The sequence below is a fragment of the Eurosta solidaginis genome, chromosome 2, assembly GCF_040869045.1.
Source record: "Eurosta solidaginis isolate ZX-2024a chromosome 2, ASM4086904v1, whole genome shotgun sequence".
Classification (NCBI taxonomy): Eukaryota; Metazoa; Arthropoda; class Insecta; order Diptera; family Tephritidae; genus Eurosta; species Eurosta solidaginis.
The window spans coordinates 188761642-188819810 of NC_090320.1; the positions used below are offsets into that span (position 1 = coordinate 188761642).

The 58169-nt window shown below is 40.9% G+C and overlaps 1 protein-coding gene across 1 annotated transcript; it reads left to right on the forward strand.

Moving 5' to 3' along the window:
• Positions 1-29025: 29025 nt before the first annotated feature.
• On the forward strand, positions 29026-49002 carry LOC137240395 (cytochrome c-2). Its single transcript, XM_067766608.1, has 2 exons — positions 29026-29079; positions 48237-49002. Exon 2 carries the CDS (start codon positions 48277-48279, stop codon positions 48601-48603), a length of 327 nt encoding a protein of 108 aa, XP_067622709.1. The 5' UTR covers positions 29026-29079; positions 48237-48276; the 3' UTR covers positions 48604-49002.
• Positions 49003-58169: the final 9167 nt, after the last annotated feature.

Below are 58169 nucleotides of genomic sequence, written 5' to 3' on the forward strand. Positions count from 1 at the left end.
CGCAAAAGTATCTAACACATACTTGAAAGCATCCTTGTTAAGTCGAAAGTTTTTTTTAAACCTAAATAAGAAAATAAGTCATTAAACTTTACCACTTTTAAGTTCAATTTCTTACAATTCGTCACTCATCTCAAATGGATTACACAAATCTCGCAATATTTGCCTTTCCATTCTCGCCTGGCAATTTTCGTATGCGTTGCTTTCCAACTCTATAAATAACGCCGCGACTATTGATTCCATTATAATAGACAGCTATAATTTGTGTCTGTTCGTTGGGTCCAGTTATATGCCAAAGCAAGCTGCCGGCGTAGAGGAAGGTGAAGCGAAAAAGTAAACAATCCTTGCGGAAAGAATAAATAAACCTTTATAAAGTAATTTAGCCCAGTGCAATGAAATTAGCATCCTTAGAATTCAGAAAATGTCAACTATATTCGTGCACGAATCCTTTTTAACAAAACTTGGTGGCCACGGCAGGGAATTGGCCAAAAGAACGACAAAAACACACTTACAATTATGAAAGCACTTCACTCAAAGAAATATAACACTGCGACAATATATTCTATTGCTTTTTTTTTTATAGAAAATGGCGTGGATAATAAAATATAAACGTTTTTCAGTGTTTTTTTACAAATTTTCTTTAATTTATTTTGTTCCAATGTTCACACATTCCGTACCAACACCTGATTTCGAAAAATCAATTGCTCTTCCTCTTCTCTTTACGATTCCGTCGTAATGCAGAATACCAAACTTCGATTAAAGCGGAGCGTAGAACGGGAACGTAATCGTAATGCAGAATAGGGGTGATAGACTTATTCTAGAAATGTGAAAAATTTTTCCTAAATAATTAATGTAGTTTTATATGTTTCCAAATTAAATTTTTACATTTTACAGCGAATACGACACTCTAGTAAATTGCAGAATTTGTTATGATTTACGCATCTACTATGGGAGCAGCAAGGAAGGCAGTCGGCATGATCTGGGGGTGCACTGTGGCTAGTCATGTCGGCTGGGTTGGGTTCTTGCCAACCTTGCTGTATGCCTGCGCCATAACAGAAAAAAAGTTCCTATCTTGTCTTTCACAACTAACAGAAGCGCAGAACTAATTCAAAACGCTTATAAATTCAAACTAAAACGACATCCGGTCCAACCGGATGCCACGGACCGACCGTTAGCACATTCAAAATTTAAAATTCAAAAAAAACCCTAAACGAAAAAAAACTTAACCGAACCGGAAATGACCGGTTACTATTACTGAAAATCAAAAAAAAATACTGAAAAAAAATAAAAGGGGGATAAAACAGAAAGCCGAATATAATTAGGGGGCGCCGCGGGTGTTGTTGCGACGCCCGGTGCATTACCCACCCTCAAATCCATGGCCACAGACGCACCTAATTTTTCGGTGGCCCCTTACCTGGAAACCCTATGCCTTCTAAATAAGGGAGAACGCCAGCATTCCCATTCTAATTTACAACTTTATTTAAAATTCATTATAATTGGAAAACTTAGTCAGAATGTATATAATTAAACAGTATGAGGTAAATTCCTGAAGATTTATTCTAACGAATTGTCAATCTTATAAACTCAACATCAAAAAAAACTGCCTCATCCTTGATAGTTGATTTGACTCTATATCTTCCTCACGTCTCATTAGTGAATAAAAGGCTTAATCAAAAAAAAGGACAAAAAGGTGTAACCTGAGAAAATTGATTAGTCTGTTCTGATGTTGACTTTGTAAGACAACCGTTCTGATATAATCGTAGTCGATTGCCACAACTATGTGTAGGCATGGCAATAAATACAATACAACTAAGCCTGTACTAAGGCTTATTCAAAACTCTGATAAGGTGACCCTAAGGCAAAAGGAAATTTTTAAATTTTATGTATTACCAAATATGTAGCAAGATATATTAGTTATTTTCTAATTTTATCCTATATATACTACTTTAGCTTATTTTATTTTACTTGACTCTATTGTAATCTATGATTTTCTGAAGATTTAGCTAGTTTTATTGAGAGTGCCTTTACTTTATTTAGCTTAATTCAGTGTATCGTAGTTCTATTTAATTCAATTTTATTTTATTTCAGGTTAATTTACTTGAATTGGTTTAATTTTATGCCGTTGCAGCACAAAAGTTCACTAAAATTACTAATCGGTTCTACTTGTAACCTTTGTTTATAAAAAAAAAAAAAGTATATTTATTGGTCTTATCGTATACAATATTGCTACTGACTATTTATTGCTTACTCAGTCACTTTATCATTACATTTATCTCTATGCTAGGAGAAAATAACGTACATTCTAAGAGATTCAATGGCTTAGACTCAGAAGCAAAACAAAGATCTTTGTCCCACTATTCAGAGTTACGCTTTTGACAAGACCTGAGGTAAGTTTTGGCAAATCTTACAGCTAAACCGGAAGCACTTGTCTGCGCAGCTAAAATGTAATGCATATTTTTAAATTTCATAAATGGTAATAATGGAGGAGATTCATAAAAGATCACCTATCGCAACAAAATTAACTTAAAGCCTCAAAAAGTGCAGTAATTATAACCATCCGCTCCCTGCTTATGTGATGTCGTTCGGCTTTAACAAAATCTTCTTCCAACATGTATTAAATTGTCGATACGGTCTTGAATTAGGCTAATCCCTACCAGTTTTACGCACAATCAATGACCCCAGCGGAATAGAGTTCGTGCTAAGGGCTTTGAATTTCTAAATCTATCGCAAACGAGCTTTACCATGACAGGCTTTGAAAGTTGTATAGTCCGCTTACATCACATAAGCTGGATGCCAAAATATGAATGTAATCTTTTATGCATCGCCATTTAAAATATATGTTTTCTATAAAGAATGCCGAATACAATTTCTTATTCGCTTATAAATAAAAAAAACTAATAAATTTTCACATTCTTAGTTTGTCCGTATTACGGAACGAGCTCACCGCTTGTTCTTGGTAAATTTGGGTGTTTGTTGATGTTGGTAATATGCCGTCGTTGGCGGTAAGTTGTTACAGCTGGGTGGTTGCGTCAGGCCTATATTCGGCGGCCCTGCTAGTTGTTGTTACTAAAGCTGGTGTGGTTGCAGCAGGCCTATATACGGCGGCCCTGCTGATGTTGTTGTAGCTGGTGTGGTTGCAGCAGGCCTATATGCGGTGGCCCTGCTGTTGTTGTTGTACTAAAGCTGGTGGTATTATCGCCCGTGGTTGTGGCGCGTGGTTTTGGCGTGCGAAGTTGTTATCGTGACCGCCAGTTTTGCGGTTGCGCGCGATTAATGGTGGTAGCGGTAGCGGGCGATGTTCGCACTGCTGGTGGTATTAGCGCCCGTGGTTGTGGAGCGCGGTTTTGGCGTGCGATGTTGTTATCGTGACCGCCTGTTTTGTGGTGGCGCGCGATTAATGGTGGAAGCGCGCGGTTTCGTTGGCGCTATTGGTGGTGGTTGTGCGCAGTTTTGCGCGCGGGTGGTGTTAACGCGTGGTTGTTGGCGGTAGCGCGCGCTTTCGTTGGCGCTATTGGCGGTGGTTGTGCGCGGGTTGCGAGCGGGTGATGCTAACGCGTGGTTGTTGGCGGTAGCTCGCGGTTTAAGTCTGCTGGTTGGGGCCGCGATTATGGCATGGTTTAATTCAGCAACTATCGTACTTTTACTAGCCGGACACCCTGAGCTAACCCGCCGGTAGTTGAGGCTGAGGAGCGTATTGTGGATTTGCGGTCTAATGTGCGCAGTTGGAGGCACCGTCTATAGTGTCTAGGTAGAGGCGCCTCTTGGTCGTTGTTATTACCGATTTAAACGTTGTATCACGGGGTCGTTTACTTATAAATTTTATTCGAGATTTTCCTTCCTATTGTGGTAGCAAACCTAAGGTGGACGAAAAGGTTGCTTCTACAACTGGTTGTTGTTACTGAATTTTTAGTTATTCCGGAACACAGTCAAATTTTGGATACAGGTTAAGCCAAATTTCACCAACATTGGTGGTGTACCTTGAAATTGCGTAGACGTAGTGGGAACAATTCGTAATGCGAACATTAATATATACCCAATTAGACGGAGGCTGATGAATACTCCAAGAGGATTATGCTGCATTAATTAGCTATAACCAATTGTTCAAATTCACTCCCTTTTACACCCACACAAACCTTTTAAGAGAGGAGTTGCACTAGCATGCAGATTATTGCATTTTGGTTTTGTATCTATATACTTACGCCGTTAAGGCAACCAGGCGGAAACTTTTAATAGTTGACCATTTTAGTTAAACAAATTTTAATTTTTTTGGTAACCCCTTTGCTCCGTTTTGGACTTTTGCCTGCTGATCCGTTTTTGTATTTGGAACTTTGGCCACACACGCGTTTGCCTTCTATCGTTGATACCTTGCTGATTTTACCCAATCTCTGCTAGGGATTACTATTTGGCACGTCACAATTTTGCAAAAGAACTAGCAAGGTAGTTTAGGTACAATTTTTGGCTCACTCATAATGTTCTTTTGGTGATGAAATATGTGGACTAGAAATCTACTTTATAACGGCAGCGTGCTGCTTATTCGCGACCACCACCTACGACACTTAACCACTTTTTTTCTCCTAAGCGGAACCACTCACAGAATTTATACCTATTTGCTAACACGTTTTGAACACCATAATTTCCTATGTACGACCACTTTTTAGTGTCTTCATCACATAACTATATTTGTAGCGTAATTACGCCATTCATTTTGTTCTTTACGCTAGTTTTCACCGTATGCTGCTTTTAATCGCACTCTTTCAATCCGTTGTACAGTTTTTTTCTATTAATAGGCTTTTGAACTTTAATTGGAAGCTTCACACCAAAATCATTTTACTTCGCAAAGACACTACCGATCAGGACGCTGCAAACTACCTTTTTGATTTTTCTTTGCCCAAAATGGCCAACCACGCCATGGCATTCTAGAAATTTTTTTCCTTCCATCCAGGGATGGAAAAACGCAGTTATCTAACTGTGGCGCCGATTATCGATTGGTTCATTGTTATGGTTAGCTCATCCCTACAGCATTATATATGTCGCGTTCCGGCTGTCAAACCTTTAGGGGGACTCATGTAACCGTATAAATACCTTATAAAGTGTGTAAACCTATAAATTTATGTAGTGCGTAAACGAGGTGTCAAATTTTGTATGAAAAATCATTTACACAATTTGTATAAATTTACGCGCACATTTCATTGTGTAAACGCGGTAAACTCAAAGGAATGCAACCTTGCAGACATTACAGCCGGCATTTTCATCAGAAATCTCCAACATCAGCAACTAAAGGCGTTTTAGTTTTGATTTTTTACTTAATCTTGGTATTTTTTAATTTGTATAACAATCAAAAAAATTTTGTTTGGCAATAATACAGCTGAAAAACAATCAAGTTTATCAAGAGTATTACTAGGTGCGTTCATATAACCGCGTGTGCAAATGGATATAATTTTACACCTTATAAGTTTATATGCTTTCATGATTCCCCCTTTTGTGTTGATGTCAGGTGAATGGAACGTAGAGAAAGCGTAAAACTTTGCAACTTTTGTGTATTGTGGGAACGTTGTGCGCTAAATTAGGTAAAATTTTACCACCACGATAGCGCATAATTGCTAATGCATCGGTTGCATTTTGCGTTTTCCATCTCCTTTTGACAATCTCTAGGCCAGTACAATGAAACGAATAAAATTAGCTGATGAGATGGGCCACCTACACCATTGGGCCACCTACACCATTGGGCCAGGTGTTATTGAAAATTCATCAATGTCATGGGAGTTTTTGACGATGCCACCCGCACGAAACTAACAAAATGTTGTTTTAACCACCCCAGGCAGACATAGTGAGGGTGAGTCCTACCTTTTTCCCTATCACTAGCCAACTGGTACGTTCCAAAGTTGAATCTCCCAAGTGGACCATAACAAACCTGCTTCGCTTTAAAGACCCGACGATGAAGCGAACAGGAAACCGGTTCATCTGTGGGAAGCCACTACCAGGAACCTTCGATGCCAAGCAACGTGGGGCACGACTCACCCCCAAAATAAGGGTCTCAAAGTTCTACCGCGAAGCTAGCCGCGCAACAAGGTGTTGCGATAGGTGATCTTTTATGAATCTCCTCCATTATTACCATTTATGAAATTTAAGAATATGCATTACATTTTAGCTGCGCAGACAAGTGCTTCCGGTTTAGCTGTAAGATTTGCCAAAACTTACCTCAGGTCTTGTCAAAAGCGTAACTCTGAATAGTGAGACAAAGATCTTTGTTTTGCTTCTGAGTCTAAGCCATTGAATCTCTTAGAATGTACGTTATTTTCTCCCAGCATAGGGATACATGTAATGATAAAGCTGGTGACTAAGTAAGCAATAAATAGTCAGTAGCAATATTGTATACTATAAGACCAATAAAAATACTTTATTTTTTTTATGTTATGCCTCATAAAGTTATAAACAAAGGTTACAAGTAGAACCGATTAGTAATTTTAGTGAACTTTTGTGCTGCAACGGCATAAAATTAAACCAATTCAAGTAAATTAACCTGAAATAAAATAAAATTGAATTAAATAGAACTAAGATACACTGAATTAAGCTAAATAAAGTAAAGGCACTCTCAATAAAATTAGCTAAATCTTCAGAAAATCATAGATTACAATAGAGTCAAGTAAAATAAAATAAGCTAAAGTAGTATATATAGGATAAAATTAGAAAATAACTAATATATCTTACTACATATTTGGTAATACATAAAATTTAAAAATTTCCTTTTGCCTTAGGGTCACCTTATCATATTTTTGAATAAGCCTTAGTACAGGATTAGTTGTATTGTATTTATTGCCATGCCTACACATAGTTGTGACAATCGACTACGATTATATCAGAACGGTTGTCTTACAAGGTCAACATCAGAACAGACTAATCAATTTTTTCAGGTTACACCTTTGTCCTTTTTTTGATTAAGCCTTTTATTCACTAATGGGACGTGAAGAAGATATAGAGTCAAATCAACTGTCAAGGATGAGGCACTTTTTTTTGATGTTGAGTTTATAAGATTGACCATTCGTTAGAATAAATCTTCAGGAATTTACCTCATACTGTTTAATTATATACATTCTGACTAAGTTTTCCAATTATAATGAATTTTAAATACAGTTGTTAATTAGAATGGGAATGCTGGCGTTCTCCTTTATTTAGAAGGCATAGGGTTTCCAGGTAAGGGGCCACCGAAAAATTAGGTGCGTCGGTGGCCATGGATTTGAGGGTGGGTAATGCACCGGGGGTCGCAACAACACCCGCGGCGCCCCCTAAATATATTCGGCCCTTTCTGTTTTCTCCCCCTTTTATTTTTTTCAGCATTTTTTTTTGATTTTCAGTAATAGTAACCGGTCATTTCCGGTTCGGTTAAGTTTTTTTTTGCGTTTAGAGTTTTTTTTGAATTTTAAATTTTGAATGTGCTAACGGTCTGTCGTTTGAATTTATAAGCGTTTTGAATTAGTTCTGCGCTTCTGTTAGTTGTGAAAGGCATGATAGTAACTTTTTTCTGTTATGGCGCAGGACTGCAAGGTTGGCAAGAACCCAACCCAGCCGACATGACTAGCCACAGTGCACCCCCAGATCATGCCGACTGCCTTCCTTGCTGCTCCCATAGTAGATGCGTAAACCATAACAGATGGCGCCCAACGGTTTGGTGTCCGAGGCACTGTCGCGATGACAGTTGCTGAGGGCGCCATAACAGATGGCGCCCAACGTGGCGCCTGAGGCGCTGTACGCGGGGGTCATTCCGGGTCAACTTGTGAAGTTGACCATCCCACCAGTCCGCAGGAGCAGCCACCTACGTTGCGGTGGGATGGTCGACGGATCAAGTTGTCCGGAGTGGTCTTCGGGGGCAGTGGCCGAAGGAGCCACGGAACTTAACGTCAGTCCTCCGAATTTTTTTTATTTCACCCGATGAGGCAGTGCTGCACGCACCTAGTTTTTTGTAAATTTGGGGTTTTTGTGTACGGATGTTGTCCGTTAGTCGGCTTAGGTAATATATATGTCCGCTAATTGGGATTTTTATAATTTTTTTTGTTTAATCTTTTTTATAACTTATTATCTGTCGAATTTGTGTTGTTGGTATGAGTGTTTGAATAATTGTAAGGACCCCAGCTCATCCCACGTCTCAGGAGGTAGCACCGAATACCACCTGGATTATAACGGGGTGAGCTGGGATTTCAAAGCGGCACCCTTTCCTGTCCCACCAGTCTGGGGAGCGGGCATTGAAGCCGCTCCACCCATAGCGGTGGAGGCAGGAGGGGTGTCCAGTGTGAATGGACGGGAGGCCTCAACACCCCAACCAGTCCCACTAGCGAGTCCCTGGAGACCGCCTCTGCTTTGCGGCTGGGTGTGTTGGGACCAAACGGTGTGTGTAGGAAATTGACCATAGTGGCCCCAACCAGTCGCAGAGCCAGGTCTTGAGGACCCTTATGCGCTGCGGTTGGGAGCAATAGGGACAAGTGTGAGTGAATTTTTTTTTTATATGTAAAAAAAATTTTTTCCGGATACCATGTGCCATCTAATGATGGGATGTCAGCATTCCCATCAACACCTTAAGTATATATTTGTCTAATCACTTTTTTTTCCAGTTTTCGAATCTTTTTTTTGTTGATACGATTATCGAACAAACTTTATTGTATTTATTCCCGCGAATTTTTTTTTTGTTCCCTCGCGTAAATTTTTTTTATATATATATACTTTTTTTTTACCAATCATCGTCTATAATATAGGGTAAAGGGGGGGTGAATTTTTACTTTTTTTGTAGCCACTAATTGCCTTGCGTTTTGCTTTAGATAGAAGTTTTTTTTTCACACCATTACTTAAGTTAACACTTAACAATTTTTTTTTTTTTTCAGATTGCAATGTAGCATGACAATGTAGAATGCCCACCTGAAACACTCCGTTCAGGAGTAGTGGCCATTTTTTTACCAAATTTACAATTGACTTTTTTTATAAACCTACCAATTGGATGTTTTTTACCCTGTCTGTGCGTTTTGGCGGTCGGGGATATCTCGCCTAGTATTCTCCGTGAGCAATGCTATCAGGTTGTTCACACGCATACTCACCGAGAACCGTGAACAGCCTGGCAGTCCACGCTTGGGTTGGACTAGCCTTACGGTGTTGGGACGAGTTCTCCTTATCAAAATGTCTACACAACTATTATATTTTGTTTGCCTTTCTGTGGGGGCGATAAAGGGCCCATTACTGATACTTAGCATAGACTTGACTTGACTTGGCGTAAGCTTGGCAACTTAGCCACGATTATACTCCGCTTAGCGCATACAATCTGGCATCATAATCAGGCTTGAAATTTATTTTTAAATAAATGTCAATTTGTATGACAAAATGTCAAAATGAAATGGAAACAAAGAAATGGCATCTCAAAATGTAAACGTCACTTACAACTTACATAGAAAATCAAAATTCAACAGACTTCTAAGTCAAGTTAAGTGTTGCCAAGTTTTGAGTAATCAGTAACATGCAATGTTCATTTAAAAGAACTGTAAGTGACAGTTCTCAAGTCAAGTTAAGTATATGCTAAGTATGGGTAATGGGCCCTTAACCACTAGAACCATACGGAGTTTTGACGAGTTCTCCATAACAAATGTGTAATTGCCGCAAAGCCTTTTAAACTAAGAAACAAAATTAATTCACAAATTGACTTAACTTTTTTTTGATGGACCTTGTTGCGCGGCTAGCTTCGCGGTAGAACTTTGAGACTCTTATTTTGGGGGTGAGTCGTGCCCCACGTTGCTTGGCATCGAAGGTTCCTGGTAGTGGCTTTCCACAGATGAACCGGTTTCCTGTTCGCTTCATCGTCCGGTCTTTAAAGCGAAGCAGGTTTGTTATGGTCCACTTGGGAGAATCAACTTTGGAACGTACCAGTTGGCTAGTGATAGGGAAAAAGGTACGACTCACCCTACCTCATGTCTGCCTGGGGTGGTTAAAAAAACATTTTGTTAGTTTCGTGCGGGTGGCATCGTCAAAAACTCCCATGACATTGATGAATTTTCAATAACACCTGGCCCAATGGTGTAGGTGGCCCATCTCATCAGCTGATTTTATCCGTTTCATTGTACTGGCCTAGAGATTGTCAAAAGGAGATGGAAAACGCAAAATGCAACCGATGCATTAGCAATTATGCGCTATCGTGGTGGTAAAATTTTACCTAATTTAGCGCACAAGGTTCCCACATTACCCATACTTAGCATATACCTAACTTGACTTGAGAACTGTCACTTACAGTTCTTTTAAATGAACATTGCATGTTACTGATTACTCAAAACTTGGCAACACTTAACTTGACTTAGAAGTCTGTTGAATTTTGATTTTCTATGTAAGTTGTAAGTGACGTTTACATTTTGAGATGCCATTTCTTTGTTTCCATTTCATTTTGACATTTTGTCATACAAATTGCCATTTATATAAAAATAAATTTCAAGCCTGATTATGATGCCAGATTGTATGCGCTAAGCGGAGTATAATCGTGGCTAAGTTTCCAAGCTTACGCCAAGTCAAGTCAAGTCTATGCTAAGTATCAGTAATGGGCCCTTTATCGCCCCACAGAAAGGCAAAAAAAAATATAGGTGCGTAGACATTTTGATAAGGATAACTCGTCCCAACACCGTAAGGCTAGTCCAACCCAAGCGTGGACTGCCAGGCTGTTCACGGTTCTCGATGAGTATGCGTGTGAACAACCTATGATATCATTGTCGACCATCCCACCGCAACGTAGGTGGCTGCTCCTGCGGACTGGTGGGATGGTCAACTTCACAAATTGACCCGGAATAACCCCCGCGAACAGCGCCTCAGGCGCCACGTCGGGCGCTAACTGTTATGGCGCCCTCAGCAACTGTCATCGCGACAGTGCCTCGGACACCAAACCTAATTTTGTGATTTTTAGGGCCCCTCTACCCCTAAAAATCAACAAAAGTTTGAAAATCGTGGCACATTATGTAAAATCCTACCCGTAATTATAACCAACCGCTCCCTGCTTATGTGATGTCTTTCGGCTTTAACAAAATCTTCTTCCAACATGTATTAAATTGTCGATACGGTCTTGAATTCGGCTAGTCCCTACCAGTTTTACGCACAATCAATGACCTCAGCGGAATAGAGTTCGTGCTAAGGGCTTTGAATTTCTGAATATATCGCAAACGAGCTTTACCATGACAGGCTTGGAAAGTTGTATAGTCCGCTTACATCACATAGGCTGGATGCCAAAATATAAATGTAATCTTTTATGCATCGCTATTTAAAATATATGTTTTCTATAAAGAATGCCGTATACAATTACTTATTCGCTTATAAATAAAAAATACTAATAAATTTTCACATTCTTAGTTTGTCCGTATTACGGAACAAACTCACCGCTTGTTTTTGGTAAATTTGGGTGTTTGTTGATGATGGTAATATGCTGTCGTTGCCGGTAAGTTGTTACAGCTGGGTGGTTGCAGCAGGCATATATTCGGCGGCCCTGCTGGTTGTTGTTACTAAAGCTGGTGTGGTTGCAGCAGGCCTATATACGGCGGCCCTGCTGATGTTGTTGTAGCTGGTACGGTTGCAGCAGGCCTATATGCGGCGGCCCTGCTGTTGTTGTTGTACTAAAGCTGGTGGTGTTAGCGCCCGTGGTTGTGGCGCGCGGTTTTGGCGTGCGATGTTGTTATCGTGACCGCCTGTTTTGCGGTTGTCCGCGGTTAATGGTGGTAGCGGTAGCGTGCGATGTTCGCACTGCTGGTGGTATTAGCGCGCGTGGTTGTGGAGCGCGGTTTTGGGGTGCGATGTTGTTATCGTGACCGCCTGTTTTGTGGTGGCGCGCGATTAATGGTGGTAGCGCACGGTTTCGTTGGCGCTATTGGTGGTGGTTGTGCGCGGGTCTGCGCGCGGGTGGTGTTAACGCGTAGTTGTTGGTGGTAGCGCGCGGTTTCGTTGGCGCTATTGGCGGTGGTTGTGTGCGGGTTGCGCGCGGGTGGTGCTAACGCGTGGTTGTTGGCGGTAGCGCGCGATTTAAGTGTGCTGGTTGGGGCCGCGATTATGGCATGGTTTAATTCAGCAAATGCCATCCTTTTACTAGCCGGACACCCTGAGCTAACCCGCCGGTGGCTGAGGCTGAGGAAAATATTGTGGATTTGCGGTGTAATGTACGCAGTTGGAGTCACCGTCTATAGTGTCTAGGCAGAGGCGCCTCTTGGTCGTTGTTATTACCGATTTAAACGTTGTATCACGGGGTCGTTTACTTATAAATTTTATTCGAAAATTTCCTTCCTATTGTGGTAGCAAACCTAAGGTGGACGAAAAGGTTGCTTCTACAACTGGTTGTTAATACTGACTTCGAATTTTCAGTTATTCCGGAACACAGTCAAATTTTGGATAAGGGTTAAGCCAAATTTCACTAGCATTGTTGGTGTACCTTGAAATTGCGTAGACGTAGTGCGAAGTATTCGTAATGCGAACATTAATATAGACCCAATTAGACGAAGGCCGATGAATACTCCAAGAGGATTATGCTGCATTAATTAGCTATAACCAACTGTCCCAATTTACTCCCTTTTACACCCACACAAACCTTTTAAGAGAGGATTTGCACTAGCATGCAGATTATTGCCTTTTGGTTTTGGTAGGCTTATGAATTCCGACATTTTAACTCGCCACCATTAAAACACATGTATCTATATATTTACGCCGTTAAGGCAACCAGGCGGAAACTTTTAATAGTTGACCATTTTAGTTAAACAAATTCTAATTTTTTTGGTAACCCCTTTGCTCCGTTTTGGATTTTTGCCTGCTGATCGGTTTTTTTATTTGGAACTTTGGCCACACACGCGTTTGCCTTCTATCGTTGATACCTTGTTGATTTTACGCAATCTCTGCTAGGGATTACTATTTGGCACGTCACAATTTTGTAAAAGAAGTTAGTTTAGGTACAATTTTTTGTTCACTCATAATGTTCTTTTGGTGATGAAATATGTCTTCGGGTTGGATTTTATATAAGGTGCCACGATTTTCAAACTTTTGTTGATTATTAGGGGTAGAGGGGGTCCTAAAAATCACCAAAATGGAATCCGCAGCTCTAGGAAACTCTTAGTTTATGAAATATAAGCTTTTTAATTTCCAAATTTAGTAAAATTTCAACTTAAGTCCTGCACTTAAAATTCGGGTCGCACATGTCGATAGCAGTATCAAAAGACGCGTATCTGCGTCAAGATTCAGAATCCGGAAGCAGAAACTATATTTTTTATCTCGTTTAAAAGTTATTCGCGGAAAACCCGTCGATACTATTGTCCCTTTTTTTGTTGTTGCAATTAAACAAACGAAAACAAATGAAGGCGGTGAATAGTGTTACCAGCTCCACAGCAATGTCTTTATCTTGGTAGAACATTATAAAGTGGTGGCACGTCGAGATAAATGTAAACTAGTAATGGAACGATATTTCGCTTTTGGTGATTGCATCGCCGCTATTGACAAATCGCTAATACCTATACCCTTCAAAAAACGCGTGTACTCCATAAATAGTGTAAGGAATACGCCTTTAGGAGTTAGGAGTGCGCCAAAACTAATCTGTATTCATACAAAAAATGTGCTCCAATTAACATTGCGATGTCCTAGGAGAGGAGTAGGTGATCCCACTCTCGCTTTATTTGTGAGTATTCCATGGAGTACATACGTGAGAGTACTTTCCAAAGTACTTTCAGAGTTGTACTCCATGGAGCACCCACAGAGGATCATATGCCAAAGTACTAAAGAGGAATTGTGTCGGAAAGAATTATCGGAGTGAATTTAATTTCAAATGAAAGTAAATGAAGAGGGGCAATACAACTTTTATATTTTATACTATGGATATTCTTATGTTATTTAGCAATTGAGTGAATAAAGAAACTAATATTTCTCTATTCTATAGTATGTATACATAAAAGCAGTGCGCGGTTGCATTTTATCAGAGTTGCCATAGTAAAATTTTATTATCAGTTATTTGTATGCAATATTTAACTTTTGGCAACTCTGTTCGATCGTCATCGTGTCGTGATCACGGTCGTTAAAAAACGAGCAATGATCGGCTTATGGTGGTCTGCAAACGCATTGCAAAGGAATATTGTTAGGGTACTCCAACATGAAGAAAATGGAACACGTAATCCAATAATTTTTGCAGGGTAGCTATTGCAATCCAAATATATCAGTGATTGGCGATTTTCCTTCATTCGATTCTTTTGAATGATAACCATCTCTGGCAGAATATCGCCAATAGCGATTATAGCGATTGGCGATTTTCCTTTAGCATGAAATTCTAATACTAATAGGGATAGCGGGGATGCAATCATCGATAGTGAAATATCGTTCATCACTACTCATCTGTGTGCTTTACTTTCCGACTGAGTAAAAAAGTTTATTGGATACAAAAAGGAATAATTTTCTCGAAAATTGGAAAAAATATACTTCTACAAAAGTTTGCCAGCTATTATCGAAAAAAGGGGATAGTTTTCTTATGAACTGCACAACGAAAAAAATTTCTCGTCAACAGATAGTGGTAAATAAGGGCGAAAAAAGTGTTCTTTTTGTGCAGAGAAATTGTGGAAACGGCGAACGAAACAAAGCAAACTTGTGCAACAACAATTTCGACGACGAAGTAATATGCAATAATTGCAAAAAATGATTTTGCAATGGGCGTGGAAGCACATCTGGATCCCAAATTGTTAATCTTTCGGTGAGGGCTAAACATAGGGAAGTCACCCTACATTCTGAAGGTCCACTTGGAGAAACAGTACTAAAATGTTACTCGTGTGGCGTACATAATGTATATGAATTGGGATCAAGAAAAATGGAAGCCACTTATAACTGATCGTTCGTTTTTGCCATGGTTGGTTAAGGTGCCTACCGAGCAAGAACAGTGGCGTGCACGACAAATATCAGCAGCACAAATAAACAAATTAGAGGAATTATGGAAGGAAAATATTGATGCAACATTTCAGGATTTAGACAAGCCAGGTATAGATACTGAACCATCACAAGTGTTATTGCGTTATGAAGATGGTTATCAATACGAGAAAGTTTTTGGTCCACTTGTGCGCCTAGAAACAGACTACGATAAAAATTTAAAAGAACCGCAAACGCAGGAGAGTATAGAAATAAGATAGGACGTTGGCCTAAACAAAAAAACAATAGCATATTTTACGCTTCCTAAAACTGATTCGGACATGAAACTAATGCATGTGTTATTCACAAGTTAATACTTCTAGGCTGTAGCCGTTAACAGTTTTATAAAATTTGTGTTTTTGATGGGAAAATAAAAGAATTATAGAAAAATATATCACTCGTCTTATTGTAAACAGATTAACTCAAAATTTAAGTTTTTTGGGAGAATGCAATTCAAGCTTTGGCATATGCTTTGTACATATATGGTCGAATTCTCCGGCTAATTTCTAGGGCACTGAAGTGGGTGGCTAAATTTCTGCTAAATTTTTCCTATGTATTTTTCATTAAAAATTTATTCACTTTACTATACAAATATTATGCAGCCAAATACAACTTTCAGAATAAATTCATACGGAGTATTTCTGAATACATCGGTGTAGTATAATATAGTAAATAAATCATGTTTTTATGGTGTTACATATACAGATTTATTTCGGGTTGATTCATCTTACATTTAAAATTCAAAGCATTTTCAATTAGCAAAATTTATAAAACAAAGATGCATAGACATCTATTTCGGCTAGTTTCATTTCATTGAGTGTAATACGAGACTGAACATATTATCGTAAGCCAGTTAATAATATATCTCATAACATCTCAGAAAATTAGAATTTCACATTACATCAGTTTACAATAAAAGGTACATATTTTTGTACCTTCCAATTTTGGTTCATATATTCTGTATACTAAATTAAATTAAGGTATAACATTCAATCTACTCCAGTAAACAAACTTAAACATTCATTTTTTATATCCAAGTATACAAATAATTGCAGATTCGCTTATGTTAGATAAATGAAAGCGATCGCCATAGCTGTAAAAAATAGCCATATCTATATTCACTGATAGCTCAAAATCGCTGTATTGCCCATCATATCTTCTGTATTGAATCGCTTGTTAAAATAAAGCGATCGATATAGCTATAAAACATAGCCGTGATTCAAAAATAGCCAAATCTATTTTCACTGATAGCTCAAAATAGCCATATCGTCCATTACTACGGACCACCATCAGCCGATCATTGCTCGTTTTTTAACGACAGTGATCACGACACGATGACGATCGAACAGAGTTGCCAAAAGTAAAATATCGCCAAATAAAATTTTACTTTGGCAACTCTGATAAAATGCAACAGCGCACTGGTTTTATGTATGCATATTATATTAGTTGCTTTATTCACGTATGCGTATGCGTATTATATTAGTTTCTTTATTCACGCAAATGCTAAATAACATAAGAATTTTCGTAGTACAAAATATAAAAGTTGTATTGCCCCTCTTTATTTACTTTCATTATACTCAGTTGAGCAGAGCTCACAGAGTATATTAACTTTGATTGGATAACGGTTGGTTGTACAGGTATAAAGGAATCGAGATAGATATAGACTTCCATATATCAAAATCATCAGTATCGAAAAAAAATTTGATTGAGCCATGTCCGTCCGTCCGTCCGTCTGTCCGTTAACACGATAACTTGAGTAAATTTTGAGGTATCTTGATGAAATTTGGTATGTAGATTCCTGGGCACTCATCTCAGATCGCTATTTAAAATGAACGATATCGGACTATAACCACGCCCACTTTTTCGATATCGAAAATTTCGAAAAACCGAAAAAATGCGATAATTCATTGCCAAAGGCGGTTAAAGCGATGAAACTTGGTAGATGGGTTGACGTTATGACGCAGAATAGAAAATTAGTAAGATTTTGGACAATGGGCGTGGCACCGCCCACTTTTACAAGAAGGTAATTTACAAGTTTTGCAAGCTGTAATTGGGCAGTCGTTGAAGATATCATGATGAAATTTGGCAGGAACGTTGCTACTATTACTATATATATGCTAAATAAAAATTAGCAAAATTGAATGAAGAACACGCCCACTTTTTAAAAAAAAAAAATTTTTAATTCAAATTTTAACAAAAAATTTAATATCTTTACTGTATATAAGTAAATTAAGTCAAAATTCAACTCCAGTAATGATATGATGCAACAAAATACAAAAATAAAAGAAAATTTCAAAATGGGCGTGGCTCCGCCCATTTTCATTTAGTTTGTCTAGAATATTTTTAATGCCATAAGTCGAACAAAAATTTACCAATCCTTCTCAAATTTGGTAGCGGCATAGATTCTATGACGGTAACTGTTCTCTGTGAAAATGGGCGAAATCGGTGGAAGCCACGCCAAGTTTTTTAAACACAGTCCACCGTCTGTCCTTCCGCTCGGCCGTTAACACAATGACTTGAGCAAAAACCGATATATCTTTACTGAACTTAGCCCACGTACTTATCTGAACACACTTTATCTTGGTATAAAAAATGGCCGAAATCCGACTATAACCACGCCCACTTTATCGATATCGAAAATTACGAAAAATGAAAAAAATGCCATAATTCTATACCAAATACGAAAAAAGGGATGAAACATGGTAACTGGATTGGTTTATTGACGCAAAATATAACTTTGGAAAAAACTTTGTAAAATGGGTGTGACACCTACCATATTAAGTAGAAGAAAATGAAAAAGTTCTACAAGGCGAAATCAACAGCCCTTGGAATCTTGGCAGGAATACTGTTAGTGGTATTGCATATATAAATAAATTAGCAGTACCCAACAGATGATTTTCTGGATCACCTGGTCCACATTTTGGTCAATATCGCGAGAACGCCTTCACATATACATCTAAGGGCCACTCGCTTTTAAAGCCCTCATTAATATCTTTAATTTGATATCCATATCGTACAAACACATTCTAGAGTCACCCCTGGCCCACCCTAATGGCGATATCTCGAAAAGGCGTCCACCTATAGACCTAATGCCCACTCCCTCTTAAAATTCTCAGTAACACCTTTCATTTGATTCCCATATCGTACAAACACATTCTAGAGTCACCCCTGGCCCACCCAAATGACGATATCTCGAAAAGGCATCCACCTATAGACCTTATGCCCACTCCCTCTTAAAATGCTCAGTAACACCTTTCGTTTGATACCCATATCGTACAAACATTCTAGAGTCACCCCTGGCCCACCCTAATGGCGATATCTCGAAAAGGCGTCCACCTATAGAACTAAGGATTACTCCCTTTTAAAATACTCATTACCACCTTTCATTTGATACCCATATCGTACAAACACATTCTAGAGTCACCCCTGGCCCACCCTAATGGCGATATCTCGAAAAGGCGTCCACCTATAGACCTACTGCCCACTCCCTCTTAAAATGCTCAGTAACACCTTTCGTTTGATACCCATGTCGTACAAACATTCTAGAGTCACCCCTGGCCCACCCTAATGGCGATATCTCGAAAAGGCGTCCACCTATAGACCTAATGCCCACTCCCTCTTAAAATGCTCAGTAACACCTTTCGTTTGATACCCATATCGTACAAACACATTCTAGAGTCACCCCTGGCCCACCCTAATGACGATATCTCGAAAAGGCGTCCACCTATAGACCTCATGCCCACTCCCTCTTAAAATGCTCAGTAACACCTTTCGTTTGATACCCATATCGTACAAACATTCTAGAGTCACCCTTGGTCCACCTTTATGGCGATATCTCGAAAAGGCGTCCACCTATGGAACTAAGGATCACTCCTTTTCAAAATACTCATTAACAGCTTTCATTTGATACCCATATCGTACAAACATATTCTAGAGTCACCTCTGGTCCACCCTAATGGCGACATTTCGAAAAGGCGTCTACCTATAGACCTAATGCCCACTCCCTCTTAAAATGCTCAGTAACACTTCGTTTGATACCCATATCGTACAAACATTCTAGAGTCACCCCTGGCCCACCCTAATGGCGATATCTCGAAAAGGCGTCCACCTATAGAACTAATGCCCACTCCCTCTTAAAATGCTCAGTAACACCTTTCATTTGATTCCCATATCGTACAAACACATTCTAGAGTCACCCCTGGCCCACCCTAATGACGATATCTCGAAAAGGCGTCCACCTATAGACCTTATGCCCACTCCCTCTTAAAATGCTCAGTAACACCTTTCGTTTGATCACCATATCGTACAAACATTCCAGAGTCACCCCTGGCCCACCCTAATGGCGATATCTCGAAAAGGCGTCCACCTATAGAACTAAGGATTACTCCCTTTTATAATACTCATTACCATCTTTCATTTGATACCCATATCATACAAACACATTCTAGAGTCACCCCTGACCCACCCTAATGGCGACATTTCGAAAAGGCGTCTACCTATAGACCTAATGCCCACTCCCTCTTAAAATGCTCAGTAACACCTTTCATTTGATTCCCATATCGTACAAACACATTCTAGAGTCACCCCTGGCCCACCCTAATGACGATATCTCGAAAAGGCGTCCACCTATAGACCTCATGCCCACTCCCTCTTAAAATGCTCAGTAACACCTTTCGTTTGATAGCCATATCGTACAAACATTCTAGAGTCACCCTTGGTCCATCTTTATGGCGATATCTCGAAAAGGCGTCCACCTATAGAACTAATGCCCACTCCCTCTTAAAATGCTCAGTAACACCTTTCGTTTGATACCCATATCGTAGAAACACATTCTAGAGTCACCCCTGGCCCACCCTAATGACGATATCTCGAAAAGGCGTCCACCTATAGACCTCATGCCCACTCCCTCTTAAAATGCTCAGTAACACCTTTCGTTTGATACCCATATCGTACAAACATTCTAGAGTCACCCTTGGTCCACCTTTATGGCGATATCTCGAAAAGGCGTCCACCTATGGAACTAAGGATCACTCCTTTTCAAAATACTCATTAACAGCTTTCATTTGATACCCATATCGTACAAACATATTCTAGAGTCACCTCTGGTCCACCCTAATGGCGACATTTCGAAAAGGCGTCTACCTATAGACCTAATGCCCACTCCCTCTTAAAATGCTCAGTAACACTTTTCGTTTGATACCCATATCGTACAAACATTCTAGAGTCACCCCTGGCCCACCCTAATGGCGATATCTCGAAAAGGCGTCCACCTATAGAACTAATGCCCACTCCCTCTTAAAATGCTCAGTAACACCTTTCATTTGATTCCCATATCGTACAAACACATTCTAGAGTCACCCCTGGCCCACCCTAATGACGATATCTCGAAAAGGCGTCCACCTATAGACCTCATGCCCACTCCCTCTTAAAATGCTCAGTAACACCTTTCGTTTGATACCCATATCGTACAAACATTCTAGAGTCACCCTTGGTCCACCTTTATGGCGATATCTCAAAAAGGCGTCCACCTATGGAACTAAGGATCACTCCTTTTCAAAATACTCATTAACAGCTTTCATTTGATACCCATATCGTACAAACATATTCTAGAGTCACCTCTGGTCCACCCTAATGGCGACATTTCGAAAAGCCGTTCATTTGATTCCCATATCGTACAAACACATTCTAGAGTCACCCCTAGCCCACCCTAATGACGATATCTCGAAAAGGCGTCCACCTATAGACCTCATGCCCACTCCCTCTTAAAATGCTCAGTAACACCTTTCGTTTGATACCCATATCGTACAAACATTCTAGAGTCACCCTTGGTCCACCTTTATGGCGATATCTCGAAAAGGAGTCCACCTATAGAACTAAGGATTACTCCCTTTTAAAATACTCATTACCATCTTTCATTTCATACCCATATCGTACAAACATATTCTAGAGTCACCTCTGGTCCACCCTAATGGCGGCATTTCGAAAAGGCGTCTACCTATAGACCTAATGCCCCTGGCCCACCCTAATGACGATATCTCGAAAAGGCGTCCACCTATAGGCCTCATGCCCACTCCCTCTTAAAATGCTCAGTAACACCTTTCGTTTGATACCCATATCGTACAAACATTCTAGAGTCACCCTTGGTCCACCTTTATGGCGATATCTCAAAAAGGCGTCCACCTATGGAACTAAGGATCACTCCTTTTCAAAATACTCATTAACAGCTTTCATTTGATACCCATATCGTACAAACATATTCTAGAGTCACCTCTGGTCCACCCTAATGGCGGCATTTCGAAAAGGCGTCTACCTATAGACCTAATGCCCCTGGCCCATCCTAATGACGATATCTCGAAAAGGCGTCCACCTATAGGCCTCATGCCCACTCCCTCTTAAAATGCTCAGTAACACCTTTCGTTTGATACCCATATCGTACAAACATTCTAGAGTCACCCTTGGTCCACCTTTATGGCGATATCTCGAAAAGGCGTCCACCTATAGAACTAAGGATTACTCCCTTTTAAAATACTCATTACCATCTTTCATTTGATACCCATATCATACAAACACATTCTAGAGTCACCCCTGGCCCGCCCTAATGGCGACATTTCGAAAAGGCGTGTACCTATAGACCTAATGCCCACTCCCTCTTAAAATGCTCAGTAACACTTTTCGTTTGATACCCATATCGTACAAACATTCTAGAGTCACCCCTGGCCCACCCTAATGGCGATATCTCGAAAAGGCGTCCACCTATAGAACTAATGCCCACTCCCTCTTAAAATGTTCAGTAACACCTTTCATTTGATTCCCATATCGTACAAACACATTCTAGAGACACCCCTGGTCCACCTTTATGGCGATATCTCGAAACGTCGTCCAGCTATGGAACTAAGGATCACTCCTTTTCAAAATACTCATTAACAGCTTTCATTTGGTACCCATATCGTACAAACATATTCTAGAGTCACCTCTGGTCCACCTTTATGGCGATTTCTCGAAAAGGCGTTCACCTATAGAACTAAAGCCCATTCCTTTTAAAATACTCATTACCACCTTTCATTTGATACCCATATCGTACAAACACATTCTAGAGTTACCCCTGGTCCACCTTAATGGCGATATCTCGAAAAGGCGTCCACCAATAGACCTAAGGCCCACTCCCTCTTAAAATGCTTAGTAACACCTTTCATTTGATACCCATATCGTACAAACAAATTCTAGAGTCAGCCCTGGTCCACCTTTATGGCGATATCCCTAAATGGCGTCCATCCATTGAACTATGGCCTACTCTCTCTTAAAATACTCTTTAATACCTTCCATTTGATACACATGTCATACAACCACATTCCAGGGTTACCCTAGGTTCATTTTCCTACATGGTGATTTTCCTTATTTTGTCTCCATAGCTCTCAACTGAGTATGTAATGTTCGGTTACACCCGAACTTAGCCTTCCTTACTTGTTTTAAATTAAATTCACTTCGATAATTCTTTCCGACACAATTGCTCTTTAGTACTTTGGCATATGATTCTCTGTGGGTGCTGCATGGAGTACTACAGTGAAAGTACTTTGGAAAGTACTCTCACGTATGTACTCTATGGAATACTCACAAACAAGGCGAGAGTGGGATAACCTACTCCTCTCCTAGGACATATCAATGTTAATTGGAGCACATTTTTTGTATGAATACAGATTAGATTTGGAGCAGTCCTATACTCCCAAAGGAGTATTCCTTACATCATATATAGAGTACTTGGGGTTTTTGAAGGGTATACGTATATATATTTTATGACATTACAAATCTGTGCTGCCACATCTAAAAAACGGAACAAGTGCAGAATCGAAAAATAACTCACAAAAATACCTTTCATCTGATGTATATATATCTTTAACTTTTAAAAAGTTGAAAAAGCTCTTTTTTGCATTCGTGAACGAGCTGATATTACCTTATAACTCTTATGTTTATTGTTATGTTAGCCGATCCAACACCGGCTGTGCCAAGCACAGTAATTCTGCGTAGAACACCTTTCTGTATAGGCGGCCTTCGGCCACCGCCACGGTGATACCCTTCTGCGCAGAAGGTTGTATTACCATCACCGTGGCGGTAGCCACGGTTATACTACACATCCGGACTTGGCATGGCGTAGCCCAGGGTTATTTTTTATAAGCGCGGCCAAAGGCCGCCTACGCGGAAAGGTGTTTCAACTTTTCAAAATGAGTAGTAAAAATACATATTTTCCTTTTTCTTTATTAACTGAATGGTGGTAAGGTAATATTTATATTTGGTTTTTTTTTGTTTATGTGGCAGCACAGCTTTGTAATGTCACAATAAAATATATATAATAATAAAATATATATATATATTAATAAAAACATTTATAATAAGTAAAAACAATGCAAAAACGAAATGTGAAATATACAAAAATGCAATTTAAGTTTATCGTTGCCAATTTATATAGATATGTATGTGGATTAAAGTTTTGAAAGATGTGTAAATTGTAATTTAAAGTGCTATAGAAATTTGTTAAATTTGCAAATTTTAACAACAAATACCTTTTAAATTATAAGTTTGCGTACTTTAAAATATATATATTTGTGATCGGGACAGCTCCCTCTTTCATTTGATACCAAGTTTTACTCCGAACCCGGGGGGTGCTATTCTAAAATTTTCCCGATAATTTTGTGATTTTTAGGACCCCCTCCACCCCTCGAAAAAAAAGTTGGAAAATCGTGGCACCTTATTCAAAATATTCCCATGGCCAACCACGCCATGGCATTCTAGAAAATTTTTTCCTTCCATCCAGGGATGGAAAAACGCAGTTATCTAACTGTGGCGGCGATTATCGATTGGTTCATTGTTATGGTTAGCTCATCCCTACAGCATTATACATGTCACGTTCCGGCTGTCAAACCTTTGTGTTGATGTTAGGTGAATGGAACGTAGAGAACATTGTGAATGATGACAAAGTGTGATCTCTTCTGCATACACGTCAAAGTTTCAAAGTGATTGGATCACCTGATTCGTATTTGACTATCGCTGTCTCATTCTGTATCTCTTTCTATCACCCGCTGGAGATAGGGGCCGCCATATTGAACAGCCTGTCAAAACGCTGAAAAGTAGCCATATTGAACAGCCTGTCAGGCAGTTGACAGATAAGATAACACACTTTGTCATCATTCACAATGGTAGAGAAAGCGTGAAACTTTGCCCCTTTTGTGTGTTGTGGGAACGTTGTGCGCTAAATTAGGTAAAATTTTACCACCACGACAGCGCATAATTGCTAATGCATCGGTTGCATTTTGCGTTTGCTATCTCCTTTTGACAATCTCTAGACCAGTACAATGAAACGAATAAAATCAGCTGATGAGATGAGCCACCTACACCATTGAGCCAGGTGTTATTGAAAATTCTTTAACGTCATGGGAATTTTCGACGATACCACCCGCACGGAACTAACAAAAGTTTGTTTTAACCACCTCAGGCAGACATGAGTGAGGGTGAATCCTACCTTTTTCCCTATCACTAGCCAACTGGTACGTTCCAAGGTTGAATCTCCCAATTGGACCATAACAAATTGTATACCAATAAAATAAAATAAAAATTTGGTCCTTTTTTCGACAAATTCTGGTCCGAAATGAAAACATGGTGCCGCCACCGTGGTTATTACCAGAAACTATATAATAGAGAGACATTGCATAGACGAAAAATAGTGTGAGGCAAGCTTCACAAAATTCTAGTAGGTCACATTCACCACTTACCACAGCAGAATTTATTAAACTACCACTGTCTGTATTTGTTATTTAATAATTATTTGTACACTTTTTATTCAGCTAATGTGTTCAGAATTATAACATTTACTCACTAAAACTCCAATCAGTGTATTTCTGTGCTTAAATTATGTTAAAAATTGTGTTAAAGTTTTTGGTGTGGTGAAAGTGACCTACTAGAATTTTGTTACGCTCCGCTGCTTTCCACCGAAGTTCGCGCATGCAATATCTTTATATTCCAAAATTTTTGTTATTACATTAATTTACTGTCGTCCACAAGTAAAACAATTCGCTTGCAGGGCGTGTCGCACTGTTCGATATGTCCGCTTCTTTAACCAGCAGCATGGACTTCATGTGGCGGTCGGTTATGAGCATGGCGCAACGATACAAGGTGGCAGCATGGAACAGCTGATTATAAACTTTTTTATTTGATTTGATACATCTACTTCCGGTGCAGTACGATTTTGATATTTGTCCATCGAATTTACAAAAACAAAGTACATGAAATTTTTATTTATGTTTGTAGGTATGTCACCATGCTGTCACCTTAGTTACGTTCCATTGAGACTTGAGCGAGATACGGATAGAAATTTAACATGCAAATGCAACAACAACGTTGTGATCCTGACATTTATCTGGTTCAATTTCTGATCCGTATAGCAGTTCTGTTCGTTTCGTTTTCTGTAGTAGATTTTTTGACAGCTAACCACTTTTGAGTTGGTAGCACTCATGGCTCAACTATATGGTTGGTTCATCTCTACAGCAACAACAAACATTTGTTCACATTGCCAAAATCAGAGTGTTGCTGTCAGACAAATGGAATGGAATGAAAATGTTGTAAATTCGTTGGTTTCATTTTAAGTTTGCCATCTCCTTCTGACAATCCCTACTACAGTGAAATGAAAAAAATAAAATCAGCTGGTGAGATGAGCCAACCATATAGTTGAGCCATTGTTGCACTGAACTAAATATGTGTACATTTGTGTATACATAAAAGAATTCGGCATATTTAAAAGCAAAAACACTGAAAGAGTAAACAACTTGAAGATGATGTAAGGAAAATAAATAGTTTGCTTACGTGCGAAACTATTTAAATGTTAATAATTCTATCAGTATCTTAAAATTTTGTGTACGTTTCTTCTTATTTTCAACAAAACAGATGTTTCATATTAGTGCTGCCAGTTCTCATAAAGTTGATCCAGATCGTTCCAATGAGATTTGAGCCAGAGCCAGAGCTCGATAAACCAATGGAACGGCCCTCTTTTATCATTGCGCTATGGTTATGTGCCCTAATTGTAGGATATGCAACACTGTTGGGTTGTGAAACAAACTACCAGAGTTGCTGTCATGATACAAAAAATGGAGGTAGTTCCATGTAGTGTGACGTTAGCCACTTAACTTTTGCGGGGACAATGACATTTTCACCAAAAACAAGCTACCAGATTGAAAAATGTTACGAATTTTTCTAATTTTGATGATAATTTTACAGTGTAGCTCTGCATGTTAGCCACTAGTTATGAAAGTGTTTTTGCCCGTTATACCTTTCGGACCTGTTGGGACACATACATCCCAGAAAAACTTTTCTTATAACTAAAATCTTAATTTTCCATTTACGGCCCGATTCTAGTGTGGTAACAACATTCTTTACCACGGTAAAGAAACTTTTACACCCTTTTGGTATTCTATCCGCGAAAGTAGCCGGATAATTTTTTACCCACAAAAGTAGGTGGTTACATCGAAATAACCAAACAACAGCTGTTGTTTAGAAACAGGCAAAACTGAAAAATAAAGAATTGTAAGCGGAAATAAGTAAAGATAATAGTAAAATAGTGTTGCCTCTTGCTATATATTATATATTTGTTTACATTATGTACTTTCACAGAATAAATTACAATATAACTATGTAAAATCTTATGCATGTATGTATGTACATATATACACATCGTTTCGTTTATTTGCTAACCTCGTATCTACGAGTGACACATTTTCGGTAAAGCCATGGCGGAACCATACAAGGTGTCTGCATGTTGACATACCTACAAACATAAATAAAAATTCCATGTACTTTGTTTTTGTAAATACGATGGACGAATGTCAAAATCGAACTGCGCCGGAAGTTGATGTATCAAATCAAATAAAAAAGTTTATATTCAGCTGTCGCATGCTGCCACTTTGTATCGTTCCGCCATGGATAAAGCGAAGAAAACCAACTTTTAAATTTCACCACAGACATTGGTGAGTTTTTCGATGATGACAGCGTTACCACTTTGGCCAGAATCGCGAATAAAAGAACTGGAAACGATTTTCGGTTACATAATGTTCTGGGGACTATTTTACCGGTAACGCTCAGAATCGGCCCGTTAAACTCATTAAAAACTGTTCCGTCTGGTATATTGAAGTTCAGGTAACGGTCCTGTGTCCAATTGTTGGTATAAATATGTCCCGTTTAAAGCTTTCCGACATTCTCTAACATTTAGTAATTAAAAAAGAATGCATTATAAACCTGTTCCTGTCCCAACGGGACCTATACGTCCCACTCAAAACACCGAATGGGACACATATGTCCCACGCCCTAGACCTCCCTGGATGGGGTAGAGACTCCACTTCAAAATTTTCTACTTTTAAGGCCTATACTAAAGCTAAAATAATCAATAAACCAGGAATTTGACTGCTGGTTGCTTTCAGGTTCGAAAGTGTTATACCAGGGGTCACCTTGGGGCAGTCCTACCTATACACATTTTGTTCCCTTTTAGCATTGACATAGATGTGTAGACTTTGGAGGTACACTTTTTCTCAAGATGCCTTGAGAAATATCCGCTGTAGGGGCATGATATAGGGCCATGCGAGAACAACAGGATTTTTTGTGTATTTTTTTGTTCTTTCTAGGGGTCAAGCTGCCATAAAGATATGAGTCAGTAATCAGTGTATGAGTCATTATCCACTATTTTTCAATAAAATTGCATGTTTTACTGTATTCTCAATCGATATATATGCACATAAATCGCGCTGAAGCATATTATTATTGTCTCAGATGAACATTACGTTTTCATCTTAAAGGAAATTTCAATTTCGAAAAACGACAATTTCGCCTTAAACAGTAACGGCAACGCTTCTGGCAAAACAAAAAACATTATGAAATTTCAAAAATCCCCAAATACGTCAAAAAAGTTTGAGTGGAACTACCTTCTTTTTTGTATCATGGTTGCTGTGTTGCACATCAAGATAAGAAGTGTTGCAAAATTTTCCAATATACAGAGTCGATTCAATTGCATTGAGCTGTCGTTAGCATGATACAAAAAAGAAGGTAGTTCCACTCAAAATTTTTTGACGTATTTGGGGATTTTTGAAGTTTCATAATGTTTGTTGTTTTGCCAGAAGCGTTGTCATATGGTTACTGTTTAAGGCGAAACTGTGGTTTTTCGGGATGAAAATTTCCTTTAGGATGAAAACGCAATGGTCATCTGGGACAATAATAATATGCTTTAGCAGGATTTGTGTGCATACATATCGATTGAGAATACAGTAAAACGTGCAATTTTATTGAAAAATAGTGGATAATGACTCATACATTGGTTAATGACTCATATCTTTATAGCAGTTTGACCCCTAGACAGAAAAAAATACACGAAAAATCCACCTACAGTGGACATTTCTCAAGGCATGTTGAGAAAAAGTGTATATCTAAAGTCTGCAGTGAGTGGTAGGTATTTAATTTGTTACGTTTGTGGGACGCCACATTCATGTCAATGCTTAAAGGGCACAGAATGTGTATAGGCGGGGCTGCCCCAAGGTGACACCTGGTACGACGGGCAAAAATACTCTCATAACTAGTGGATAACCTGCAGGACTACAGGGTAATGTTCTCACTAAAAAATGGTTAAACAATTCCCTCCTAAAGCGCAACGCTTGAATTATACAATAAATAAAAAAATATGTAATGTGGACTTTTAGCCAATTTATCAAGAAATTGCGGTGTCGGTTTATAAGGAACTCCTTTGAGCAAGCAATTAACAAACGTGTATGCTTTGTCAACATGTTCTGAGCAAACGTACGGACAGTTAAGAAGGCCATATTCTCTTGCTTTGCATACTTCGATCCATGTTTCTTCCTCCAAAACAATTTTCGGGAGCTCGAAAAACTTATTAAAAACCTTCTTAAAAACCTTCTTTTCTAGGCTGATATTTATATATTCGTTAATATGAAATCCACCAAAATTAGAAAATTCGCAACATTTTTCAATCTGGTAGCTTGTTTTTGGTGAAATTGTCATTGTCCCCGCAAAAGTAAAGTGGTTAACGTCACACTACATGGAACTACCTCCATTTTTTGTATCATGGTCGTTAGCGCAACAAAAATCACATGGATCAGTAGAGTTGTATATGTGTTCAATGTAAGTGCAGTGGGTATTTTAGTACAGTTTGTTGAAATCTAATTATTAATTACATTTATGGTGAAATATTTATATGAGAATGTAATGGGTTTTATAGCATATGAAAACAACTAAGTAAAAATATCTATATTTTTGTTAAAGTGAAAGCATAAATCAAGAATTTTAATTAAATGAATTACATAACCCGCCCACAAATTGCAGTGCGGAATTTGGCCTGTACATATCTATACATTCTTGTGCAATGGTTAGGGGTTGATAATTTTTAATGTTACATAAAATAATTATATACAATAGATAAAAGCAAATATCTCCGGACAGAGATAGAATGTTTATATTCCGCCTTCGGATTATTGTTGGCGAGATTAATACACGTCTTTTGGCACCTGTCTCGATATTTTTGGTAGCGTATTAGCATTCGACCGCTCAAATAGACTTACCGTAAGCAGTAGTTTCATTACGAAATCACGAATCCGTAATTTTACTAGTTCAAGATGTATGTCAGCACGTGGCTAACAAACACTTAGGGTAATGCTATACGATAGCATGACACCCTTAATACACGGGGGTCTTCCGTTTTCGGATTCACGATCCTGGATTCAAAACGGGTCTTCTGATGCCACTCTCGCTATTTTTGGACATGGATTAGTGTGTCACGCTTTCGTATAGAATTAGCACACTTAGATTGGTTTTTAATTGTGTGCTAAAATGAATGCGGGGTGAAATACTTATTGTAGGTGGACCTTGGTCTAATTTCAGAATTTGGCCAAGAGTGATCATGTACACTAATTTATCTATATAGATTATATACATATGTGCATACATACATAAATATGTGTTGCAAAATTTTGGGGAATTATATCACAAGTTCATGCTGCTAATTCCTAGCGTGAAAAGAATTGTTTTCGAAATTATTATAAAAGTGAAAGGATCCAAGTAAATTGATAGAAAACGACTCAATCACTATAAGATTTTGAAGATTATGAGCAATAAGGCCCACCCAGAACGACAAGTTGTTTCTTACTTTTGTTAGCTTTTGATAGCACTAATTTTGAACGATTGCGACAGGTTTTTAAATTAACTCCGTTAAATTTCTCCTAAGCAATCCTAAGCAAAATAGGATTCTAATCGGTATCGATAATGAATTTTGTGTGTAGAGTGAACTTAGAGCTCTCACCTTGGTGACGACAATATATTCTGGTAGGGGCAGACATCAATTATCTATCAATTCGATAGACAAACTGTTGGAAGTAGTTAAAAATTAGAGTACACATCTACCCTTTTTTTTTTAATTTTTTTTTTTACACAAATTGGTTACATAACAAGTTCTTGTCATGACCCACTAGGTTGTAATTTTCAAGTGCACATTTTTACAGGCAAGGCTCCTACGTCTAGCATTAAATGAACACTAATGTGTACATTTCTTATGCTATTTATGGATTTATTTTTGCATTTTTAGATATGCTTTAATACTATCATTGAATTAGCGAAAAATACTTACTACTCCACTTATGGAGCAGTTTTTTTCTGCTTTTATTAGGAAGCATGCAATATGAAACAACTTTGATGACGTATGAGGCTGATGTAGTCAGGCAACATCTGACTCACCTTATCAAATACATACAATGTGCCTACGGTCATTGATAGCATACATAGGATATAAGTTAATATCAAGTTTGTGTAGTTACGTGTGCTTGCGTATTTTTAGGGAGAGCTGCGTGGGTAGTTCTTTACCGCATGAATCCGGTACTAGCATCTGCTGTAACTTGCTCGACGGATAGTTATTGATTTTTGTGTGACCCATTGATCCCCTTAACCCGTTAAGGTATTCACTTTTGTCTTCAAGTTGTTGTTGTTGTTGTAGCAATGCTCGCCCCACCTAATAGCCGCGACCGATCACAAATTGTCATCAATATCCTCTAACGAGAGTCCAAGGAAACTTGCCGTTTCAACAGGGGTGGACCATAAGGAAAGGGGTGTTAGAGGCGTTGGTTCTACATTACAATTAAAGAGATGGTTGGTGTCATGTGGGGACACATTGCAAGCGGGGCATACATTTTGTATGTCGCGGTTGATTCTGGATAGGTAAGAGTTTAACCTGTTACAGTATCCAGAACGAAGTTGAGCAAGAGTGACACGCGTTTCCCTGGCGAGTATGCGTTCCTCTTGCGCGAGTTCTGGATATTTTTCTTCAAGTACTGGATTCACCGGGCAATTCCCGACATAAAGGTCCGACGCCTGTCTATGGAGTTCACCAAGGACCTGCTTGTGTTTTTTCGCTTCATACGGCTGGGTTCTCAGGTGCCGTATTTCCTCAAAATGCTTACGGAGATGACTCCTTAGGCCCCTAGATAGATAGATGTTGTGAGGTTAAGCACTGCGACCTATTGGTCTATTGTGCCCTCATTCTCTTTACAACACTTCATCCAAGCCGAGTTCTCTGATAAAATCCAGAATGGTTCTTGGCTTCAGAGAATGTATGTGACTATTTTCTAATTTGGATGATCCTAGGATCCTAAGCCTTCGTCTCGCGACTGCATCACATTCCTTCAGGATGTGTTCTGCAGACTCATCTTCGGCATCACAGAATCGACAGAGGCTACTAGCCGATATACCCAATTTATGCATATGGCTCTTTAGCCTACAGTGACCTGTGAGTATACCTGTTAAAATCCTAAGGCTAATTTTTGGGAGATTAATCATAGCCTTATATCGCTTTGAATTGTACCCTCCTATTAGTGCCTTTGCCTGCCGAAGTCCTGGACTTTCACGCCAGTGTTGTTCTCTGAGGCACGCCTCCTTTTGTCTAAATTCCTCCCTTATTGTATGTGACCCTATTGGGACCATAGGCTCGGGACCTATTGGCTTTCCGGCCGCTGCCAACCTGGCAAGCTCGTCCGCTCGCTCGTTACCATCCACTCCCCTGTGTCCAGGTACCCATGCTAGACTGATGGTGTTATTAACTCCTAGACTGTTTAACCTCTCTACGCACTCAAGGACTGTTGATGATTTAATCTCAACTGATGATAATGCCTTGAGTGCAGCTGGACTGTCGCTGAGTATAGCGATTTTCTCGTTGGTATATCCCCGCTGTAAGTTTATCTCTGCACACCGGCTTATGGCAACAACTTCGGCTTGGAAGATGCTCGGATATTTTCCGAGTGGTAGGGATATTTTGGTTCGGGGGCCGACGATCCCCGCTCCTATGCCCTCCGGTGTCTTCGAGCCATCGGTGTACCATTTTATGGTGTGTTCCTGGTGAAGCGCTTCAATCCTGGAAGTGTCCCACGTACATTTGTTCCCCAGCTCTATTTTGAAGCGCTTCTCAAACTTAATTATCTTCCTCGTATCATCTCTGGGAAGTTGGATAAGTGGAATCTGCTCCTGCAGCTTTGCCATGCTCCGTGACTGTATCACTTTGCCTCTTCCATATCCCTCTTTAGCTATGTTTACTAAAGTTCTCCTGGCTGCCTGCTCAATTATTATATGTAGAGGCGTTAACTCAATCAGCACCTCTATTGCTGCCGTCGGGCATGTTCGCATAGCTCCCGTAATGCAGACACACGCTAAGCGTTGAAGCTTCGTGAGTGATTTTTGTACGGTCACCATGGTTGTCCTTGATGCCCACGCAACTGCTCCGTACACTATGATAGGTCTCACTATCATAGTGTACATCCATCTTAGGATCTTTGGGCTGCATCCCCAGGATCTTCCTGCAATACGTCTGCACACCATTATTGCTCTTGTAGCCTTTGATATGGTATTGTCGACGTGTTTCCTCCATAAGAGCTTAGAGTCAAACGTGACTCCCAAGTATTTCACCTCAGTCGTGTACTCCATCTGTACTCCCTCCATTGTGATTTGCCTAATCCCTTCCAGTTTTCTTTTCCTGGTGAAGGGCACAATGGATGTCTTGTTAGGGTTGATACTTAGCCCTACCTCATTACACCATTCTTTCGTTAGCCTCAATGCCCTTTGCATTATGTCGCAAAGGGTGCTCTCAAATTTGCCCCTTACAATGATAACAATATCATCCGCGTACCCCTGACATCGGATTCCGTTTTCTGAGAGCCTCTGTAGAAGTTCATCTACTACCAGGCTCCACAGCAGGGGTGACAGGACGCCCCCTTGCGGACATCCTTTCGTTGTTTTGATCTCTACTGTACCGTCCCCACTTGAGGTTTCGGCAGTCCTCGTACGCAATAAGGCGTTTATCCACATACGGATTGGACGTTGTATCTCTCTTCTCTCGAGTGCCCGATTCACACTTTCGTGTGTCGTGTTGTCGAAAGCCCCCTCTATGTCCAAAAATGCGCATAGCGTTATCTCCCCGCACTCGAACGCACTTTGGATTTCTGTGGACAGTTGATACAATGCAGTTTCTGTCGACCTGCCTGTCCTATATGCATGCTGATCTCGATGTAGTGGCATTCTATCGAGAACCTTTGATCTGATCTCGTGGTCTACAATTTTCTCCATTGCTTTCAGAGCAAAGGATGTCAGGCTTATAGGCCTAAAGGACTTTGGGCTAGAGTAGTCCTTTTTTGCCATTTTAGGTATAAAGACCACTTTTGCTCTTCTCCACACTGTTGGGATGTATGCCAGTGCGAGGCTATCCCTCATAATCCTGGCCAATTCCTCTCCCTGCTGCAGAAAGGCTGGATATATGCCATCCACTCCCGGAGATTTGTAGCTCTGGAAAGACCTTACTGCCCACTTAACTGTGCTGTCGCTGAAGAGTTCTTTGGCGAGGTTCCAATCTGTGGGTGTCGGTCTTACCTCTTGAACCTCCTCCGGCGAGGTTTCCGAGGATGCGTCCGGGAAATGCGCTGCAAGCAGGGCATGTGCTCTTTCCTCCTCTGTCCTTGTATAGGTTCCATCGGGGAGTTTCATCGATAATCGCGTCTCCCTTTGGTCCTTGGCTAGGGCTTTATGAAGCCTTGCTGCCTCTGGAACTTCTGTTATGCCCTCGCAAAATTTCCTGAAGCTCTCTCTTTTAGCTTTCCTAATCTCTTTGTTATATGTTGTTAGATTTGCTGTGTACTGCTCCCAGTTTCCCGTGCGTCTCCTTTGGTTGAAGAGTTTGCGCACGGTTTTCCTCATTTCCGAGAGCTTCCTCGACCACCAGGGGGTTTTACTCCCTGGGCCCTTTGATTCACGACAGCTAGAGTTATACGCTTCAATAATCACACTGTTGAAGTTGTTAACCCTGATCTCTAATTCCATATAACTTGTTCCTCTGTTCCTATTCTCTATAGTGGCAAGATTTTCCTGTATTGTATTTCTAAACATATCCCAGTTTGTGTTCCTGGGATTTCGCTTTGGTGGTCCTTCTAGAGGTATAGCCCCGATGACAAACTGGATAATAAGATGGTCCGACATGGAGGGTTCAGAGGAAACCCCCCATCCCGAGACCAGCTCATCAGCCAACGATCTGGGGTTATATCCAGGACTTCCTCTCTAGACCTAGTGATGAAGGTTGGTGAATTCCCAACGTTGTATATACTTAGGTCATTACTAATAATAAATTCAAGAACGCACTCACCCCTTGAATTGGTGTCTGAGCTGTTCCATACCTCGTGGTGCGCATTGGCGTCGCATCCCATAATTAACGGTAATTTTGCCCGTCTGCAATATTCCGTCAGTTTCTTCACACCCTCTGGAGGGACCTGGTGGTTATCTCCCGCAAAATAGGCCGCTGCGAAGACGATGTTCCTTGGCTCTCCCTGTATTTCCATCACCGCCTGAACTGCTACGAGGTCTTGACTCATAAACTCTGTAATGCAAAAGTAGTTAATGGAATTGTTAAGCACTACACACGCTCTTGGTCTTTCCTGAGAAAGATCCCAAATTACCTTATTATTTCTCTCTTTTAGTCCTCTCACCTGACCCTTATACACCCAAGGTTCTTGGATGAGTGCTATGCCCAGATCTTCCGAGGCGAACCTGCGTGCTATTACTGCCGAAGCAGCTTTAGCATGGTGCAGGTTGATCTGGGCAACCTTTGTGTGTGGGTCGGTCAGAGCTGAAACCTTAACAGCTCGTCCTCACCGGACAGCCGCAGGGTTTCCTCTCCTTTGTCCTCTAAACCTAGGTTCTCTAAATTCAGCCCTTCCAGTAGCTCCTGTGTTGAGGGAGCTTGCGTAGGCTCCTGACCGGTGATTAACCCGGGTGTTGCGCCTATGGCTGAGGAGACGCTGGCTGGGCACTGGGTGGATGTTGTTGGTGCCTCTGGGATTTGCTCCCCAGTGATCTGCGATTGTGAGTGGGTTTGCTCCACACTAGCTGGGGCTTTTTGTTTCCAGGGTCTGACCGGGACAAAGCTAAACCGGTAGTTCACCTTGAAACCAGCTTCTTTTATTTTTATAAATGATGCCTCGTCGATAGCTACGTTTACCCGTAGGCCTCCCTCCTCGGCACTGCTGCTGATTATACGCCAAAACGCGACATTTAAGAATGTGTTCTGTGCCTTCAGCAGTTTAAGCGCGAATTCCTGATCATTGCTCCTGGGGAGATACATAGTGACGGTATGCGTCGGTGGTATATCATCCCCTTTCCTCGTAATAAGGGCAGGGCCCTCCCAACCCTGTAGAGTTGGTGTGATATTAGTCAGCCATTCGGCTGTTTGCTCATCCTTGCAGTCTACAAGGAGTAGTCCTGGTCTAAAATATACACCGCAGAAGGCCAGAGATTGCTTTCCCCAACCCTTCGATACCTCAATCATTATGGTATCCTGCAGCCGCGTCAGCTCTTCCTGGCTCAGGACCTCCGCCGGATATTGCCTTGGAAGCACCGCCATTCGTATGCCCTTTAAAGCATCCGAGTAGCCTTGCATTCTTGGCCTCACTTGTGAAGTTGATGCACCAGGTGCTGGCGGCGGCGCATTCGCCCTACGCGAGGTGGAAGGTGTGGGGTAAGCCCTCTGTCCCCTGGACTGTGGTGCGTCCTCCCGTCTTCCCTGACCTCCTCTCAGGTTGTCAGCGGGAGCGCTCTGTTTGTTGTTACGGCTTTGTTGGTGCCCGCGGTTATATGACCCGCGGTGATGCGATGCATGCTCGCCCCTCGCCGTTTCTCGCTCGCCACGCCCTGATTTCCGGGCCGGCGGGTTTTTCTTACTTGGCCTCATGTGCTGCAGTGCCTTCTCGCGTGCACTGTCCGGAGTCCTTCCTTGCTTTAGGTACCGAAGATACCACTTCTTACCTGCTCCACTTAGCCCGATTCTTCTAGGGTCGTCAAAGCCACCTAGCTCTCCCAGTTCGGGCCAGCTTGCACCATGATGCCGCTCTGTGCCAGAGTCCGCGGACGACGATGACCTTGCTCTGGCATTTGCGTTCTTATTCGGCGAACGACTTTCATGTCCCGTGTATGACCTCTTCCTTCCTCTGTCTCGCTCGACCTTCTCGTCCCTTGGATTGGATCGTTTTCGTCCCCCTGGGTACTCGCGGTCACATTCTTCACCCAGATGTCTTTTGGCCGCTGATTCTCTGCTGCTGTGTCAATGCCTAGAGGGTGAGCGTTTGCGACTCTCCCGCTGCTCTTCCCTATCCCCTCGGGTTCTTCTTTGCCGGTTTTCGCAGTGGCTGTAGCTGAGTGTGCTTTTTTCTTGGGTGGATGGGTGCCCCTTTTCCGGGCTCCTATCGCTCCTATCGCTCTTCTTAGCCTCTGCTCGGCTTGGCCCACTGGTGGTGATTAACCCACCGTGGTGTGGTTTGGCGCTGCTCTCTGGTTTCGTGGTGCTGTGCCCACTGTGCTGTTCACTTTTGTTGGCCATGACATTCTTCACGGTGGTGATTGACCCACCGTGGTGTTGTTTGTCCTCGCTGACCGTCTTGGTGGTGCTCTGCCCACTCTGGCGCTGGAGTCTGGTTGCCGTGTCCTCCTTTACCTTTTTCACCGTCTCGCTCCCGGACGTTTGGTCATCGTCGTCTCTGGCATGCTCCTCGAAAAGGGCAAGTTCTTCCGCCGTCAGGTTTAGATGACTCAGGGAGTAAGTTCTCTCGCCCTGTTTTTCTCTTCGGCGTTTGTTGTTACCGCCGCTTTTAGCATTTGACCTCATCTCTTTTCCTTCAATTTGTTTTTGTTGTTGGTTTTTATTATTTATGTTTGTATTCATCATCTTTTTCGTACGATCACATGCTTGACTTGGCAAGCGTAGTGATCTATTTTAATATATAGGGGAACTCGGTTCGTCCACCGCGGCAGAGCCCCTTGACGCGGTAAGGCCATAGTTACTCCCCAAGGCGGCCCGGTGTCAGAGAGGCGCCGTTATAATACAGCCGGTGTTGTAGACCTCCTGGCTGCAAACCAGTCCAATGGGCACGGTGTCGCATAACACCCTGGATTAGGAGGTGACAGTTCCTGGTTACCGCTCGCATGCGCGACGAATCAGCCGGATGTTAGTAGCCAGGCTACCACTATCCGGCCGGCTCGCAATCACTTACGATCGGCGTAAGCCCCTGCACCACTACAAGGTGCCTGTCCTCGCAGGGGCCTGTCCTTAGGCCCCTAGGCGGTGCTGGTTCGTCAATCAGATGTCTGTTGGGATGCTCAGGTTTCTGGGTATTCAACAGAAACTGTTTGGTCAGCATCTCATTTCTCTCCCTGATGGGGAGTATTCTCGCCTCGTTATGCAGATGGTGTTCTGGGGACATAAGAAGACAGCCCGTGGCGATTCTGAGAGGCTTGGCGACCATATGGGTGACGCTTAGCACGTAATCGGCTGGCTAATTGCTTTGTATGTGGTCATGAGCGTTTCTTTATCTTTTCCCCAGGTACTGCCAGCAAGGGATTTGAGGAATTTATTACGGCTCTGAATTCTCGGAACAATTGCGGTTGCGTGCGCACCAAAATGTAGATCCTGATCAAACGTCCACCCAAGATTTTGGGGTGTAGGACAGTCGGTAGCGTAGTGCCATCGACGTGGATGTTCAATATGGTCGACATTTGGGGCGTCCATGTTGTAAATAAGGTCGCGGAAGATTTAATCGGTGACAATGCCAGGTTTCGCGAGGCGAAAAAACTGGAGAGATCAGGGAGATAGCCGTTTATTTTATTGCATAGCTCATCGATCTCTGGGCCTGGGCCTGTGGCCACTATTGTGCAGTCATCGGCATAGGAAACGATTGTGACTCCTTCCGGTGGTGAAGGTAGCTTAGATATGTAGAAATTAAACAAAAGTGGGGATAGGACACCACCCTGTGGCACCCCTTGTGGTAGTTGATAAATATACCACTATTTAATTGTACAAACACTATTTTATTTTTTATAAAATATCTTTATTTTAATGACTCCTAAATGTAAGTTACAATACGTTCTAAAAATTCATAACCGAATGAAAATTTTTGAAAGAATAATCTCAAAATTGAAATATAAAAAATTAACAAGAACAAAAATTAAATTCATTTAAAGTAGGTACATTTAAAGTTGAATATAAATATAACCCTACAATACTCCCCCTTCCGGAGATTTAACGTTAAATAAATTAAAAGTAACTTTCTTTTTTGTTTTTGTGTTAGGTATCTGTATTTTATCAATCATTGCTGGTTTTAAACGATCAATAGGAATAGATTTAATTTCATTGTTTATTTCAATTTTAAAGTTTTTAATATCTTTTTCAATAACTCTATAAGGACCTTCATACGGATGTTGCAAGGAATGTTTGTTTATTACACGTACAAAAACAAAATTACAATCTTTTAAATCTTTTGGAACAAAAATACCACTAGAATTTTGATGATGTTCCAAATTTGATTTAAAATTTTTAAAATGTTCACGCAAACTACTTAAAACATCCGTTGAAGTTATATTCTCTGTAGTTGAAACAAATAATTCACCAGGTAATCTTAAATTTTGTCCATACACCATTTCAGCCGGTGTTGCTGAAATATCTTCTTTAAAAATCGATCGCAAACCCATAAGTACTATTGGTAACTCTTCATACCAATCTCTGGATCCATTCCTAGCCATTTTTGAAGATTTAAGCTGTCTATGAAAACGTTCTATCATTCCATTAGCTTGGGGATGATAAGGAGAAGTTGTTATTTGATGACTTCCAAGAAGTTTCGTTAATTCTGAAAACAAGTTTGAAGTAAATTGAGATCCCTGATCTGTTGTTATTTCTAATGGAACTCCAAAACGTGAAATATATTCTTTAAAAAATTTATTTACAACCGTAATTGCAGAAATATCTCTTAGTGCGAATGCCTCTGGCCAACGTGTAAATCTATCAATTATAGTTAATATGTAACGATATCCTTTTGAAACAGGTAAGGGTCCAACAATATCTAAGTGAATGTGTTCAAATCTAGATTTTGGAATTGGAATTTTCATAACTGGAGATTTTGTATGACGATGTACTTTCGATTTTTGACAACTTATACATTCTTTAGACCAAGTATTAATATCTTTATTCATTTTAGGCCAAAAATATTTCTTAACTATCAAACGACGTGTAGCTCTACTACCAGGATGTGAAATCCCATGTAACATATCAAATATTATTTTTCTTAAATTGTTTGGAATGAAAGGCCTAGGATTTTATATACCTAATGTCATTCGTAAACTGCGCAATGAATTCCATATGTCTAGTCTGTATTGGACTGCGTTCTGTTTTTGAATTTAAAGCAAATACAAGAGGCTTGTGATCTGTGAAAACTGTAAATTCACGTCCTTCTAGAAGGTAACGAAAATGTTTACTTACTTACTTACTTAATTGGCGCTTAACCGTCTAAACGGTTATGGCCGTCCAACAAGGCGCGCCAGTCGCTCCTTCGCTCCGCCAACCGGCGCCAATTGGTCACACCAAGGGAGTTTAAATCGTTTTCCACCTGGTCCTTCCAACGGAGTGGGGGCCGCCCTCTACCTCTGCTTCCATAGGCGGGTTCCGATAGAAACACTTTCTTGGCCGGAGCATCATCTTTCATTCGCATAACATGGCCTAGCCAGCGCAGCCGCTGCGTTTTAATTCGCTGGACTATGTTGATGTCTGCGTATAGCTCGTACAGCTCATCATTAAATCTTCTTCGGTACTCGCCATCGCCAACGCGTAGAGGTCCATAAATCTTTCGAAGAACTTTTCTCTCGAACACTCCCAAAGCCGCTTCATCTGCTGTTGTCATGGTCCATGCTTCTGCCCCATATAGCAGGACGGGTACGATAAGTGACTTGTAGAGTACGATTTTCGTTCGCCGAGAGAGGACTTTACTTTTCAATTGCCTACCTAGTCCAAAGTAGCATTTATTGGCAAGATTGATTCTTCGCTGGATTTCAGTGCTGATGTTGTTGCTAATGTTGATGCTGGTTCCCAAATAAACGAAGTCTTTTACTATTTCGAAATTATGGCTGCCAACAGTAGCGTGGTTGCCAAGGCGCATATGCGCTGACTCTTTGCTCGATGACAGCAGGTACTTCGTTTTGTCCTCATTCACCATCAAACCCATCTTTACCGCTTCTTTTTCCAGCTTGGAGTAAGCAGAACTAACAGCGCGGGTGTTTAGGCCGATGATATCAATGTCATCAGCATATGCCAGTAAAATGTTTAATGTTCAAATAAATAGCTAATAGTTCCCTATCAAATGCACTATATTTAATTTCGGATGGAGACAATTTCTTTGAAAAGAATGCAAGTGGTTCTGACTTATTATTAAACGTTTGATGTATGACACCACCTATTGCCGTATTGGATGCATCTACATTTAAAGAAAGTTTTGCATCTTTGTTAAAATGATTTAACAATATCGCAGATGCAAACTTTTCTTTAATGCATTCAAAAGCTTTATTAGATGTATCGTCCCAAATTAAAATCTTGTCTCGCTTCTTATTTGTTCTATTAATTAAATCATAGATAACTGTCGTAAACTCTGCTAATTTTGGTATATATCGATGGTAATAATTAACCATACCAATAAATTTTTGTGCCTGCTTAATAGATTTTGGACGATCAAAATTTCGAATGGCTAAAACTTTTTCTTCTGAGGGTCTAATTCCCGTTTCAGAAATATTATGTCCTAAAAAGTCAACATTTGTTACGCCAAAAATACATTTACTTGGTTTTATATTTAAACCGTACTCCGTTAGGCGCTGAAATAGTACGCGAAGATCTTTGAAATGTTGTTCCTCATTTTCGCTTGCCACTAAGAGATCATCAATATATGTAAAAACAAAGTCTAAATCATTAACTACTTCATTAATAAATCGTTGAAAAGTTTGCGCGGAATTCCTAAGCCCGAAAGGCATTCGTACAAATTCAAACATGCCAAAAGGCGTAGTGATTGCAGTTTTATAGATATCCTCTTCTGCCATTGGAATTTGGTGATAAGCTCTTACCAAATCTAGCTTCGAAAATACTTTCTTATTTCTGAGATTCATGTTGAAGTCATGAACATGGGGCAAAGGATAACGATCAGGGACTGTTACAACGTTTAATCTTCTAAAATCTCCACAAGGACGCCAGTCATTTAACTCCTTCTTGGGTACAAGATGCAAAGGAGATGCTACCGCTGAATTAGAAGGCCTACATATCCCTGTCTTTACTAAAAAATCGAATTCAGTTTTAGCTACTTTGAATTTAATAGGGTCTAAACGCCTTGGTTTAGAAAATGGTAAATTTCCTTCAGTGACTAGTCTGTGAACTGTTGTATGTCTAACTGGTTGTGAATAATCTGGTTCAGAAAATAAAGAAGGAAATTCTTTCAATAACTTTGTAAATTTGTTATCAACAGCGAAAACTTTTGGTAGCGAAACATTACAAACACATGAAATTGTGTTAACTGAAAGACTTGTTACCGGATCTACTAAGCATTTGCGTTTAACATCAATTAAGAGACCATATTTACACAGAAAATCAGCACCGATAATTGGTTTAGCTATATCTGCTATTAAAAACGTGAACGGAAATTCGCGACGCAGTCCCAAATTTAAGGTTAAAAGTTTTTTACCGTATGTCGAAATCGTTGAACCGTTAGCTGCCGTTAAAATAATATCTGATGACTTTTTCGAACATGAAGATTTTGAAACCGGAAGCACTGAAATTTCTGCTCCACTATCTATTAAAAAATTCAATTTGTTTGTTTTATCAAAAATAAATAAGCGACGTGTAAAGGTGTCTAAATATCCGTTGTTTGTCGCCGCAACAACGGATGACTTTAGTTTGACGAACTATTGTTATTTTTAAAAGCGCATGGTTGTTCGCACTTCAAAGCCTGATTACCAAACTTATAATGATACCTACAGAGCCAATTGGGGTTGTCACGAGACTTTGATCTATATCTAGAGGGACTTCTAAAGCGATTCTTACTAAAAAATCGGGACCTTGAATAATTTTGACTCATCTGATTTTTAATTTCACTGATCTCTAATGATAATTTTTCAAAATTTTTGCAAATAATGTTAGTTGTTTGAACTAAATTTGAAATAATTGTATTTTCGCTTTTAGAATTTAGAAAATTACTAACTGAAGCTATTTCATTTTTATTATAAGCTTCCCAAATATTATCGGCTAATTTAACTAATTCACTTATTTCAGTCGAATTCGAACTAGCAAGGATAATACTTAAATTTTTTGGCAACTTCCTTATCCAAAGCTTTTTAAGAATTTCCTTGCTAAAATTGTTTCCAGAGAGTAGCACTAGAGACCGATAAAACTCAGAAGGTTTACAATCTCCCATTTCTGAATCGGATAACATTCGATCTAACTTGCCATTCTCACTTAATGAGTGCCGTTCAATTAAAATTTTCTTTAATGCAGAAAATTTGTCATCTTCAGGAGGATTTTGAATAAAATCAAGAATTGTCATAATTACATCCTGCGTAAGTGCAGTTATGACATATTCATATTTTGTCCCTTCCTGAGTAATGTTCTTTCGACTAAATTGCATTTCAGCATGGATGAACCATGCTTCAGGGCAATTAGTCCAAAATTGGGGAAGTTTTACCGATGTAGCAAAAATTTCGTTATTTTGATTCACATATGGATTTGGTAAATAATTTTGATAATTTTCATTATCCAAATCAATAAGCGAATCGTTTACGATGATTGATGGTGAATGAAGCATTGTTAATAAAAATAATTACAAAAATTATATTATAGGAAGAAATAAAAATGTCCGGAAAGGAGCGTTTACAAAACCAAAATGTTTAATATATTTTGATACATATACATATACATATAAATAATATTAATGCTAGATACAGCTCACCAAATATTTCTCGCAATTGTATATTTTTTACTTATTTCGAAATAATATGTTTGTCCAGAAAATCCAAAATTGCATAACAAATTCTTGAGTTCCTTTTCTACACGTTCTCTGCACTCGCAAGTGAGCTGTTTTTCCTATTATATTTGTTGTTATTTGTTCCTGCTTTCTTTGTAGTTATTTTTGTAGCTGCTTGTTTTCTTACACGCGTTTGTGGTGTTATTGCTTAACGTTTGATTGGTTGCTTTCTAGCTTTAATATATTCCGCGTTCAGTATCTCAAAAATATTAACAAGTAACTGAGCATTTGTAAATTTTCTGCTCTTTATTTCAAATTAATCTTTTAGTTAAATTTAGATTTTATTTTTTAATTATTTTAATTTTATACAGGATGTTATTAATAAATCGCACCGCTAATTGTTTGTTCTAATTTTTGCTTTTTAACTACTTTTGGCAATAACACATTTTTGATGATCCAATTTAGGGAATAAATCACGCTAATTTCCTAATGCCTGTTTGGCTGCGTTCATTTCAGCTTGTTGTATAGATGAATCATTTGCCGTTGCCAAATGCTTGGAACGAAAATAAACTGCTACATAAATATAAACTCTTGTATTAGTTGGCTCAATAGACTATCACTTAATAAACTGATATTTCAGATTCTCTGCTTTCATTATTCGCAACATAAGACAGCATTGTTTTAGCTACGATTTTTGATCATTCCAATAGAGCTTTTAAAAATACTTCCAACAAATCAGCGTGATCCTTAGTCTTAATTAACGATGAGCGTTTTTCTTATCACTGTAGGTTTTTTAAAAAAGGCCTGGCTGATCGCCAATGTGGTCGTTGATAAATATACCACTATTTAATTGTACAAACACTATTTTATTTTTTATAAAATATCTTTATTTTAATGACTCCTAAATGTAAGTTACAATACGTTCTAAAAATTCATAACCGAATGAAAATTTTTGAAAGAATAATCTCAAAATTGAAATATAAAAAATTAACAAGAACAAAAATTAAATTCATTTAAAGTAGGTACATTTAAAGTTGAATATAAATATAACCCTACACCCCTTGTTTAATTCTCCTTGGTTTTGATGTTTCGTTTCTGAATTGCACCGATGCCTGCCGACCACCCAGATAATTTGCGGTCCTCCTTTTAAGACATGGGGGAAGGGTAGACCCTTCCAGGTCTTGCAGTAATGAGCCATGGTTGACCGTATCAAAGGCTTTTGATAGGTCTAGCGCTACGTGTACTGTTCTATGGTGTGGGTATTGATTCAAACCGCAATTTATCTGGGTGCTAATGACATTTAGGGCGGAGGTAGTGCTATAGAGTTTTCTGAAGCCATGCTGATGAGGAGCTAGCTGCAAATGTGCTTGGAAAAAAGGGAGCAAAATGGCTTCAAGGGTCTTTGCTACTGGCGATAGGAGAGATATCGGACGATATGACTCACCTACGTTAGCTGGTTTCCCAGGCTTTAGTAGCGGGACCACCTTGGCCATTTTCCATTTCTCGGGTATGGCAAAGGTGGAGAGGGACAGGTTGAACACATGCGCTAAATATTTGAAACCCTCTTTCCCTAGGTTTTTAAGCATCGGCATGGCTATGCCGTCTGGGCCCACTGCTTTGGATGGTTTAGCGCGACCAATGGCGTCCTCAACCTCTCTAGCGGTGATGGTGGTTGGTGACGCGCTGAATTTGTGTTTATGTGCGTGTCTATTGGCTCTCCGTCTATCTTTGTCGACCGTAGGATGCATTATATATTGTCGGCAGAAAGCGCTCGCGCATTTTTCCGCATCCGACAGCACCTTATCGCCAAAGGCGATGGAAACTTTGTCTTTGTGCTTAGTCGGATTCGATAGGGACTTTACGGTGGACCAAAGTTTACCTACACCGGTAGAGAGGTTACAACCTCTTAGGTGCTCTTCCTATTTCGCCCGCTTGTGTACGTCCACAAGCAATATGATGAGTTGGTTTATATCCCTTATTTGGGGGTCGCCTGGATCAAGCTGTCTTATAAGGTCGCCTTCCCTCGCTAAGCTCGCGGCCTCCGCCGGGAAGTGGGCCGGATTTCGGGAATTCTCCCGGCGGGAATGAAATGTGCCGAGGCGGATTCAATGACCTTACGGAAGGCACGCTCCCCTTGGCGGGCATCAGTCGGGATAGGGAGGGCAGCAAAGCTGCTGTCTGTTGCAGATTTATATTCATCCCACTTTCCTTTTTTGAAGTTTATGAAAGTGCGTTTTTCGGTGACGATGAAGTCGGTGGTACGCTCGAACGAAATAAGTATGGGCAGGTGGTCGGATGCCAATGTTACCATCGGCTGCCAGTTGACGCAGTTTACGAGTTCTGCGCTCACGATTGAGATAGCTGGCGAGCTATGACAGCTTCCTACCATACGTGTGGGGGCGTCTCCGTTTATTGTGCAGAACGTCGTTTCTTCTATTTGATCCGCCAACATCTCACCCCTACTGTCCGCCCGCAAGTTTGAATGCCATAGGTCGTGATGGGCATTGAAATCGCCTAAGATAATGCGATGATTGCCAGTGAGTAAGGCCTAGATTTTAGGGCGGTATCCACTGGGGCAACAGGTGACAGGAGGGATGTAGATGTTGATGATTTCTAGATTTGCATCGCCTGACCGGACAGATAGGCCTTAACGTTCTAAGACATTGTCCCTGCGGTCGATGCCAGGATCAAATATATGATATTGCACAGAGTGGTGTATAATAAACGCGAGGCCGCCTCCATTTCCGCTCTCGCGGTCCTTCCTGTGGACATTATACCCAGAGCAGGTCTGCAATGCAGATCTTGCTGTGAGTTTAGTCTCTTCAATCGCAGCAATGCGAATGTTGTGCCGCTTCATGAAATCGACTATCTCCGTAATCTTCCCAGTTAGTCCATTACAGTTTAACTGCAGAATTCTGAAGTGCATGAGGGGTGACGCCTCCACTCTAGGGGTAAGTGACGGGTGACTACGCCTAGGTTGTGGAAGGCCAGGACGCAATTGCTGTTGTGGCCTTGGGACTGGGCGCCCTTGGACAAGCATTGGGGTACCCGGATGATTTGGGTTAGCGACCTGGCAACATGGCGCGATGAAACCCGTCGAGGGGTTGCCGTCGCGGAGACCAGAACATCTAGGAAAGTGGCACCACACAAGGCAGGAGCTGCATTGAGCGGATGTCGCAAACCTATATATTCTGTGCTGGCAGACGGTGCAAACGGAGGTAGGGACTAAGAGTCTGTTTCCCTGACCTGCACGATTGCTGCCAGAAAAGAGGGGGGAGAAGAAGACGGGGGCAGGGGCTGATGCTCAGAATTGCTACCAGCTCTACTACGAAGGTAGTAGTTATGGGTGGTATCAGCTGTTTGAATTGTTGGCGCCGTGGGGCGCGAGCAGCAGCGGGTACTTGTTGTGGCTTGCTGAGCAGCGAGGCTGCTGGAAGGTAGTGGAGGGGCGCTTAGGCGTAGACTACGGGACGCCCTTGGGCGTGAGCAGCAAGGAGCCACAAAAGATTTATAAAAGTTACGTGGACGTCGGGTTTTGGGATCAAGCCCAGAACAACCTGTCCGATGCAACCATCCCTTGCACGAGACACACTGAACAGAGTATGACCGTCCTAAAAAGATTATTTTCTGGCAAATGCAGCAAAACCATTTCTCAGGACCGGGGTCAGGAGACGGACCCGGATTGGGTTCGATACCTTCCCGGAGTAAGAGAATATGTAGCAGTCCTGCTGCAAGGAGCTGCTGGGAGGATGACAATTTGTGGGAGGGACGAAACAAATTAAAGGGGGTCACACTGAAATGACAGTCCTTGGTCGGGAAAAATCCCGAGTCGCTCCGGTACATAGAACCGACTGCCTTGGGAAGCGTTGTCTTCAAGTTCGACTTCGGTTGTGTTTCAGTTGCGAATTATGTTTTTTATTTGTTTAGATCTACTCCTTCTTGTAACGATAAAGATACTCGTCGAAGTTGATCGTCCTTTGCCGTATATAGACAAGGTATATGGGCAACAAGCACCATTAAATTACTATACCCACCGCCTCGAGACCTATGATCACATTGAATCTTCTAGGCCATCCCGCCCACTCAATATTTCCGTTATGAACTTGGGGTTCAAGAGCCTCGCCTGCTAAATATGTGTATGATACATTCGTTTTCGTAACACGACCCCCCTCGAGTGGGTGAAGTCTCCCAGCGCGTAAAGGGGCTGTGTAGCGCAACCCTTTCAAGGGGTTGCCAGGGCAATATATAGCTTCTCCAACCCAATTGACAACCCTACTTACCCGTGGCGAATCCAAGAAGGTTTAATGTGGTCATATTAATCGTCCCCGAAATGGTCGCGCTGGTACCTTTAAGCTGTTTTGTTAACGGAACGTACCGGATCTATATCCGGCAAAGGACTATCAACATCGAGAACACTCCACAAAACCTTCGGGGAGTGTCTATCGTTAATAAACAAACCCCTAGTTCCATGAGAAACTTGGGGCCGCCAGAGTCTCGACTGCTAAATATGTATATAATACATTAATTTTTGTAACAGGATTACAAAGTCTTTTTTCGAAATAACTTTTCTAGGCGGCTTCGCCCCTCGGCAGTGTTTTGCAAGCACTTCGAGTGTATTTCTATCTTGAAATGCTTTCAGTGAAAACTCATATGGTCCCGCCCGCCAATTTGTAGAAAAAATGAAAAGAAGCACAACGCAAATTAGAAGAGAAGCTCGGTCTAAAATCTCCTCGGAGGTTATGGCGCCTTACAAAAGAATGTTGGTGTGTACTTAAATTTCTGAACTCATTCAGTATATGTGAGGTCTTCACAAAATTGTCATTAATCTGTATAAGTTAACGAATCGTAAAATTAAAGAAATATTTATTTATAAGATTAAATTAGTAAAGTTAAGTTTTTAAAATCGTATGGTAACCGAATAATTTATACACATTTTTATAATTCTTGCAGAGTGAGTGCCTATTAACATCAATAACTAAAATCTGCAAACATGGGTGTACCAGCTGGTGATGTTGAAAAAGGCAAAAAACTATTCGTTCAACGTTGTGCTCAATGTCACACAGTTGAAGCTGGTGGCAAGCATAAGGTCGGCCCTAATTTGCACGGTCTGATCGGTCGCAGAACTGGTCAAGCTGCTGGTTTCGCCTACACAGATGCCAACAAATCGAAAGGTATTACCTGGAACGAGGATACTCTCTTTGAATATCTGGAAAATCCGAAAAAATATATCCCAGGCACAAAGATGGTCTTCGCTGGTCTGAAAAAGCCCAATGAGCGTGCCGATCTGATTGCTTACCTCAAATCAGCTACTAAATAAATACATCTAAAATCACAAAAATCATGAATAGTGGTAAGCAGAAGAAAAATGCCATCAAAGCATACCACCTCAATGATATACGAGTATTAGTTTTGTGTAATTCACCAAACAGACACTGTCAAGAATCTTAACAAAATAACAACTTGGGGCAGGTTGCTGAAAATAAATGGTAGCAAGGCCTTGAGAGCCTCAACATTTCTCTAAGAGCAAAGTTACACTTATTAGTTTTAAATTATACTATTCTACATAGGACAATTCTTTATTTTATTGTTTAAAACTGTTTTGAGAAACAAAACTTCTACTTGGTTAAATAATCGAAGAAGATATATTAATTGTAAATCGACAAAAGAAAAAGGAACCGCAGATAAAAATTAAACAATAAAAAACGAAAAACACAAATATTGCATTTGTTTACGTGTTTCTAGACTGGGTTGCTCCCCATAGGAAATAAAAAAGTTACAAAAGGCCACACCTAAATCTGAAACTTTTGTTAAGAGGATCTGAAAACATGTTTTTAATAATTGCAAAATACAGTCTGCATTGCAGACCTGCTCTGGGTATAACGTCCACAGGAAAGACCGCGAAAGCGGAAATGGAGGCGGTCTCGCGTTTATCATACACCACTCTGTGAAATATTGTATATTTGATCCTGGCATCGACCGCAGGGACAATGTCTTAGAACGTGAAGGCCTATCTGTCCGGTCAGGCGATGCAAACCTAGAAATCATCAACATCTACATTCCTCCTGCCACCTGTTGCCCCAGTGGATACCGCCCTAATATCAGGGCCTTACTCACTGGCAACAATCGCATTATCTTAGGCGATTTCAATGCCCATCATGATCTATGGCATTCAAACTTGCGGGCGGAGAGTAGGGGTGAGATGTTGGCGGATCAAATAGAAGAAACGACGTTCTGCACAATAAACGGAGACGCCCCCACACGTATGGTAGGAAGCTGTCACAGCTCTCCAGATATCTCAGTCGTGAGCGCAGAACTCGTAAACTGCGTCAACTGGCAGCCGATGGTAACATTGGCATCCGACCACCTGCCCATATTTATTTCGTTCGAGCGTACCGCCGACTTCATCGTCACCGAAAAACGCACTTTCATAAACTTCAAAAAAGGAAAGTGGGAAGAATATAAATCTGCAACAGACAGCAGCTTTGCTGCCCTCCCTATCCCGACTGATGCCCGCCAAGGGGAGCGTGCCTTCCGTAAGGTCATTGAATCCGCCTCCGCACATTTCATTCCCGCCGGGAGAATTCCCGAAATCCGGCCCAACTTCCCGGCGGAGGCCGCGAGCTTAGCGAGGGAGCGCGACCTTATAAGACAGCTTGATCCAGGCGACCCCCAAATAAGGGATATAAACCAACGCATCAGATTGCTTGTGGACGAACACAAGCGGGCAAAATGGGAAGAGCACCTAAGAGGTTGTAACATCTCTACCGGTGTAGGTAAACTTTGGTCCACCGTAAAGTCTCTATCGAATCCGACTAAGCACAAAGACAAAGTTTCCATCGCCTTCGGCGATAAGGTGCTGTCGGATGCGGAAAAATGCGCGAGCGCTTTCTGCCGACAATATATAATGCATCCTACGGTCGACAAAGATAGACGGAAAGCCAATAGACACGCACATAAACACAAATTCAGCGCGTCACCAATCACCATCACCGCTAGAGAGGTTGAGGACGCCATTGGTCGCGCTAAACCATCCAAAGCAGTGGGCCCAGACGGCATAGCCATGCCGATGCTTAAAAACCTAGGGAAAGAGGGTTTCAAATATTTAGCGCATGTCTTCAACCTGTCTCTCTCCACCTTTGCCATACCCGAGAAATGGAAAATGGCCAAGGTGGTCCCGCTACTAAAGCCCGGGAAACCAGCTAACGTAGGTGAGTCATATCGTCCGATATCTCTCCTATCGCCAGTGGCAAAGACGCTTGAAGCCATTTTGCTCCCTTATTTCCAAGCACATTTGCAGCTAGCCCTTCATCAGCATGGCTTCAGAAAACTCTATAGCACTACCTCCGCGCTAAATGTCATTAGCACCCAGATAAATTGCGGTTTGAATCAATACCCCCACCATAGAACAGTACTCGTAGCGCTAGACCTATCAAAAGCCTTTGATACGGTCAACCATTGCTCATTACTGCAAGACCTGGAAGGGTCTACCCTTCCCCCATGTCTTAAAAGGTGGACCGCAAATTATCTGGGTGGTCGGCAGGCATCGGTGCAATTCAGAAACGAAACATCAAAACCAAGGAGAATTAAACAAGGGGTGCCACAGGGTGGTGTCCTATCCCCACTTTTGTTTAATTTCTACATATCTAAGCTACCTTCACCACCGGAAGGAGTCACAATCGTTTCCTACGCCGATGACTGCACAATAATGGCCACAGGCCCAGGCCCAGAGATCGATGAGCTGTGCAATAAAATAAACGGCTATCTCCCTGATCTCTCCACTTTTTTCGCCTCGCGAAACCTGGCATTGTCTCCGACTAAATCTTCCGCGACCTTATTTACAACATGGACGCCCCAAATGTCGACCATATTGAACATCCACGTCGATGGCACTACGCTACCGACTATCCTACACCCCAAAATCTTGGGTGTGACGTTTGATCAGGATCTACATTTTGGTGCGCACGCAACCGCAATTGTTCCGAGAATTCAGAGCCGTAATAAAATCCTCTAAACCCTTGCTGGCAGTACTTGGGGAAAAGATAAAGAAACGCTCATGACCACATACAAAGCAATTAGCCAGCCGATTACGTGCTACGCGTCACCCATATGGTCGCCAAGCCTAAAAACTACCCACTGGAAGAAACTACAGGCCTGCCAAAATACTGCTCTCAGAATCGCCACGGGCTGTCTTCTTATGTCCCCAGAACACCATCTGCATAATGAGTCGAGAATACTCATCAGGGAGAGAAATGAGATGCTGACCAAACAGTTTCTGTTGAATACCCAGAAACCTGGGCATCCCAACAGACATCTGATTGACGAACCAGCACCGCCTAGGGGCCTAAGGAGTCATCTCCGTAAGCATTTTGAGGAAATACGGCACCTGAGAACCCAGCCGTATGAAGCGAAAAAACACAAGCAGGTCCTTGGTGAACTCCATAGACAGGCGTCGGACCTTTATGTCGGGAATTGCCCGGTGAATCCAGTACTTGAAGAAAAATATCCAGAACTCGCGGAAGAGGAACGCATACTCCCCAGGGAAACGAGTGTCACTCTTGCTCAACTTCGTTCTGGATACTGTAACAGGTTAAACTCTTACCTATCCAGAATCAACCCCGACATACAAAATGTATGCCCCGCTTGCAATGTGTCCCCACATGACACCAACCATCTCTTTAAGTGTAATGTGGAACCAACGCCTCTAACACCCCTTTCCTTATGGTCCACCCCTGTTGAAACGGCAAGTTTCCTTGGACTCCCGTTAGAGGATATTGATGACAATTTGTGATCGGTCGCGGCTATTAGGTGGGGCGAGCATTGCTACAACAACAACAACAACATTGCTTGTAGATGAACACAAGCGGGCGAAATGGGAGGAGCACCTAAGAGGTTGTAACCTCTCTACCGGTGGGGGTAAACTTTGGTCTACCGTAAAGTCCCTATCGAATCCGACTAAGCACAAAGACAAAGTTTCCATCGCCTTTGGCGACAAAGTGCTGTCGGACGCGAAAAAATGCGCGAGCGCTTTCTGCCGACAATATATAATGCATCCTACGGTCGAAAAAGATAGACGGAGAGCCAATAGACGCGCACATAAACACAAATACAGCGAGTCACCAATCACCATCATCGCTAAAGAGGTTGAGGACGCCATTGGTCGTGCTAAACCCTCCAAAGCAGTGGGCCCAGACGGCATAGCCATGCCGATGCTTAAAAACCTAGGGAGAGGGGTTCAAATATTTAGCACATGTCTTCAATCTGTCTCTTTCCACCTTTGTCATACCTGAGAAATGGAAAATGGCCAAGGTGGTCCCGCTACTAAAGCCTGGGAAACCAGCTAACATAGGTGAGTCGTATGGTCCGATATCTCTCCTATCGCCAGTGGCAAAGACGCTTGAAGCCATTTTGCTCCCTTATTTCCAAGCACATTTGCAGCTAGCCCCTCATCAGCATGGCTTCAGAAAACTCCATAGCACTACCACCGCGCTGAATGCCATTAGCACCCAGATAAATTGCGGTTTAAATCAATACCCCCACCATAGAACAGTACTCGTAGCGCTAGACTTATCAAAAGTTTTTGATACGGTCAACCATGGCTCGTTACTGCAGGACCTGGAAGGGTCTACCCTTCCCCCATGTCTTAAAAGGTGGACCGCAAATTATCTGGGTGGTCGGCAGGCATCGGTGCAATTTAGAAACGACACATCAAAACCAAGGAGAATTAAACCGGGGGTGCCACAGGGTGGTGTCCTATCCCCACTTTTGTTTAATTTCTACATATCTAAGCTACCTTCACCACCGGAAGGAGTCACAATCGTTTCCTACGCCGATGATTGCACAATAGTGGCCACAGGCCCAGGCCCAAAGATCGATGCGCTATGCAATAAAATAAACGGCTACCTCCCTGATCTCTCCAGTTTTTTCGCTTCGCGAAACCTGGCATTATCACCGACTAAATCTTCCGCGACCTTATTTACAACATGGACGCCCCAAATGTCCACCATTTTGAACATCCACGTCGATGGCACTACGCTGCCGACTGTCCGACACCCCAAAATCTTGGGTGTGACGTTTGATCAGGATCTACATTTTGGTGAGCAGCAGCCGCAATTGTTCCGAGAATTCAGAGCCGCAACAAAATCCTCAAATCCCTCGCTGGCAGTACTTGGGGAAAAGAAAAAGAAACGCTCATGACTACATACAAAGCAATTAGCCAGCCGATTACGCGCTACGCGTCACCCATATGGTCGCCAAGCCTAAAAATCACCCACTGGAAGAAACTACAGGCCTGCCAAAATACTGCTCTCAGAATCGCCACGGGCTGTCTTCTTATGTCCCCAGAACACCATCTGCATAATGAGGCGAGAATACTCCCCATCAGGGAGAGAAATGAGATGCTGACCAAACCGTTCCTGTTGAATACCCAGAAACCTGGGCATCCCAACAGACATCTGATTGATGAACCAGCACCGCCTAGGGGCTTAAGGAGTCATCTCCGTAAGCATTTTGAGGAAATACGGCACCTGAGAACCCAGCCGTATGAAGTGAAAAAACACAAGCAGGTCCTTGGTGAACTCCATAAACAGGCGTCGGACCTTTATGCCGGGAATTGCCCGGTGAATCCAGTACTTAACGAAAATTATCCAAAACTTGCGGAAGAGGAACGCATACTCCCCAGGGAAACGCGTGTCACTCTTGCTCAACTTCGTTCTGGATACTGTAACAGGTTAAACTCTTACCTATCCAGAATCAACCCTGACATACAAAATGTATGCCCCGCTTGCAATGTGTCCCCACATGACACCAACCATCTCTTCAATTGTAATGTGGAACCAACGCCTCTAACACCCCTTTCATTATGGTCCACCCCTGTTGAAACGGCAAGTTTCCTTGGACTCCCATTAGAGGATACTGATGGCAATTTGTGATCGGTCGCGGCTATTAGGTGGGCGAGCATTGCTACAACAACAACAACAACAGCCGAAATTGTTTTTTAATTGTAACTTGGTTATTTGACATACGAATTTTGAAATTCATATCTTAACCTTATCTTGAGAAGACACACAATTCCTTGTAATGACCTTTTAAGTACTTCAGTCGTTTTCACATAGCCGTTTTTCCTTAGTTTGGTGGAAGAAAATCTTACTTTATAGGGCTTCTACTGGTTTAAAAGGCAAAATTATAAGAACGATTGCTCAAAATGACGTTAGAAGTAGTTTTCATTTAGGAAAGTCAGTAACCACAGATACAAATCTCTGCTTCAAAACTACACCTAAAGTTCCAAATAAGTTCCTACCAGTTCGATAGTAAATAAACTTTTTCGAATTCAAAATCATTCATATATGAGTTGAGCCATATTAAACATTTTTAAACATATTTCAGTCTATTCATATTAAACATGCCCAAGTCCTACAGATGGCAATTTTGGGGAATCCGAAATAGCTAGTTGTTTTCGGGCAGTACATTTTATGTAGCTTTTGCACAACTGGAAAGGTGTTTTCGAAACCCCTCTTTGAAGCACATTGTAGAAAAAAATTTCGATAACAACCATATTTGAACGGCTAAAAATAAAAATGGGGCTTATTTTAAAGCTGCAAAAATAATGCGGTAAGAAGTAAGTGGACAACTTATTTATCCGGCATATAAAAGATTTATGCGGTTTTGGAGAGTGTTATCGATGTTGATGGTCGTTTGCCGGATATAGATCCGGTAACAACGACCATTAAGGTTCTATTCCGACCATATCGGGAACAAGGATATGAACCCTCTAGGCAACAGAAAAGTTCTTCGAAAGATTTACCAACATGTACGCGTCGGCGACGGTGAGCACCGAATAAGATTTATTGATGAGCTGTATGAACTTTTTGCCGACATCAACATTTTCCAGTGAATTAAAACACAGCATCTACGCTGGGCGATTGGCGCCATTTATCCTACTGAAAAAGCTCCTGCCGCTCCTTGTTGGACGGCTATAACTGTTGAAACGGTAAAGTGCCAATTAAGTTAATCCCCCATTACTGATACTTAGCATAGACTTGACTTGACTTGGCGTAAACTTGGCAACTTAGCCACGATTATACTCCACTTGGCGCATAAAATCTGGCATCATAATCAGCGTTGAAATTTATTTTTAAATAAATGTCAATTTGTATGACAAAATGTCAAAATGAAATAGAAACAAACAAATGGCATCTCAAAATGTAAACGTCACTTAGAACTTACATAGAACATCAAAATTCAACAGACTTCTAAGTCAAGTTAAGTTTTGAGTAATCAGTAACATGCAATGTTCATTTAACGGAACTGTAAGTGACAGTTCGCAAGCCAAGTCAAGTCTATGCTAAGTATCAGTAAAGGCCCCATTACTGATACTTAGCATAGACTTGACTTGGCTTGAGAACTGTCACTTACAGTTCTGTTAAATAAACATTGCATGTTACTGATTACTCAAAACTTAGCAACACTTAACTTGACATAGAAGTCTGTTGAATTTTGATTTTCTATGTAAGTTCTAAGTGACATTTACATTTTGAGATGCCATTTGTTTGTTTCCATTTCATTTTGACATTTTGTCATACAAATTGACATTTATTTAAAAATAAATTTCAACGCTGATTATGATGCCACATTGTATGCGCCAAGTGGAGTATAATCGTGGCTAAGTTGCCAAGTTTACGCCAAGTCAAGTCAAGTCTATGCTAAGTATCAGTAATGGAGGCTTAATGGAGCCTTAAGTATTGATTCATTTCTATACATTTAGGTCCCTATTCTCCTTCACACGTAAAACGTCACGCTAACAGCACATCCTGAATCGAAAAATTATGAGAGTGATATTTTAAAGGCCGGGTCACAATCAACTTCCTCATATAGATGCGTTCAACGCAATCGTATGCATGCGCGTAACATCGCCACAATCACGCAATATGTTGCGTTTATAAATATTAAGGAACTTCAGACATGGCAATTGAAGTTTATTTTACCTTGTCCATTCACATACAAAATTTCGCGAAGCACTGTTATGAACATTCTCATTATACAAGAAAATACTAACATATGTTGTGTTGTTGTTGTTGTTGTAGCGATAAGGTTGCTCCCCGAAGGCTTTGGGGAGTGTTATCGATGTAATGGTCTTTGCCGGATACAGATCCGGTACGCTCCGGTACCACAGCATCATTAAGGTGCTAACCCCACCATCTCGGGAACATTTTATGTGACCACATTAAACATTCAGGCCATTCCCTCCGTCCCCGCCCCCAAGTTACATGAGAAGCTTGGGGTCGCCAGAGCCTCGTCTGTTAGTGAAACAGGATTCGCCGCGGAAAGGTGAGGTTGACAATTGGGTTTGGAGAAGCTATATATTGCGCTGGCAACCTGAACCCTTGCGCTACACAGCCCTTTGAATCTGGTCATCACAAATTGTCATCAATGTCCTCTAACGGGAGTCCAAGGAAACTTTCTGTTTCAACAATAGTGGACAACAGTGAGAGGGGTGTTAGAGGCGTTGGTTCCACATTACAATTGAAGACATGGTCGGTGTCATGTGGGGACACATTGCAAGCAGGACATATGTACAAACTGTGGGAGTCTCCGTTTATCGTTTATCGCGTTTCTTCTATTTGGTCCGCCAAAATCTCACACCAGGGGGCCTACTCTGTATTGCGATGCGAAAGAAAAAATACGCGAAATCGCAAAATCGGTACTCTGTATCTTGACATTCGCATGTATATTTTGACTTTCGCATTCACATTTTGCCCATTCGCAATTTTTCTCCCTTTTCGCATTGCCGGCACTCTGTAAAGCGAAAGCGAATGTCAAACAGCATTCATTTTCGCATTTTTCTTGCTACAAGTAATAGGCATTCGCATTGTTCAAATATGTAAGTATTAATTGATGATTTTATAAATTGATAGGGGGACTCATGAAAGCATATAAACTTATAAGGTGTAAAATTATATCCATTTACACACGCTGTTATATGAACGCACCTAGTAATACTCTTGATAAACTTGATTGTTTATCAGCTGTATTATTGCCAAACAAAATTTTTTTGATTGTTCTACAAATTAAAAAATGCCAAAATTAAGTGAAAAATCAAAACTAAAACGCCTTTACTTGCTGATGTTGGAGATTTCTGATGAAAATGCCGTCTGTAATGTCTGCAAGGTTGCATTCCTTTGAGTTTACCGCGTTTACACAATGAAATGTGCGCGTAAATTTATACAAATTGTGTAAATGATTTTTCATACAAAATTTGACAGCTCGTGCGTAAACTAGATACATTTATACGTTTACACACTTTATAAGGCATTTATACGGTTACATGAGTCCCCCTGATATCTTTATATTCATTTAAAAATATATAGGACAACTCAAAAAACAAAACAAACACAAAAGCAACAATTTGTAATCCTAATGGACTTAAAATACATAAATAAATAACAATTAAATCGAAACCACTTTTTTATAAAGCATTTCTATTTGAAATCATGTCATTTTTTATTTGTTCTCTGATACAACTAGCAATATTTCCCATTCTATGATTTTCCACGTTTTCTGTATTTATCACGTTCACTTCTTCCAGTTCAATTTCTGAACTGGGAGGATTTCTTCATTTAAATCAATCCTTTCTTCATTTAAATCGTTCCATAATGCTACAGAATCCTTTTTTTAATTTGTTCGACAAAAATTAATCGTTTGCCGAAATTGTAATCGCCTTGTTTCTTTTTCTTTGAGTTTGGTCAGTGATGCATACTCAAGCAAAAAATTAGCGAAAAATAAAAAAGCGACATTGTTAGCGATGCGATAGCGCTACAGAGTTCCAATTACCTTTCGCATCGCAATACAGAGTAGGCCCCCAGCTGTCCGCCTGTAGGTTAGAATGCC

Bases quoted from the DNA above. Each gene is read 5' to 3' on its own strand.
- LOC137240395 (XM_067766608.1), top strand. From the start codon at position 48,277: ATGGGTGTACCAGCTGGTGATGTTGAAAAAGGCAAAAAACTATTCGTT.